The following is a 57649-nucleotide window of genomic DNA, read 5'->3' as shown; positions in this document are numbered from 1 at the left end:
CCTGCACAAACCTAGAATTGAACTTGCTGAATCCAGTAGCAAAATATTTCCATTTCATCCTCCCTTTTCATGTACAGAGAATTTGTATGGGGGATCACGAGGTGAGGTTAAAAAAAGACCGAAAAGGAAAAAACCACTAACAATGATCAGCTTGCAAATAATTAGGATGCAGAGGATGTGAGCTCCCTTACACTTCATTCAGCACATTAGAAAGATCCAACCACCGTCTTCCTGCAGGACCCCGTTCAGTAAGGAGGATGGTTAATCCGTCTGCTGCATCTTCATGCATCCCTGGGCCCTACTTAATGTATATTGAGCAAACTGAAAACTAACCTCCTCCTGCTGTTCCTTCGCTGTGTCTGGGGAAGAGCATTCCTGCGGGATATCTAAACCCTTCACAATATTTTTCCTCTGAGGCTGCATGGTGACATTCACCCTATTTTACTGCTGATGGGTGAAGGCAGAGAATACTTAAGTCTTTAGCCTTCCTTTTCAAACACAGGAATCATGGTTTAAGTATTCTTACGTGTGACACACAAGGCTGGAATGTCCACAACATACTTTTTTAAAATAAAGGTTGGAAAAAACTAGCTCCTGTGTTCCTTTATAAACTTGTATGCAGCTCATGAAAGCTATATCGTGAATCCATTTGGAAAGGAAGCTGCTTGTGCTGCTGCGGTGGCAGCTGAAGATCTCTGGGTCTAAGCCAGCAGCACAGATCAGACCTGCCTGTTACGGCTTCTGCGGCAGGATAACGCACACACGAACCAGAATCAGGAGAGCACAAAGCTGCTCTAGTTCGTAACTCTGCATCTTCACAGGAGGCAATTTTCCTGAGCAGTCTGAAGCAACGCACCACCCTGAAGCAGACCCGAGCAGCTCAGGCGGTTCCAGCTCACCCTGCTCGCGCTGGAGTTGATGTTGGCCATCATGACAAACCCCTGCGGCAAAATGTTCTGGGGCTTTGCCTGTTGGAGGCCACAGCTTTCTACTGTTTTCTTCCTTTTCTTCTTGAAAAGTGCCTTCTAATGGCTTGGCGTAATTTGTTGTCCTACATATAGTTGAATAGAAGCATAATTATGGCCACAAAAGGGAGTATTTTTTTTACACAACAAAACAGAAGGAACACAACACAGCTAGGCTGCTTTGGTAGAAATGTCTAGTTTGATCAAAATGGGCCTGAACTATCATTCAGTCCACAGATTATTAAAAAAAAATTTTAAAATATGCCTGTCAGAGGCTTTTCTTACTCATTTCTGTTTAGCAGAACAAGCAAACAATATGAAAGTGTCTGTACTTCTAGCAGCATAGGGAACATTAAGATATCCTCTAGGTTTTATTTCTAAGTAAGATGTCTCTTAAAATAATGCATTCTTTAATCCAGTGCAGTGTCACCTAGGTAGGACCTGCTGGGTGATTAACGGGTTGCAAAAACCCAACACAATTAAAGAGTTTCATTTCGTCGGCTGAAAGCTGAAGGAACCGGAGATTAAACTGTTTTTGGAAGCAGGAGTTGGGTTCTTATGAATTCTTTATATCCACATGAAAGAGCATTTGTAAAGATTTAAATATGTCACTGGAAGCTCATCTCCACCATCCACCTACCCGTGGAGAGCAAGGGGCTTCTCCGGGTCTCACCCGACTGACATGGAGCAAGGACGGCAAAGCCACAGCTGCAGAGTCCCGGGCACCCTTCAAACAGTTCCAAGAGGTTTTCCTCCACTGATGCTGCCACACAATTACAGCAGGACTGTACTAATCAGGGGGCTGCTGGACAACGCAAGTCTGACAGCTCCAACGCCTCCCCGAGCAGCACCCCAATGGGGTCAGGCGTGGCTGAGGTGAGGGATGCTGGTCCCCCCCTCCCAGCCATGGAAGGCCAGCCTCCTGCCTGAAGCCGGTCTTGGTGCGCACCCCCTCCCAACACACGCTGGGCGGGAGGCGTTGGGCCTGCTCCTACAGCATCCTGAGCTTAAACTTAGTGCTGAATCCATAATCGGCCTAGCACTGGGAGCCTGGCAAGGATGCATTTGGAAGGAGGACTGTGAAAGTCCCTTGACACTACAGTGGCACCTTCAAACCTTTAAAATGAAGTCACTATTTAATAGTTACATGGATCAGCTGCAGCCCACTCACCGCGGCCTTCTGTACACGTTTGGGAAACCGCCTCCTTAAAAAAGGATAAAACTCCATACCGGAACAGTATCCAAAGTTTCAGAGACGACTGCATTAGCTTACTTTATTCATTCTTGTAACATACTTCCAACTTTGATGCGGAGTTCTGCTAACTAATATCTAGTCAAAGACAAAAACCCCTAAGTCAATCCGTGAAGACTAAGCAGTTTCATAACCTTCAAAATAAGTTCTTGAATTTTTTATAGTATTTGATAGCAGCTTTTTATTGGTTACAAAACCTAAGCCCATATACAAAATTAGGAACACATTTAGATGCCTCTTTGAAAGAACGTTTTAGTCTATTTTAACTGATAGTTTAAAAAAATAATAAAAACAATGCAATTTTAAACACTGTTCTGAAAACGTAAAAGTGCAGCAATATACTTTGTTTCCTTTATTAACTATGAAATGGTGCAATCCCAATCAAAAGCTGATAAGGTCACAACAGAAAGAACTGAGCAAACGCTTTGCCCTGCCTTACCCAGTTCTCCCATGTTCACTTTTAACGTAACGCATTGAGTGCAAGAAAAGGATCAAATCTTCACAGTACTGGAAAACTGTTGTTTCGATATCAATTTGTCTGTAATCTCTAGGATAATAGTGAGCGCAGGCTGAACAGGGTATCCGTCAGTCTATATGGCATATAGGGAGACTAAATTGCATTAGAAGGGGGGAAATATTTGTTCACAATAACATCTGCTGGAACTCTAATTTCACAAAACCTTTGTGACCTTACCTAACTTTGACTTTTTATTGTTTAGTTTTTTTAGCGAACACCACACAGTTTCAAGATTTTAGACTATAGTGTGTGAATAGGATGCAGTTACCATATGAAGCTTCAACTCAACTTTTGGGAAAAGAAAAAAGGCACAATGAACTTCAACTCAATTTTATGTGCACAAGAGTTGAAAAATCTGAGCCACCTTAAAGAGAAATTGATTCTAAAATTTATAAAACCTATAAATAATCAGAGGCCAAACCACTATATTAAAACAGATTATCTAGCAAGTAAAAATCTTGCAGTTTAAACATACGCTTGTATCCAGCTGAGATACAAGACAACTCACTCTTTAAAGTGGCTCCACCTTGGCAGATATATATTTAATGAATGCACACCTGCTATGCGTTGTTCATCAGTGGAAAAACAGCTGATCCACAAAGCTCTGATGGCATCTGTCCTTATCTTCATCACAGTAAATACAACCCACATCCAATAACTAAATTAGTTTAGATTTTTCTATCCCTTCACATCAATGCATTGGGAAATTACACCCAGTAAACAACAGCAACAAAACCAGTTTGTGTGATAGCTTACAGAATTTCAAAATTGTCGATCTTCACCCCAGCAATACCAAAATCCCTTCGAAAATGACTGGGTCAGACGGTTTTCCAAAAGCAATGACCTCACATACGTTAGGTAAAGTTATTTAATGTGCGCTGCACATCAGGTTTACGCTGAGTAACGGCAGCTTCCATACAGCCTCACACATCAACCAGTTTGTATCTTTTTTTAATCACGTGAATAAGATTTGAGACTAATTTCTGAATTACTCTTCCAATACTCCAAGAATGAAGCTTTTATGACGCTTCTAAGTAGTTGCTGGTTTGTTGCCAACCACATCATCATAAGCACTGGTTACTAAGTAAAAAATAGTTTAAGACTAAATTACAGTAAACATGAAAGCTCCACAGTTTAAACCCAATATAAATCAACCATATCCAATTATCAATTTAAAACAAAATATATTGACTACTGAAAGTTGAAAGCAAGATTCTTTTTAACTAATACATTTTTGGACAGATTTTTTTTTTGTGTTTGTTTCCTACAGTCTGGGACTCTTGCTTTCAGCTTAAACAGAAGTTCAAGTCCATAACAGGTTGTAGCTCAGGTAAAATACCATGCACAGCATTTGATTACTTCAAAACAGCAGGAACACACAGGCTGAAGTGAGTGGTCAAATAGGGCTCGCTGTTCTCAAAAATTAGGTATAATGGCAAAAGCTTTACCAGTCCAAATCTACAGTTCGTTCTCCAACCCTGGTTTCTGAGGCAGTTAATGAACACACATCAATTACTGATAGCTGAAGTAGTTTTTTTTGTTTGTTTTAAACTTAAGTGTTTAATCAATTGCCAAGTGTTTGTTTTTGTTTGTTTTTTTTTTTTTTTTAAGTTACTTTTATTTCAGTTTCACCAATGAAATTCATTTGGCTTGCATTTTTTAATCTATTCTTCCACATAAAGTATATGAAAATATGTTTGTGGAGGACGATGATGCAGGCTCAGAGCAGACTGGGCCCCTGTAAAGTCTTCCAAAATGTACGCATCATACCAAAGTGTCTTGATCCACAGCGCACCATTTTCCAAAGAAGCTACTTTTCCGTGGAAAGCCAATGTGCCACCACTATGGAATATTCTTAACAAAACTGCAGATTGCGGCTGTCAGCATGTGGCACCAGGAAAAAGGCAAAAAAAGGTAGTTGGGACTGTTAAAAAGAATTCTGAAACAGTTTAAGAGATCATGCATATGCATTTACAGTCCATGTGATAGTGACGTTTGGCAACTGCAAAGTGACCGATACATGGCTTGCTTTAGAAGCATCAAAACGAAGAGGCATGTGTGTCTTGGAGCCTTTTGTTTCTTCACTTGGTAGCCATCTGGTGGTGCTTCGTACTGGTGTGGGACAGAGAAGCTGCACTTTTTTGAACTTAAAAATTGAATTCTTTTGTTTGAAGGTTGGCTGTTGGGTCAAAGTTGTAAGTACCTCCTTGAGTGGCTTCAGGAAGGAGACTGGGATCTTCATCGATCTATAAAATACAACAAAAATACATGAGAGGCCAATTCCCTTCACAATTCAGTACACATAGACGAGATTCACAAATGCTCATCTTTCCTTTTTTTTATTATTGCAATAAAATTAGATGAGGTTTTCCAATTCAATTCCTCAAATACGTTTAAAAAGGACAATATATCAACTCTGTTCTAATACCACTAGGGAAAAGGAAAATTGTTATGGTTAAAGGCTAGGTTGCTGCTTGGTCAAAGCAGTTATTTTAGCTGTGCAATTTAATTTTCAATGACAATTTTTAGTACCCCTTGAGCTGGCTATTCACTAATTGTGAGTTACTAAATTAGTTTTGTACTTTCTCCCATTTTCTTTCAACAAGAAAATAATTTTATCAGCACCTGATAGAAATACTTATATAAAGCTTAAAAGGGTACTCAATATCTCCTATCAGAACCTGAAGGATTTAGAGTTACTCATTTCTGAGCAGTTTTATACAGCTCTCGTAAGCACAATCTGAATTATTTTTTTTAAACCAAAAGTACTTCATTATTCTGTGGATCTAGAATGAAAGGCACAAGTATCCAACTTCACCCAACTTCCTTCAGAGCTGGTAGAATTTAGGTATTTGCTGCCTCTAGGAACAGCAAATAACAGTCAGTAGCATCAATGCACACAACTTCAAACCCTGCCCATCCTCTTCCAAATCACCAGCTGCACCTATTCTCCGAACAAGCCACCTCTGCAGGAACCATATGCCTCGCAACAAACTGTATCATTCTGAAGCAGGTAAGAGCCCTTGTGCGTGGGGTCTAAACAGCCTTCTGAGATCCGGCCTTGGCGTAGCACAGATGTCAGAACTGACTCACCTAAAATGTTTGTTTCTCTTTACTTTGGGTGACAATACCTAAAGTGGAGGGAGAGATTAAGGCCTTTGGTGACAGCAACAATCTGCAGGCGGAAGAGTGGGGCACATCACGCCCAAATGAAAACCAAATCCAGCTTCAGAATGCTTTGCAAAATGTTTGTGAGTTGGTAAATTAGCACTGCTGCCTTCTGCAGGGGTACTACAAAGTAACATTACCCAAGTTCACATGCCTCTAACACAATAAACTATAGCCAGGAAGCCATTAGTGTGGGTCCTAAAGTACATGCCTGGGCACTTTACCAGGCTCAGCAAAGGAGCAGATGGGATTAACCATGAAGGAATATCTAGTAGCCAGCAACATCTCATGACAATACAGAAGATCCTGAAGCAACAGAAGGCAGGAATACTCCTGGGCAGTCAGTCTTAACGTTGCCAAGCAGGGTGATATAACCAGTCTCTTGTCTCCCTACAGAAATCTGGAATTTATTTTTTTTGTTGGGGTTTTGGTTTTGTTTGGGTTTTTTTTTTTTTTTGCACCAGTCCTCAAATGACAAGGGTTATTTTCCTACTTATAGTTACTGCCTGAAAATTTGTCTGGTTTTATGTTTTAACTCCTATCTCCCAATCATGGAATTTCTACAATTTCGAGTTTCAGAAGCCCCAGAAAACATAGTAACCATATAAACAATCGGAAGTAAAGTCCTGCTCCTGAGTAAAGGAGGTAAATTCAGCATATCAGGCAAAGATTAAATTGCCTTAGTTTATGTAAAAAGTAAATGCACAAAAGGGATACTAACCTCAAGAGGGATATTTTTCCACCCACACCAATTAGACTGCACTCTTCAGTTAGCTACTGAAGCTTCAGAGTTTCAGAGCCATTATGGAGACCACCAGACACTGCTCACAGACTCATTACAAGCATTGGGAACTTTTCACGTATCTTAACTTCTGGTGACTAACTTCACAATCACATGATGGGCCCATGAATTGAAAATTAACAAGTCCCAAAATTAGAGCTGGTATCTGGAGAATTCAGTTCAAGAGAAGAACTGATGGTGTACTTCTGCTAGGCTGCAGAACTACAGCCTGGATGGCCTAGAAAAATTATTTGTCTTCAAATTGCTTGTTTAAGTGCTTCTGAGGAACTCACAAGCAGCCAGGAGCAGAAAGAGCTAAAACCCAAAGGATCAGAATACCTAATCAGGGTGAAACAAAATATCAGATGATCTAGATCGATCAGTTGCAGAAAGTGTTAACAGTTTTGCTGACTCCTTTCAATGCAGAATCCAGGCTGGAACAATTACAGAGCTGAAATACAGTAATCTGTCTGAAAGTAAGGATCCACACACACACCGCCCAGACTGATGTATGACAACGTAAAAAGGAGAGCCAGGGAACTGTTTAGATTCTAATCACAAGTAATTGCATGTCAATTTACATGTCACTGTGACAAAATTAGGTCAGTGTCAATTTATTAGGCAAAATCAGAGTAGTCATCTTGATTTTGCTAAAGAAAATTTTTGGTATTAAGAAACTCTTCAAAGACTTTCAATTAAGGGAAGCTGTATGGAAAAAGGAGCAGGAAAACTGACTTCCCAGATACCCTATGACCATGACAACTGGAGCTGAGGAACAATGACAACGTACTTACTAAGCTAAGAGCACAGTGCATATACTCTTCAATCTTTAGCATACTTACATCATCACCAGAGAAATACTGATCTATGATTTCAAATGCTAGTTTATAAATGTCTTCATTCTCATGCTGTTGCAAGGCTTCGATTTTCTCTAACCCTGAATAAAAGAAAATGGAGAAGAGTTTGATAAGTTTAAACTGGAGTCACACTGAAAAACCTAATAAAGATGATGAAACATTACTACTGAAACACAGTAGAAAAGATGTAGCTCAATCTGCAAATATTATCTACACGGTAGCTCTCTGTTTCTAAGAGGAAAGAAGTAGTTTGTGAACCTTTCCATGCCATGGAATATCCCATTTTATGAAAAAGGGATAATGGAATATTCTCTCTTTTTAGATAAAACTCTGTATTTAATGTTTTAAGACTTCTTCTGTTTACTACATAGCTTTTCTTTCAGTCATTGTGCTTTCTGTATATCACCAAAAGGAAGTGGCTACATTTGTCTGTTGCATATGAGTTTAAAACAAGGTGGCAAAGTCTCACATGAAGAGCAGTTTAAAACACTAGTCCCACTTTCAAACTGGATATCGAATAACTCAAGGGAAAAAACTTCCAATGTAGCACTTTTCTTGAACATCCCTTTACTGCTATGTTACTATAACACATTAATTAGCATGTGTTAAAACTTGGATTGCAACATCTGAAAGATTCCTCATCCTCCTTTGGTCTGTAATGAACTATGATCCTGTCATGGTTTTAGCTGGGATATAGTTAATTTCTTCACTGTAGCTGGTAGAGTGCTGTGTTTTGGACTTAGTGTGAGAATAATATTGATAACACACCAATGTTTTATTTGTTGCTGGGTAGTACTTTTACTAAGTCAAGGACTTTTGCAGCCTTTCATGCACTGCCAGGTGCACAAGAAGCTGGGAGGGGCAGGGACACAGCCAAGACAGCTGATCCAAACTGGCCAAAAGGGATATTCCATATCATAGAACATCATGCCCAGGATATTATCTGGGGGGAGTTGGCTAGGGGAAGCAGCAATCGCAGCTCAGGGACCGGCAGCATTGCTCAGCAGGTGGTGAGCGGCTGCATCACTTGTTGTCTGGGTTTTTTCCCCTCCTCCTGAGGTTTCACATCTCTCTCTCTCTCATTATTTTCCTTTCATTATATTATTATTACTCTTATTTTGATTATTAAACTGTTCTTATCTCAACCCACAAGTTTTCTTACTCTGGCCATCCCGATTCTCTCCCCTGTCCCACAGGGGTCGGGAGAGTGAGCAAGAGGCTGTGTGGTGTTCAGTTGCCGACTGGGGCTAAACCACAACAGATCCTAACAACTGCTTCCAAGGCAAGTTTCTGGCAACAGGACAAGAGGAAATGGCTTCAAGCTGCATCAGGGGAGATTTAGGTTGGGTATTAGGAAAAATTTCTTTACTGAAAGAGTGGTCAGGCATTGGAAGAGGCCGCCCAGAGGCAGCAGAGTCACCATCCTTGCAGGTGTTAAAAAAAAAAATAAATGTATAGACATGGTACTTCAGGGCATGGTTTAAGAGACACGGGGGTGTTGGGTTGACAGTTGGACTTGATGATCCTATAGGTCTTTTCCAACCTTAAGGATTCTATGATTCTATAAACTACAGCAAGAATTGTGTGTTTTATCACAGAACAAAGTATAAGCAATAATCAAATGAAAAGTACAATTCTCATTTAAACCTAAAACTACCTAAGCTACAGAAAGCTCCTCCAATTGCCTCCAACATGACTAGCTTTAAACTGAACTAAATAGAGAAAAAATGTCATTTATCTCATTACAAAAGCCTCACTTGCTTACTCAAATAGCCCATAGTAAGAAATGCTGCAGTAAATATCAACAGCAGCAAGGGGAAGATGGAATAATATCCAGAAAAATAATTTTTAAAAAAGCTTAATAAGCACTTACCTCCACACTCTTCTATAATTTCAGCTATTGTGCTAGCCTCATCACCAGCCATTATCAGGATATTTTTCAGACCGTCCAGCACCACCTGTACCACTTGAGAATCCTTTACTGAGAGCAGATTGCAGAACGGTGGGATTACATTTTGCTGTACAAGGTATTCAACCTAAATAATGAAAAAACATGCTTTCGACATTGTGCTTCTTACAAATGGCTGCATGTGCAATGTTGTAATGACAATTTGAAATCCCACTACACATACCTGATCTTTTCTCCCACTTATTGTCAAATTGCTAATTGCCCAAGCAGCTTCCTTTTGTGTTCCAAAGTCCCCCTGAAAAATAAAATTAATAGCTCATTAAAATCAGCATGGAAATATCTGTCAAGCTTATTATTAAAAATCAAACTCCTCGTGTCAGATTTATAAAAAGATGATGACAACTCGCATAGCTGATAGCTTGACTGACCTTAGCCAGCTGGTGTATGATCATAGGGATTAGCCCAGCATCTATTACAGCCTGAACTTGTTGCTGGTTTCCTGCTGTGATATTGGAAAGGAACCAAACTGCTTCCTACAATTGAACAACATAAAAAAAGCAAAACACTTTAAAAAATAGTCAATAGATTAAAAAAAGAAACCACACAAAACAAAATCTCAAAACCTAGAATGGTACCATGACCAATCACTAAACAGAGATTCCAGGTTTACTCCCCAACAGCACTTTTAGCAGGCAAGCTTTTATTGCACTGTGAAAGCCAAACACACGGGATCACTGTAAAATTGATATGATTAATTCACAGGACCAGATTATTACTTACACAAGGAGTGTCTCCATATGCTGGGTGCAATACTGACTTAAACCTTACATCCACTTTGCACTGCTGGAGTCACAGCCATGTTTTAAACTTGATCAGTTTTGCAAAGAAAATAGGAAAACTGGTAAAACCTTGTATAAAAAAAGGACTTATCCTGTAATATTTGACTTAACAGCTCAGTAGTAGCTTTCTGTACTGATACCCTGAAGACCAACTCCAGCTCCTGTTTTCTTCCTGAAACATGAAGTGAAGCTCGGAAAGCTCATTTCAAGGCCTCCCATTAAGTATCAGACAGGACACTCAGTCCTGAGACCTTACTCAGCAGTTATCTCCTTCAGGTGGCCCATCAGCATAGCTAACATCTATCTAATGGCAGTTACAAATTCCTGGTTACAAAGGGAGATACCTGTGTCAAGGAAACCCAGAATATCTTAAAAAGGCACCAATCTTAAGTAAAAAACAAACAGATGTGGTAAGTAGCCAATTATGAAGTACTTCAGGAAAAAAGATAATGGGTTCAATTTTTTAGGAATATGTATCTGGCTTTTATTTGTATTTGCTCCTCACAGCACATACTTAAAACAAAACTCAAAGCATTTATAGACTCCCCTTATACAAAAATAATGCCTTTCTTTGCATTCAGAAGGAGCTCTTCATTCTTTTCTGAGAGCTAGAAGGGCAGGCAGAAACAAGCGAACAGTTTGAACTGTCAAAGGTAACTTTTTCATACCTCTTGGCAGCTGACAGAGCCTGAATAAACACAGAATCCTCACAAATAGTTTTCCCCTCAACGGTACACCGAACAGGGGAATCACATAAGGTAAACAAAAAGCCGGTTCCACCTCAGCCAGCCCCATCTTTGCAGAGGAAGATGGCATGATGATTAAAAAAAATCCACAAATACCATGAAATACAGCTGTGGAAAAGAGGGCACTGACCACTTCCTCTAACTCCCCCTATTCCATCTAGTCCTTGCAGCAGTGAAGTTACCTCTGCCAGAAGGAAGGAGAGGAAATGCAGGGACCGATTTCAGAAAAGGACAGTGGAACTCCCTACTTCTTTGATGGTGAAGATGGCCAAGAGAACACACTCCTCTATGAAAATGTGGAGCGGAAAAACTGGATCATTCCTACTCAACTCACTGGACTCAACCAAGAGTAACGCTCTGTAGTTATAAAAAACTATAATGCAGTTAGACAGTTACTCACTTTGCAAATGAAACAAAGCATCACGCTCCAAAGCAAAAACCATCAGTCCTCCCAAAAAGCACTAGGCATCAACATCAATGTATGGATCCTCATTATGGCTATTTGGCTTTAGCCATAATTAAGCAACAGCCTCAAAGGCTGCCTCTTTATACAAAATTACTCACATGCTGGAAATAATAGCCACAAGAAATATTCTTAGACTGTAACATTCTTAGACTGTAATATTGTACAGACTACTGTTAGGAAGAAACAAATCATACCTTGTTTATCTTCTCTTTTGGATGCGTCAGGAGATTTGGGAAATAAGACAAAACATCACAATTGAGAACAACTTGTGTCTGTTCATCAGTACCAGTTACTATGTTGCCTACTGCTCTCAGTGCTGCTGTCTGAATATCCGAAGTGGGAAGGAAAAAAAATTGCACGTTAAAGACATTGCTGTTAGTTATGCTAAAACAAAGATCATTTTAAGATGTCTCTTTATAAAAACACTTTGCAAAATACAATTTAGCACTTCATCCTCTGAGCTAATCCTAAAAATGGGTACTGTTTCATCAAAACAGAAACACACAGTACAGCATTTTACTCAATAGACGCACTGCAGCTCAACTCAAAAAGTGAAGATTAGAAATTAATATTAAAACAATAGAAGAGTTAATTCATCATGTATCTGATCTGAGTTATAATTACATTAACTATTACTAGGCTTTGACTATGTCTGACAAGGTTGCTTACTTCTCCATTCAGCTCTCCACTACAGAATTAAAACACCCATGACTACTTTTCTTCTTATTGACTCTCAGTTGACTTTCAGAAATGGACTTTATATCTTTATGTATTGGTTAGTAAATGCTTTGCAAGTGACAGAATACTGGAGAGACTACTTCTCATCAAGTGAGCTAGTCCGACAAATTTCAAGACAGCCAAATCTCATCCAAAAGTACAAACTAAACAGACATGACAAATGCACAAATATGTAAAAAAGCTCCCAATTACAATGGTTGGTTTATAAAAATCAAGCATACATTCATTAACTTTTAGTTTCCCTTTGTCTTTAAAATTAATCAACAAGCTCAGCTAACCTACCTTTTGTAGCTAATCAGATATTTATTTACTAAAAGGACTTGGCATCTACAAACATTTCAACACTCAAAAGGTCCCAAAATATTAATTGATTTCCATGAGCTATTCAGACAGAATATGCACAACCATGTACACAGCAGCAGAAAAGAGTGCATATAACATGAATTCTGAAAAATGTAAAATCTTTTGCCATTAAATATTTTAGAACTACAAAAGGAAGGCACCCCTGATAACCACACAATGGAATTTAATGTTTAACCTATCACTTCACTTAAAACTGTATTAGAACTGTTTCGTTTTGAGTTTTCTTTCATTTTAATAATTTTTTTCCCCAGCCTAGGTAACATTTTTTGTTCAGTTTTACCCACAACTAATGGAACTATCTCAGTACTCCATTAATAAATACTCTACGGCACATGTTTTAGAAAATAGCTTACAAAGGGCTATTCAATAGCAACTGAACCAGACTTACTTGGACTTTAACCTCCTGATGACTCAGAAGGGGAACTAGAAAAGGTACAACTCCTGAATCAATCACCATTTGTATCTGTTCATTTCCACCATCTGTTAAGTAGGACAAAGCCCAAACAGTGTCCACAAGAATCTAGAAATTGGAAAGAACATGGTTTATACATTGAACACCCAAAATCCATGTAATGGACTCTTAATTTAGTGAACAACATTCCACATGTCTGGGGGGAAAAAAGGAGCATGCAGTTCAGTTACAGGAAAAATGCAAACATTATGATGAGACCTAATTAGTACAACGTTAGATTATTATATGCAACTATGAAAACTGGGGCCGTTTGCTCCATAATAATAATGAAAAAAAATTTGAGAGGACATACAGAAATTAAATACCATGTTTTGGTGCATAAAGTGACGGCATACAGCATCTCACAAAGGTAAACTGTTGGGCTTGATTTGCATTTCAAAGATAGGCAACCAGCTGAGATAAGTATCTGTGCTAGTAACTTTCTGAAGAAAATACTGACCCACCTCCTAGCACTGCTGTAATTTGTTAGCTGTGCTATATTTTGCTTATAGAATACCTAAGTCCCCTTAGTCTCTAATCTTACACCTTAACATTTCTGATCCATAGTTCTGAAGTGAAACTGCAAACTATTCTGGATGTGTGCCTTTTTTTGCCTTCATATTAAGATTAAAAGCTACAGCAAAGGAAAGGAATTCTTATACCAACTAAAGGACTAGCAGCTATTGTAAGGTGGTAACTGTTCAAGCAAAGTGAAAACCAACAGAAAAATTACTATCATGCAGAGCAATCTTAGTATCTCAAAGAGAAGAAAGTCTAAGTCACTGATGACTTCATAAGGATGATTTCAGAGCCCTCAAAAAAGAGAGAGGTACAAGAGTTAGTCATTGAAAGGTAGTATCTGAAGCAGAAACAAAGCCAGCACAAAGAGGGCTATCCCATCACTTAGAGATGATGTTAGGAACTGCAGGAAGAGAAATCTGGACCCCACTGAGGCCATCATCTGATGAGGTACCTACACTCTTTTAAAAAACAGATACCCATTCTAAATTTCCAGCTATTGAGACAGCTAAATACTGCAGTACTGAAGCACAGGAAGGTCTTCAAAGCCCTCACCCTCCACGGGGTGCTTCCACCCAGCTCCAGGGACCAGACAGCACAGACCTAATACTTTCTTGATGCAGCCTGCTGCTGCCCTCACCTGCTAATGCCACAGGGACAGCAGAATGTGCTGCAGTGGAGCCAGTATTGCAGCAGAAGCAGTGAGAGGTGGTGCCTCACCAGTTTGCTGCCCCACAGCCCTGTTGGTGACAAGAGCAGCAGCCGCCAGAAGCGCTCACAGGATTGTTGGCTGACCTACCTGCATCACTGACTCATCTCCAAAGATAGGTTTGCTGCTCCAGTACAGAGAGGCTGGGACCAGAGTGGTACCTCCAAACTAGCACCTGACTCTCAGGATCAAAAAGACGGGCACCCTAATTGAGATCAGTCAAAACCTCGGATCACGTAGTCTCGTATCTACTTCAAGAAGCTCTCAAACAATCATTGCTTGCAAAAGCTTTCAAATTTGGCAGGGAAAAAAAAGCCTACAGGTTAGAAGTATGTTTCGTTTTGCTATGAATTTCCATTCAGGTTTGTCCAAATTACAAACTGGAAAGTCACCATGTGCTGTCTCCCACTCACATTACACTGGGGAAAACCCTGGCAAAATCCCAAATGCACTGTTTGCAAATATTTTGTGGAGCCAAGCCCACTTCACCATTAAAAGAGCAGCAGAAACACCACTACCACAGCGTGGAAGTAGTGAAAGACAGTCCCACCAATCTCATGCTCTATCCCCAGACCAACCACAAGGGTTCAATTCCTGCATCCCCAGATTGACAGATCACTATAGGGAGCAACAGTCAAAGAAATTACAGAGTTCTGACAGGAGGAGGAGGAGGAAAGAAGCTCAGTGTCCTTTAGTTACATAGATCTTTGCTCCTGTAGTCGCAATATAAGACTTCAGGAGGTAAGTCCACCCCTCTAGGACTTTACTCAGAAAATACATATAAACCCATGGATCAGGAATGTGGGAGGTACTGAAGGTTTAGTATTAAAAACCTGAAGAAAAGTTGTCAAATGTACCATAAAACCTTTTATTTATTCCTATTTATTGAGGTGTATTTTCATATGTATCCTTAGTTAAACAGGTTGCAAAGTCAGGTACCCAACAGGTTATGAAAGTCACATTTACCCATATGATCACAATATTTGATTGGACTGATATGTAGAATTATATATTTTTTCTACACATGCATTACATATAATCTATGCAAAATTATGAATTGGGGCAGAATTAAAGTGAAGCTGATGGTAAAGCTGGCACTTCAAATTTCTAGTGCTCAATTCCACAAGAAGATTTTTCTAAATGTAGTTTCTAATGTGAAGGATAAGAAAAAATTTAGGAGAGGTATTTCAGAAATTGTATTTGCGCTTTCTTTTTCATGCTCTGAAGGACAATTATATTAGTCTTCATATTTAATTGTGCACTTACTACTTAATTATACATAAATTAACGCACAAAGCCAAGTTTACAACTTAAATACAATCTTGCAGCATTTTCTCTCTAGAGAAAACAAAAAAATCTTAATTTCTAAAGTTTTAGAAGTTACTTACGTTTATATCTGTATGGTAAATGAGAACGCACAATGCTGGCAAAATCTGAAAAGAAGTTCATCAGTCATTACAGTAGAATAAAATTGGCTGTACAATCATGAACCCAAGTACTGCAGACACAGAGCTTAGCTTGAGACTGCATTAGCGTATTGCATTCACACACTTCCCAGCAGCTGGTCATTCCCTCAAAGTATGCACAAAAATATATTTAAAATTTGTAAAAATACAAGACAGGACTATATTTCAAAGACACATAGAGCAGACTATATTGTGAGGAAAAACAAGTAAACAGAGATAAGACATCCCCCTGCTATTTTGAAAGCTTTGTTACCACACAATATAATAAAAATATTACCCTAATATCAGTATATAAAACCCTCTTGGATTAAAGTAAAATTTTAGTTTTGTATTCATGTATGGAGAAAATATAAAACTGAGCATTGATAAGACTGCTTAGAATAGGGCTTTTTATTTGGTAAAGTATTACACAAATTTTTCCCTGTTTTCTGCTTCATTTTTAGAATTTCGTTAAGGTTTAGTTGCTAACAATATTATAGTTCACATGGCTTCATAAACTGTATCTACACTTTGGAACTTAAAACGAAGAACCTTACATACATTACAACTAAAGTTCTAGTCAAACAGCATCACTTTACTAGCTGTGCCTACTCTATAAACACCACATTTGCTCTGTTCACCAGTTTAAGAGAGTTTTCTGATGCTTCTCAAGTGTGGACTTGACATTGACTGCATGTTCACAGCTAGTCGAAACAAACTACAGTACATTCACTAGCTTACTTATATTTCCTCTTACTGAAAATAATTACATTTGAATACTTCTACGTACAGAATCACGTGCATAGCCTTTTCTTGATAAAAACATGAAATGCTGCGTATGTTAACGCTTTCTAGTGTGTTAATTTTTTGTTGTGTTCTTTTTAATATATGGCTCATCAGTCTTTAGTCTTACAAATATCTTTACTGCAGCCTTAGTAAGAAGCATCAAATTGGTCAAATGACTTCATTTAACAACTGGTAAGTGGCACAAGACAGTGGCAAAACACATTAATAAATTAATAATATGACAATGTAAACCATTTGGCCTCTAACCCAGAGTATAAAAAATTATCTGTCTCATAATTCTTTATTTACCTCCTGAACTGTCTCCATAGGCGGTGGGGGGTCCTTATTCCTGCAGAGATTTACAATGACCCATGTGACGTTCCGAAGGAAGGTGATGGGAATGGAGGGATTGATGAAGGACAGAAGAGGTTTGACAACTCCCAGTGATATGACATAATCTCTACACTGAGGACCATCACCTACAGAAATGAAAATTGTTGTAAAAGAAATCACATTAAAAATGGAAAATCCTGAAATGTATGCAATGACACGTTGGGATACTGAAATTCTATGTTTCCTCACCAACAGACTACTACTAACAGTTCGTGTTCAATTAAATATACATACGTGCAGATATGTATGTATATTTTACGAGACAAAATTTAGTGTGTTAATATTTTGTGCAGCAAGTGATACTATTATTTAGAAAAAAATAGGATGGACCTATGTAATTCTGGCCACATGAAAAATTATATTAAGCCACAGAATTTAGAGGAAACATAGTCTCATATGATAATGCCAATGTTCAAAAAGTCAAATTCTAAAATGAAACGTTCCCTGAATTCATATCATTATAATGACAACAAGAGTTACCTATAATATTTCCGAGAGCCCAGACAGCTTGCTCACAAACATTCTGGTGTGGTGAATGAAGTAGTCTCAAGAAGAGGGGTACTGCATCTACAGAATGCAAAAACCGGATTTGTTTTTACTGGAACACGATATATGCACAATACTTTCACCGATTAATACAAAACACTTTTGCCACAGTGCCTTATACTAAGATACAAGTTTCTATTATGAAGATCAAATAAAACCTCAGTTAAACATTTCTGTATCTAGACAGGGGAAAAACAGACTCAAGAGCAAGCAACTATTAAACCACAATGCTCCCCACATTTAAATATACCCCCATACCTCTCAAAGTGATATGCAAGCGCCTCAAGTATGTAAGTGCTAGGTTTAATGTCTGGTAATTCTGATCTTTCACTTATCCAAGATCACAATACACACCTAGCAGAATGACATGCCTACTCGTGCAAACGTGCTTTAAATCTTGACTTTAAGAAAATAGCTTCCTCCCAGGAGATGGCTATAGTTAGTTCCCATATGCAGAGAAGATTTACATCCATCTGCCAGTCCTAAGATGCGTTTTAATTTGCTCTTATGTAATGCAGGCAACATACCAGATTAAGGAAGTAGTACTGATTTTAGATCTCAGCCTCTGCTGAATTAAATAAATTTAATAGAGCTAAGAAACCATCCCTCTACCGTTTCCATGCACTACTTTCCTTTGGAGAACCCATACTGTTTGAAAGACAGTAATTCTTGCATCAGTTTTTTAAATCTATAGTATGATCATACTCATCCTATAGTCTTTCTGAGCAAAGCAAATCGATGAATTTATATACTGTTGAAGGAAAGAATATTTTTCTTGAAGAAATAGCTTCAGAAGGTTTAAAAAATTGAGACACAATTTGTGAGCAACCGTGAATCAATATTCTAGCTGATAATTTAACATGTGATGATGAGCCAAAAACCGCTGATGTATTTTCCTGAAAAAGACAGGGCAATGAAGAATAAAGACAACCTAAAATTCCTTCCCCACCCTAGATGAGTAATTCAGCGATTGCCTACAACTGACAAGGTAGGAGGGACAGCAATACACCATTGCCTAAGAGCACTCTCTCTGATCTTGTAACAATCATCCCACTTCCATTTGCTCAAGTGGAATCTTCTAGCTTCCTTCTCAGTGATTACTGAGATTACACTTCAGCCATACGTGTATTCAACATATTTCAGAGATGAGGGTCAAGCATGCAGTTTATAATAGATTGCAATCCTGGTATGCTTTCAAAAGCACGAACGAAATTATTTCATATCAGCACTCCAGCAGGAGGACAGTCTGAGAAAGGATGAGTTGCAGGTTATCTATCTACTGCTCTCAAAAAAATTAATTACTGCTGCTCCAAACTGGCTCCTGCCAAAATCTGTTCTGGGTATACAGTACTTCTCTTCTGCTGGGCCAATTGCCATCTGTCCCTCTTGATTGCAGGAGGCCTTCTTCTGTATTTAGGCTGCATTAGCCTCTTCTACAGCTGCAAGGGTCTATCTCTTTGTTTCCTCAAACCATCTCTTATCTAAAAGGGATAGATTTGGGAGGCTGTTTTCCCTTAGTCATCTCCCAGCCAAAGCAGCAAGAATTTTAGACTAAACTTCTTCCATTTTCTCTTCAGGAGCAAAGCTTGGAAAGCATTTTGTTTCTTTTACATCATTTTATCACATTTTCTTCTTTTCAAGCATTAGCTGAACAGATTTAGGGAGAAACATATCCCAGCCTGAACTTCCAGTAATTGTTCAGGTAATAGCTGAACATACTTGGTTGTGGTATACATATTTTCATTCTAATTTTAACTTTTATTTTAATATTTTTTTTCATATTTTTTTCTGCAAAGCTAATACTATAAACAGCCTTTTCATTCAATTCAATTTTTCAAATACAATTACATTGTGGAACTTGAAAAAGGAACAAAACAATGACTAGCCAATTAACAAGTTGGGAAGGATGAAAAACTTGGGAATAGATAGATTCCAGACACCAGAAAAGCAATCTAAAAACACTGGATTTTTATCCAAGCCTTATTTTGATATGCATTCTTATTCTATTGCTCCAATATCTTAACTATACAGAATCTAACAATTAGTGAGATGTTTTATTAGCTATTAAAATGTACAAAACAGCATTTCTATTTGAAAGGCAGGTTCATGAACTTAAAAAAAGAAATCAAATAACTAAGTCACCGTTTTCCCATGTAATAAGGGTGAATATGAATAAGCCAAGACAATTTATTATACATTTGCTTATCTATAGTCTCCTGTTTAATGACAAAATGCTGTATTTAGCATGAAGGTGACTGTTTCAAGAGAAATGTGCCGATATATAACAGCCATATATATAAACCTGAAAAATTTGAATAATTTATATTCAATTAACTTTAGAGTTTATTTCCTATCTCTTCATAATGGATGCCTCACTGGCTGGTTAAGCAAGAAACGAAGGCACCACAACAAACACTGTGTGTACAGGAGATACTGATCATATGGTCAAGAAAAGGATGTTAATTTTCTTAACTCCATATTTAATTGGGCAACCTTACATAACTATATGCATTTAAAAACTTTAATGAGATTTACGAATATACTTTTGAGGTAGAAAGAGTTTTAGCCATAGGGGAATTAACGGTACATGATTTCAGATGTCAACCCAAGAATTAGAAAGAACGAACATTTTTTGTCATACTCATTATACCATCTGTCATTCTGTACCTTCTTTATGAGAAAAATCAGGTCTGGGATCCTTAATATTAATCATTAGTGATAAGCAGATTAATGTTTAAGAGCAAATGTAGAATTTTTTGGAGAAAGAGGACAAAAATGCATTTATTTTAATAGTTTTGATAACAAATGGCATTTGTTATCCAAATATCCCCTTTTACCCACAATATCCTCCACCCCAAAAAAACCAAACTGTAATACTTACTAGACTGTACAACAGCTTGAGTTTGTGCAGAAGTGCCTGATGCTATGTTAGTCAATGCCCATGCAGCTTCAAATTGTAATGAAGGACTGTAATGAAATAATTTTATATCAATAAGTGGAAACGTGATCTGCAGATTATTTTATGGTTCATTTCAGTATTAGTAGCTGTAACCACTCTGAGACACTCTAACTTTAAGCAGTGCCACAGGCCTGAAAGATTAAAAAAAACGCAAAAACAACAAAAAAAAAACCCCAAACCCTAAGCCTGGATATTTCAGAAAAAAGCTATAAGAAAAAAGAGATTTTACATTCTATAACCTTTTGTAAACCACCCATCATTCTGACCTCACGTTACTAATAAAACAAAAGTAATACCTGTTTGAAGCACCTACCAACCATTGAAGATGACCGCTACTATAGTCAACTAATTATCTTCTGTATGAAAGATTTCTAGCATCCCTCATCATAACATTTAATTATGCCTCTCTAATGGGAGACCTCTTCACATTCAACTGATCCAAACATCATTCATATTTAGTGAAGAAAGCACAACTGTCTTGCTGCCAGTAGGAGTTCTTAATAAATCAACCATGTCTGACCATAAGTAATAAAAACTTGGCCCTTCTAACATCACATGCCAGATCAAGCATAAGCTAGTATACTTGGATAAAGACATTTTTCTGCTCCATCACAGACAGGGGAAAGATTTAACATCAGTATCAAAAGACAGCATTATACCTGTATTGAAACTCACCTATTAAATGCATTTAAAATTATTTACAAATATTATGAAAGCTGGGGGAACATCTCTTCAAAGATGTCTGTCAACTGTTGTCTGTGCCAACAGCAGTTTGGTAAAACAGTTTGCATGAAAACTCTTGTTCATGCAAATGCTCAAGATTCAGAGTTCTAGAAGCTATAAGAGTCTACAGCTTATGGTGGTTAGCATAACAGTAAGGTGTCTGGCTCTGGGGGGAGCCGAGAATATTTACTGTTAAGTGACTATTTTTCATTTCCATGCTTTTTTGGGCCTTTATCAATTATGTTTTATATATAGCCACAGCACCTGCTTCCTTTAAGCTCTTTTTTTTTTGTGCATTAGTTTCCAAAGCATTTTAAGGTTTTATCGGGGATAGGCCTGGAAAAGAAACAGATAGGAGGGCCCAAGATGTGTAACTAAGGATTTGTAAAAAACAAAGAGTACCTGTTAGCAGCTATATATAAACTTTTACATTCTGGGATCAAATGCATTAAAATTCTAGTTCTAGGTCAGTCCTTCTTCCTCTTGTGATAAGCTTTCAGTTATAACATGAACATCATCTTTACCAATCTGTTAAAGTCTTCACGTTATTTACCTCAACTAAATATTATATAGCAATTATAATTAAAAGAACTGCTTATGAAAATGTTGAGTTCCATTTCAAAAGGCTTATTAAACATTTACAAAGGTAAATCATACAAAAACTAGACCGAAAATTCAAATTAAAAGAATTTTCACAGCACTGAACCAGCTACTTCTAGAGCAGACGGGCATTTGTGACCCATTTTAATGTTCAAATCAGGACGGCATTTTAATGCCGGCTGCCTTCTAAGCAACTGTTTTGTTAGACAAGCTAGAAACAAAGCTACTCACGCTTCATGTTTTTGCAACCAGCAAATTATACCCAAAATGCCAATGTGCATTTTTGAAGTTTCTAGCCCTTGTGACTGCAGAAATAACCTTGAAGACAGAAATACTGTAAATACATTTATGGCTGCCTGAGACCAAAGACAGACTAAAACATTTACCTCAAATGTGTTAATCCCCATCTATCTGAATTCACGGATTGTGGAATATCGCATTTTTCTTACATGTCATTAAATTTTTGCCACTACACACTCAATGTTCTCTACCTCCTTTACTGAAGCTCTTGTTTTTCAACAAAGGATCGTAACAGGGAGCATGCTCACTGTGTTGTACTGTCACGTGAGGGAGCAGCACAGAGCCAGACGGAAACCACCTTGCAGTGAGAATGAAAGAAGCTAGAAACTCATGCTAATAACCTTAATGAAAAAGACAACAAGTGTATTCTGGCAAAGAGAAGAGCCCTGTTCACAATTAGACACGTCCTCTGCCTTCACACAAATACACACAGTAACTCTGAGACAGATTTCTTAAAAACAGTTAACAAAAAAGTCTGGAATATTCAAAACCAATGAGAAATTTAGTAAGGTCTTTTCCATTAGCTGGATACACTCATGCAAGCTCTAAAAAATAAAAATGACATTTCAGTGGCAGAATAAATACTCCTCGAGAATTTATAGTTTATCATTATGGAATTTGATCCACTGTGTCAGATTATATGGTGCTATGAATCCTCAGTTTCATCTGAAATAGTGAGATGGGTTTTTAGATGCAGATTTCCTGTACAGATCAATATTTTGAAAAGGATACTTACTTATCATCTCTTTCTAGGCATTTCACCAGAATTGGTAAAATTCCTGATTTTATCAAGTCATCAATAGGTGGATTTCTGTCACTGGATAGGAGTTTTCTGTAAAATGAAATGTAAAATAAGTAACTTCCATAATGAAAAACCATACAGGAAATATATTTCTGTGCCTTTATTTTTACCTTGCAGCTTGGACAGCACTCAGTTGGATCACTGGGTTGTCACTTGTGGCATTCTGAAAAAAACACACACAAAAAAGTAAAAACTAAAAGTGCACAGAACACACACTTTTATTAAAAAAAAATAAATTTAACATACCTGCAGTATAGCTTCTAGTGTTACATTTTGCTTGAAAAGAAAAAAAAAGTTTTAGTAATTTTGTTGCTACATTATTTTCTTTTTAAACATTTAATACAATCAAACTAACTTTAACAACATATAAGTTCATAATTTTGTTTCCAAATAAGAGCAAAACTTCCAGTGTTAAAATAAAACCAGAATAAATTGTTTTGAGATACCACCAAAGTTATAAAGGTAATTCCAGAATCAAGGAACTTACTGCTTTGAAGTCAGCATCAACATCAGAATCTTCTAAACTTTCTTCTTGGGGAACGTTTCTTTTTTTCAAAAGATGTTCATCTCTTTTGTTCTGTAAAGGAATGACAAAAAATAAAGACACTTAATGCTTATTAGTACCTGGTGACGATATAATGGCCCCTTTCAGAATAAAGGCTAGATAAGACTGGGGGCTTTTTTAAAGGCATTTGTAGCTGCAAATAGAATTTGCAGTATTTCAGCTGTAAGAATCTAGTAGCTTGCTAATCACAGACAGAACTATGTCAACCCATGACATTTGAATGTATTAAAACTTACATTTTGCCAATCAATTTTCTAACAGGCATTTACAATACATAGATCTGCATGACATTAGCGTTTAGCCACCCATAACAGAAATTATTTTCCAGTGTAAGATTAGTTCTCAGCTAAACCTACTTGAAAGTTCCCTGGTTCGTTTTGTGCATGAAGTAGCATGGTCCATGTACACTCACACTTTTAATATCTCCCACTCACACGGTTAGCCTAACTTCGGACTTAAAACAAAGCACCCTCTAGAGCCTTAGCTCCTTTAATAAATTATTGAAGAAAAATTACATTTTCAGTGGTAAAGTACCCATTTAGTATTTCTACCTTGCTTAATTAAAATATTTGAACACCTAAAGCCCTAATTTAAAAAGAAAGGAATGAAACCATCAATTTTAACTGTATCGAAATGTACTTTTTTACAAATCTAAAGTGTCCTAAAAGTATTATTCCAAACATATAAAGCAGTCTTTTCTAAATTTTTTTCTAGTCTTTCGTTTGGTGTGTCTAGAGGTACAATCAAAGATAGAAAGGGCAATGGAAGATGATGATGCAACACTCATATCTGAACACCTTTTTGTTGGTATTTTTTGGTGGTTTTTTAAATTTTTTTGTTGTTTTGGTTTGGTTTTTTTTAATAAGCACATTAAGACTTCAATATCTAATGAAGCAAAACATTAAAAGGTGTAATGAACAGCTGTAATGCCTAAACCAAATCTATTATATTAGCAAGGAAAGATAGGCTTTTCAGCTTCCAAACAATTATCAGATAACCAAACAGTACTGACTATAGAGACCATATTATATCATGCTTTGCCTGTAATATGTAAAAAAGCCTCTAAACAGAATCCTGTTTTGAGGGAGTCCCCAGTATTTTGTTTTGTTTTATTTTATGCTAGAAAAAAACAGCCATCTCAGGTCCAAAATTGCTTACTTTCTAGACATTTAAAAAATATTTTAAAACAACTTTTCCAGCCTCAGTCTGAAAGGCTCACAAGCAATATATTGAAGATTTTTAAAACAATAAGCAAGCACCAGAATTATATAGACCTTTAATGCAGAAGACAACATTCCACAAACTTAGCATAGTTTGATTTCTGTCAAGTCTAAGTACAGAAACTAAATCCCCAAAGAATGCACAAGATCACCTAGATTAGCTATGGCAGCCTCTCCAGAGCCGTAGAGTAACAGCAGCATACTGAGAGCACATCCATACAGGCAAGCACTAAAGGTATTCTGTTGTCAAGTGTTTTTGGAGAGAAGAAAGATGGAAGCAAGAAGGAAGTTAAGTGCTGAGAAAACAGCATTATGTAGACAAACTGCATCAGGTAGGTACACACTGGAGGATGCATTCACCATAAACACCTACAATATATTTCTCTCATCTTTCCACACAAAGTACTTGGCACTGCTATTTTAAGCAACAAGCAAACAATATTCAAACCCAGTCAATTTGGCTTTGCTCAAGTATAATTCCTTTTCCTACTGTTTGTCTAAACCATTACTTATACTTTGGCAACTGCAGGGACCCAATTTCCAGAGGCCCTCTCCATGCACAGGTCAGCTTCCTTCAGTGCACAGCTACTACAGACATCTCCTGTGAAGGAAGTGCCTCTTTTGTGCCTTGGATGAACAGCTCCTACAGGATCAGCTGTGCTGTTATGGTAAAACAATCCAGTCCTAGGGGAAGGGTTTGAAGCTGGAGGAATGTCCCAATATCTTCCATCCTTCTGTCCTCTTCCCACACAGAGGTATCATCACACAGTTCATGGTGGTGAGCAAGTCAACACATGCATGAATGTACAGGGAGACACATTTGGTTGTGAGGGTGGCACACACTGGCCCAGCAGACATTCCCTGTCTACTGAAAAGGTGCAGCCTGAGGAACTGGGGTCTCGGTGCAGAACTGCTGCCAACTGTCTGCTGGAGCAAGTTAAATGTTTCATATTAAATCATTTACTGGGAAGGGACGAGTTTCTTTGTCATTAGCAGTATGCTACTGTGGTACAAGGCAGGGTTTTCTAATTCTGTTCTGCCTAAAGTATTTGGTTGGATTTTCTACATCTCATGCTCATAAAATTCAGGGGAAGACCTTTGCAGGGTTTTTGGAAAATATGCTTGTTGTAAGAATTGTTATTCACAGATATAGTTGGTGATATCTACTTGTTTTTCAAACAAATTATTTGGTATCAGCAGTGCTCAACTATGTGTTTTGCAAGATCTTGCAATAAAGACAGATGATCTTTACTTTTAAATTTCTGTAGAAAAGCCTTTTATATGCAGGCATCTTGCAGATTCTTTGATTCAAAAAGATAAAATATCTAGAATAGTCAAGAACTTAGCAAACAAACTATTTTTATTGAACTTACTGAAAAGAAAATTCTAGTTAGGAAATGTCATGTTAAATCATTTGTTATTTTCACGTTTCTTCTGTCAGTTAAAGCTTTTTAAGAGCTCAAACAGTAGATTCTCCTGTTTAGGTGTTTCACATCACTGTATTAGAAGGTTCCCCCACTGCTGAATCCTCTGACTGTAAGGAACTGTCCCCATATTTGGGGAGAGAAACTGGTGCACCACCATCCCACATTGCTCCCCACAAAAGCATCTACTCTGGTGTAGAATGGATGTACCTCAGAGAGCTTTGACTGAAATCCCTGCAAAATGCAGATGGTATGCAAGAGCCATTTAAAGTTATATTCACTGCTATTGTACGTGGAAACTTAAATGAGGCCAAAGCCTTCTCAATTGTGTTGACATTAAATAGATGGCATCCATTTGGAACAAAGATCACAGTATTCAATACTCACATACACGTGGGCTGCACCTATCATGTACATTACTTCCACCCTCGGTATTTTTCCTCCCCAAAGACAACCAGAAACAGTTGAAACCACAGCATGCACCTTCTAGGTTGAAAGATCTAGAAGTTTTTGGACACAAAAAGCAAAGCCACACTGCAACAACTGTGGTGCTGAATACGAATGCTCATCCCTCTGTAGATATGTGTGTCTCCAACATATACAGTTACATCATTCTGAGTGATCAGCGTTCGTCAGAGTTGTGCCTCTACTAGAGTGTAACATAAAGGCTACGGTATCTAGCTGCTCCAGAAAGCAAGAATGAATATGTATCTCTCTCAAACATCCTGAAATACCAGGATGGAAGCAGCTGGAATGCAGAGAATATAGCTGGAACAACACAAGAGTCCCACTGCAGGTGACTGAACAGTGTCCTCACAGAATGGCAGGGAAGAGCTGCACAGCCTTCAGCAGCCAAACAGCTGGAAAATCACCTCCCACAAACACCAGGCAGTAAGTCTAGAGCATGCCAGTGGCCAAAGCACTGGATTATTCTATGCTAGCTTCACCTGAAGAACTTCAAAAAGACTACCTGCTTGTAACATTATTCAATACGCACTTCGTATTTATTCACAGTGCACGTGCTTCTATACAAGTACTGTTAGAGGAAATAATTTTCTTGACTAGCATTTAGAGGGGCACGCACAGATTCTCTACTTGTGGCCATAAAATGGGTGGTGAACATGTTTCTTTTTAAGTTCTTCCAATTCGCTAGAAATCTCTCAGGGACTTGGACAAAGAGGAAAGAAGGGCAGGTTGTGTATGAACACAGTTACAAAAGAACAGTAACAGGTAACTCATCTTTCCCCTTGTAGCAATTGCCCATGCATACATTGATGCAGTCAGTATCTCCAAAGAGTACATAGTACTACTCACAAAAACTCCAGTTACCTGGAGAAGAGTCCAATGAATCCCTACATGAACCCACTGAAGGACTGTTGTCCTAATGATGGCAGTAGGCTGGGAGGTGAAAGGAAATAGAGCTCCAACTGTTCCGCAGCTGTCAGGAATGCAGACATCCCACTGGGAGGCCACCAATGGTTAAGATGGTAACAAAGGGATGACATTTCAAACTCTGGCCCATCAAATATACATAATCTAGGTTTAAATTCCACTATGGGACAGGGTCTCTTGACAAGAGGAAAACTGCATCAGACTACTTAGAACTCTTAGCATGGTAAGACCGAGTGACACTGAAAAGCCTTTACTTCGTAGCTCGTGTTAAAGATGACCATAAGATATACCATAACTGAGCTAACGAAGAGCCTAGTTCTCACTTATTCCAGCAAGCAAGTTAATAGAGAGCCTTTTATACCTGCATACACAACTACCCAATTCCTTTGGCAACATGAGTATGCCTAAGAGAATGCCTCCTAATGTTAATGTTAACCAAAACAAGTATGAGTAAGCATGTATATTCTAATGCCAAGATATTCTACCCTCCTTAAGAGAAGAAACTGAACTTCATAGGACATAACTGACCACAGGCTGACATTGGAATTTCTGTAAATGCAGGCAACATCTTTAGGCTGTCAGTCATATGGTACAATGGGCTCCAGAAAAAAATTACCTTAGCCAGGAAAAGTAAGAGCGAGCAAGAATGTTCCTGTAGCTACTCATTGTCTGCAGATGGCTGGGCTGAAAACATGTCAAGAACATGTATAGAGGAGCTTTCACAGGAGCCTGAAGTAGACAGGACAGTACTTATTGAGAAGCACTAAAAATTTCTTACCTTGGAAAAGCTATTCTTATTGGCATTTCTTATAAAGTGTTCATGGAAGCTGCCAGTCCTAAAAAGTGGCTGTAAGGCTATTCGAAACAGCTCTGTCCATTTGCAAAGGCATCCAATACCCAGAGAGCTAAACCACTGCATACAGTAATTTGTTAGACCAATCACTCCCTTGCCTAAGGTAAAAAAACATGATTTGCACCTTGGCATGACCCTTAAAATGCTTGCATTTTTTCATAGTGTGACAAACTCAAAAGTTTTTGCCTAAATCATAGCACCAGCTTCTTCTGTAGGCTCCTATGGTGAAGCTGAAGACAAACAAGCAGACCTGGATACAGCTGCTCTGCTCAAAGACTGGTGAGAGACTTTTCAAAGGGAGAGGCATGAGACGGGAATCCCTGATGAAGGGTAACACCTTGACACCAACAAAATAAAGCAGCTCTCCTTCAAAAGGGAAGATCTTCAAACACTGCCTGAACCACACCTGCTATGCACAATAAAGTCTGAGTTTATAAAAAGCAGATGACTGCTGGTTACGAGCATGTCAACATTCTGGTAGAGATCAGGCTACAACAGCATACAAAGGTTTCCAAACAAACAAGAGGTTTGTGGACATATATGCCAGGCAAAAATGCCAAATGGTTAGAAACAACACTAATGATATCACAACTGCACTTTCTTGTCCAGTGTGATGATCTTTTAAGAGTTTTTGATGACAGGCACCCATCTTGTTTGCTTCACTGACAGTGGGATGGTCAGGCCTCATGAAGAGTAAATATCCAAATCCTGCAGATCCCAGTAATTCTTGTTTACCTTCTTGGGAGATGGCCACAGGATTTTAAAAAAAGCCTATTGATGCAAACAAGTTTCAAAGACAACATGATTTACAGAAAAAGAATCCTTGTGGGCAAAGAGGATGTCCATCAAGCTATGCACTGCATTCTGCTTAGTACTATAGGACATTGCCAATAGGATACTCTAGTGGAGCTGTGAAAGATGTTAAATATAACTTTAAACATGTATTTCAGCATTGAACACATGGGAAAATTCTATGAAGAGTCTCAACTCTTTGGAAAGCTCTAAGATCAAAAGAGAAAAGAAATAAACAAGAAAAATCTTTGCTTTCAGGTAACAAACACCATTATAAAATGCTTTTTCAGGTCATGGAAACATTTAGGAACTCAGTGACTAGTAGGAAGAAGGTTTTTTGGCATAAAAGGTAAAATGTTTGAGTTCTCTGTGGACAAAGCAGAACTTCAAAAACACCTCAACAATAGGAACTGGAGCACTAGCCAGCATTTGCTATAATCACAGATGACAAAAAGTAGCTCTTCCCTCTGCTCTTACATTCTAGGAAAGACTAAATGATCAGGCCAGTGATGGAGGTAGATTCAGGATGTCTGGATGTCCCTTTTAAGCTACTTCCACTGTTGTGAGACTGAGCTGAACTTCTAGGTTTTACTTACATGTAATCTCCTGTTTTGGTTTTGGAGGGTGAGAGCACCTGCCACAGACCATCATGAAGAAAAATAAAATGCCTGCCACTCCAAGTTCATCATGTGAAAGGGATGCTCTGAAAACCCCTACTGAATATCCTCTTAATGAAAGTTTTTGCTTAGGTGGGCTATCTAGCCTGAGTGAATTTCTGTAAGAGCTCTCAGATATGAACCTGGGGAAAGATTCAATTTCTTTAATGGTTCGGAAAGGACCATTAGTTGGCTCTACTGTCTTAGAACTCATTAACATATAGAGAGATTTAAAAAACCCTGTAAACCTGTAAAAAGGCTGAACAGGTCAATCTGATAATCCTACAATCTATGGATATCAAAAGTATATCCTACATGCTTAGTGAACTAGGTCCCCTGCACCCAAAGGCAGTCAAACAGATTTTTTTTCTTCAGGTAAAGAGCATAGCTACAGATAGGCTGTTAGAAGACAAAGGCAACTTTTCTACATCTGAGTTCTGCTAACTCACCTTTGTGACAAGACAGCAGTCACAATGTTCCTGTTTGGCTAGTGCACATCTTTCTCAGAAGATGAGCAGGCTGACTTAAAATAAGTAGCTGCATACATGTACACCAGCGTGTGGCCCAATAGCTCCAAGCACAGATTGCAAAGATTGAGGCCTGTTAAAGGAGGCGGAAGCATGCTCTTACTAAAATGGACTCAAGCAAGCCTCCAAGGAATTTCTCCATAGCCCTTGTCAACTAAGTCTCCAGAAGTGTAGATTGACAATATAATTTTCCTCCTAGGGTCTTTTCTTTCAGGAATCAGTCAAGGCAGGATAGAAGATCTTCCCTGAGAATCTGCACTGGATAGAGAAGCCTCTAGAAGAGTATACTAGTAGTGCTTCAGTCTCTCTGTGACTGTTTTTTTTAAAGTTGGTGGACATACGCCAAAAAAAATATACTTTAAAGTGAATGAAAAGCTATACATTCACACGGTACTGGAAAAGATAACTGAAGTAAGTTTTACTATCCTGAACCTGAAAATGTGGATTTTTTTTTTTCCTTTTGCATTCTCACACTTCCCATGAATCAGAAAAAGTTTTTTCCCACCCTAGCTCTCCCAGCAAGATGAAGACAAGACTCCTTTCTTCAGGGCTCACTATTTTATTTAGGAGCTACTATGGTCATAAGCAATCTTCTTTAAGAAAGACCAGAGGACGGACAGCAAGTACAGTATGCCAGAGAAACTAGTAAAAAAAGACATATGCCCATGGCTTCTTACTCCACCACTTGTTTAGCAAATAATTGCTTTGCCTTGCATCAGACTTAATTGGCAATTAGAGCTTTCATGAGCTCATGTCTATGAGCTCTCCGAGGCAGCTGAGTTTGCTAAGAAAGTAAAAAATAAACCTTGTGAGAGACATATCCTGGAAGTTTTTAGGATTCCAGTCAGCAGGCCTTAAAGAAGCACAGGATCCTCTGTTTCTGCTGAGGTTAGGAGTGTTAAGGCATCTAACTCAATGACCATAGCATTGACCTGGCTAAGGACTACATTTCTTAAAGCACAGAAGTGGCCTAAGTCAAGCTTCCTCCTCATAGGAAGCCAAACACCTAGAACCAAAGGATCTCTCTCAGCAATGGAGTTACAGGCTTCATTTAGGTATAGAACCTTAAACTGAATCCTAACCATTACTCACCCACCGCACTCCCCTTTAGACAGAGACTAATCAGCTAGGTTAGCCAGTGTCCCTGTTCCTAATAGAGCAGCCTTCGGGTTTCTGTGATGCTGAAATTAAGTGATAAGCATCCTAAATCAGACTTTGCCAGATGCTACACCGAAGTTTAAATTCTAAATCCTGAGACAAGACTCCATCACCAAAACTGACAGTTACCTTGTCTGTCTGGAAAGAGAGATGGCTACTTTTTAAGCTCTTAGGCCCACTGCTGTACTAACAATGTAGCCAGAGACCAAGACCATCCTTCCAGAAGTGCAGTAGGTCCACTCCCAAAATACGTAAAGCACCTGTTCAGCAAGGCCAATATGGAATCAGAAAAGGGCACCTGACCATCAGCAGCATCATCTGACTGGCTTATGCTGCCAACCCATGCCTTGGCCAGGATTCTGCCAGACGACTGTTACCCTTTTATGTCAGAGATAGCTTTGTTAGCTCAGTTCCTAATCAAATAAGAAGTGAATGGGAAGGGGGGGGGGGGGGGGGAAGAAAAAAAGTAATTTTTTTTCTGATTAAGAGCTGTGGTGAGGTGTGAAGATAGTTAATAGAGATAACATTCTTGAAACTTAGAATGTGTTGCAAATGCACCTTGATGTCTGTAATCTCAAAAGAATTTATACCTTACACTAATGCATGTGGAAATTGTTTACTACTGTTCAAAGCTGTGATTTTTTTATTTATGCCATCTTACAAAACAGAGGTGTAAGCAACTTTCAGATCCATTCATTTACTATTTATACAACAGTTGATTCAAAAGACAAACCCATGACTATGTCATGCTTCAACTGTACAGATCAAGAATATGCTCAATTTGCCTATTTTCTTCAAAAGCCACGTGTACGCTCAGCATCTGGATATCTGGGATAAGAGGAAGATACCCCTCTGTTTTGAAGGGGCACTGGTGGATTAATAAGGTCATGCCAACACAAACATTTCCTGAATTTTGCATACTCATGCTCAGGTAGCAGTGTTAGCTATAAAGGTGAAGAGCAACACAAGGATATTACAGCTTATCCTTTCCACTGGTGGAGCCTAATAAAATAGCGTAGAATCACAGTATGGTTTGGGTTGGAAGGGACCTTTAGAGGTCATCTAGTCCAACCTCCCTGCAGTGAGCAGAGACGTCTTCAACTAGATCCGGTTGCTCAGAGCCCCGTCCAACCTGACCTTCAATGTTTCCAGGGATGGGGAATCTACCACCTCTCTGGGCAACCTGTGCCAGTGTTTCACCACCCTCATCATAAAAAATTTCTTCCTTGTATCTGAATCTACCCTCTTTTAGTTTAAAACCATTACCTCTTACCCTGTGACAACACGGTGTGCTAAAAAGTCTGCCCCCATCTTTCTCACAAGCCCCCTTTAAGTACTGAAAAGCCACAGCAAGGTCTCCCTGTAGCTTCCTCTTGTCCAGGCTGAACAAATATATCTGTTTACATTTCAGTCCCAATTCTGTACCAGAAGCAATGGCTGCACATCTGCCACAGAGTTCCCACAGCAAACCAGTTGCCCACCAGCACCAGTTCAGTTGCTGCAAACCAACAACTCTGCCACATAGTGAATCTCTTATTAAAGCAGATTTCTTCTGGTCTCTGCAGTGGAAGATGTTCAGCAAACACTCCAGAAGAACACAGCTTCCTGTGTTTGAGAGTTCTGCAGCTGCTGTTCACTCCTGATTTACAGCCTGACCTACATCCAGAACTTAGGCTTCTCTAAGTGTGCAACTGATCTGTGCATGTGCAGTTTTCAGTAAAAGTAACCAGCAGCTCAAAGGCTTCCTCTTCCTCATTTTCGCACACATATTACCAGCACATATAAGATTCCTTCCACAAAGACAATCCATTGCCTTGTCTTAAGAATTTACCTTGCTCCTCACCATGCTTCTGTAATAGAACGGCCTTGAAATTGTGACCTGTTACAAAAACCAATTATGAGAATTAAAATTCTCGCTTTGCACTGCAAAGGTCTCTCCAGAGACTCCACTGGAATGCTCGCATGCATTCTCACCATTTAACCAGATGCATGTGAATACGCTGCACTAGCGAAGTAATCTTTTACAGCACTGCTTTGCTAGCAGGCACAGGCTGTCCAAGTGCTATGAGTGGCTCTACCCAGTGCAGACTGCAGTTATAGAGCAAGCTTTACGCTGAGTCAACACATGAGTTCTGAACAGAGAGGACCTCTAACATGTAAGCATAAACTTCAACTGCTGATAATTCAGATACCAAAAATTAATTACCTGAATCTCACTTTAAGCAAAAACTGGCTAATTTCATTTTTCACTTGGTATCTGCCACTGTATGTAAGAGTAGCTCTCTCCACACCTCGGTCACCTGCCAGGACTGGTGAGGCCATGGACAGCTTAAGCTACACAACACATTCAGACCTGTTCAGCTAGTTTCTTTGACTGGGAAAATATGAAAGCATTCAACAATTTTTAGATGAGACATCATGCTCCTGTAAGTACTAAGATTATTTTTTTCCCAGTCATCTGGGTCCAATTAGGTTTCTTCAACTAAGCCTTATAGTCTCAGGATGAATCTTACAAATATTTATTTTTATATTGTCATGAGATATGTAAGTTTTCCTATAAGACCTGAAAAAATGGGGGAAAAAAAGTCTTTTTTTAAGAGTAGCAGAAGGATCCCAGGAAAATACTAGCACAAGATTTTTGGTAGCTCCTACACAATTCAGGTGGTAAGTGCAGACAAAATTTCTCAAAAACAAGTCAAACTGATTTCTATCAACATAACTTATACTTACAAACCCTTCACTTTGATTTTAGCAAGGCTTGTCTTTTCTCTTGGTTTACAAATAATGAAAAAAATTTAGATTAAATTGGGGGTGTGTGCATTCCTAAGCAAGCACCACTCAGACTGTCAATGATTCAACTGGCAAACTGGACAGAAGCATCAAATGGGAGACACAAAGGAGCTTGGTCTATATCTAGAATATTCAAAGCACACACTTCCATCAAGTCATTAATGAACATATTATAAAACATGGGTGACACCAAGCCAGGGAGGCTTTGAAGCCAACTGGGGAACAGAATGGGAATGCAAGTTAAAAAGTCTCAAAAAGCAGATGCAATTCAAAAGACAAGAATCTACCATGTTTAAAACTTCTGCATTTATTTAACTACACAAATAGAGAATGTAAACAACTACCCTCGCTTTGCAGTACTGTACGAAGTGTCTGAAGGATATAAACGGATCACAGACTGAGTGCGAGTCAACAACATACTCAATATAAATAGGGATACTGTGTTAAGAATTGTTTTCACTGTCCCATTTAAACCTCAGACGTGGCCTGCATGCTTCCAGACTTCCACACTTCCAGAAGGATACAGGCAATTTGAATCTGAGGAGCAGCAACAGTCAAGGAAAGGATGAAGAACTGAATTTGTCTTAACAGGATAAAATTAAAGGGGCTGGTATCAGACCTCAAATATATTGAACGTACCCAAAGGCAGATAAAAGTTTACTCCTTGCCTTCACACATATTGCCCAAGAGTAGTTTAGTTTGTGAAAATGTCCACTAGCACCAAGCCCTTAAGGTGCCTAGAAAAGCTGTTGAAGTATTATGAACAACAAGGGTGTAACAAATCCTGTGTTTAGGCGGAGCACTGAACTAGATCACCTCTGATGGACACGACCTTCCTAGCTACATTGGCATTTACCCAACATAACCAAAATCTGACCCTAAAATTAACTCGCTCTACAGCACAGAAGCAGTAATTTCCAGAAAACAAAATACAAGAACATCCACACCTTCTAAATGCTAAAATTCATCCTTTTCCCATTTGGAGACTTTAAACATTCAAACAGCTAACAGCTTCATTGCAATAACATGAAAACTGGTACAGAAATTGAATATGGATTATTTCCAAGCAATACAATGGAGTAAAGCAGTGCTGTTCTTGCTGTACTGAGCTTAAGGAGGTGGAGAGTAAAACTAACATTAGAATCTGCAGTTAGTAGTCTACAAATTTGCAACTCTTATGTAAGTCTGGGGCCATAAAGCAAAGCATATGGTAAAATATTTAGCTAGGACATCAGAATATTATCAGCAAAGTAATACAGTTGATAAACAAAAGCAGACTCACCTTCCGCAATTCAATTGTAACTTCATTTCTGTGTCTTCTCATAGTCTGTAAATAAAAAATAGAAAAGATTTGTATGTAAACAAAGAAGTATTTTGTTTTGGTCTCAGTTGTTTCTAGGTCAAAAGTGAGCTATTTATCAAAAAGATAAGGAAAACAGTGTGTATAATTCATAACAATCTTTCCTAGCAGGATGCACGAGTTGGTTTTTGGGTTTTGTTTTGGTCTTTGAAAATTATACACCTTACAGAAAGTTTTGCCATAAACCACAATAAGTGTCCCAAAGGCAGAAAACATTTACTTCCCCATGGATTTTCACTGTAGCGACTCTCCAGGTGTTTTACGTGCACACCAAAAGCAGCAGTAAATACAGGTTAGACAGTCTCTCATTCACATACGATCACAGTCACAACTTACAACACATAACTGATGCCAGTTATATTTCCATCCCCAGAGAGGTGATGGAGCAGTTCATCCTGGAAGACATCTCCAGGCATGTAGAAGACAAGAAGTTTGTCAGAAATAGTCAGCATGGATTCACCATGGGGAGATCATGCTTGACCAACCTGATAGCCTTCTATGATGGCATGACTGGCTGGGTCGACAAAGAGAGAGCAGTGGATATTGTCTATCTTGACCTCAGTAAGGCATTTGACACTGTCTCCCATAGCATCCTCACAGGCAAGCTAAGGAGGTGTGGGTTGGATGAGTGGACAGTGAGGTGGATTGAGAACTGGCTCAACAACAGAACTCAGAAGGTCATGATCAATGGCGCAGAGTCTGGATAGAGGCCTGTCACTAGCGGTGTTCCCCAGGGGTCTGTGCTGGGACCAGTCCTGTTTAATATATTCATCAATGACCTGGATAACAGGATAGAGTGTAACCTCAGCAAATTTGCTCATGACACCAATCTGGGAGGAGTGGCTGATACGCCAGAAGGCTGTGCTGCCACCCAGCAAGACCTGGACAGGCTGGAGAGCTGGGCCGAGGGGAACCTCATGAAATTCAACAAGAGCAAGTGCAAGGTCCTGCACCTGGGGAGGAACAACCCTATGCACCAGTACAGGCTGGGGGCTGACCTTCGGGAAAGCAGCTCTGTTAAGAAGGACCTGGGAGTGCTGGTGGACAACAAGCTGACCATGAGCCAGCAATGTGCCCTTGTGGCCAAGGCCGCCAACAATATCCTGGGCTGCCTTAAAAAGAGTGTGGCCAGCAGATTGAGAGAGGTTATCCTCCCCCTCTACTCTGCCCTGGTGAGACCACATTTGGAGTACTGTGTCCAGTTTTGGGCCCCCCAGTTTGAGAAGGACAGGGAACTGCTCAAGCAAGACCAGTGGAAAGCTACCAAGATGATCAGGGCACTGGAGCATCTCCCATATGAGGAAAGGCTGAGAGACTGGGGTTTGTTCTGCCTGGAGAAGAGAAGACCGAGGGGGGTATCTCATCAATACCTATAAATATCTAAAGGGTGGGTGTCAGGACGATGGGATTAGACTCTTTTCAGTAGTGCCCAATGACAGGACAAGGGGCAATGGGCACAAGTTGGAACACAGGCAGTTCCAGCTAAACATGAGAAAAAACTTCTTTCCTGTGAGGGTGACACAGCAGCAGAACAGGCTGCCCAGGGAGGTTGTGGAGTCTCCTTCTCTGGGAAACATTCAAAACCCACCGGGATGTGTTCCTGTGCCCCTGCTCTAGATGTCCCTGCCTAAGCAGGGGAGTGGACAAGATGACCCCCAGAGGTGCCTTCCAACTCCTACCATTCTGTGATTCTGTGATCTGGCCAAAATCAACGAGTGACAGAAGATGACTGAGCTCAATTCAAACAAAACAGAATAGGTTTGTGGCAAAAGGAAACAAAGTACAGTGGCACTGAGTCTACTTAGGATCTATAGCTTAAACACTGTAAAGGAAAACCAGCCCATAAATATCTCAGGTCCTTTAAGATACTGGGCACTCAGGACACATTCCCTACAAAGCTGCTATACCTCTTTGCTAAAAGAAATCAAAAGATAGAGAAAGAACAATTTTAGCCTAGCAAAGGCAATCTCCCTAGGTTCATTTTACAACCAGTGGAAAAGACATGTACCATCAGAATGCAATTCAAAGAAAATCAGGACTAGATGACCGCTAGCAGCCTAGAAAGATCACCCACGCTAACTAAAATTAGCCTTTTAAAATACTTTCTATGTCCTATCCTTGCTACTGACCTTCACTGCTACTATCACGTTCCTTTTGAGTTAGGGCAAATAACTTCCCTAAACTTCAAAGTAGCAGTGAAAATCAGCAATACAGAGACAACATCAGCACTCCCCATCATCCATCGGTAGAAATACCAAACATGCTAAAACTCAAACACAGGTAAATGAAATGAGCAGATATCACACCAGGAACCTATACAGGACACAGTTTCAGTGCTTAGAACATTACCTTACCTTCACTGTTCTCAACCAGTTTGCACAGCAGCGTTCTTTTAATTATTTTAGGTTGACTTGAAAGTAAGGAAAGCTTGTCTTCCTGTCCACTGCTCAATTAACCAATTCACTCAAGTAATCACAGACACAATTCTCCTTTGACATCTAGAGCATCTACCAGAGCTACACTTTCTTCCCCACCTTGTTATTTTGCTAAACCGTTTGATTCTATGACCATCTGAGCCTGCTGCAAAAGCTCAGTATGATAGAACTGGTTTGCTGAGAAACGGGACAACATTGGGGAGGTAGGGAACTCTAAAAGTCACTGTATGTAACTAGCTAGACCAGTTATTCAAGTTCCTTGTTATATTAGAATTTTATATTTGAATTATCTTAAAAACTGTGTCAAATGCAAGGGCACCAAATAGCCTAAAAATGTTTTTCAATACTTCTTTCCCGTAGTAACTCATTTCAATGGAAAAACGTAGTTTGAAAAGGCTGTCTTAGGTTTCTGCTATAAAACCTCCTTTTCTTAATCATTCTGAATATGCTAGACACCAAAGTCCTTTACAGAACTTCCCATTAGTAATACTGCCCCACCTCCCTCTAAAATCTAATTTTTTATTCCTACTTATCTTAAATTTTAAGGGGTATCCCATCACATGGCAAATCAGCCGAGTGTCCATTAGCATTTTCTCCCCAAAATCCAGTACTAAGATTTGAAATCTTAGCAATTTAATTGATGCAAGGCACACTTAAATTTGATCCCTAATTACAATTTACTCCTACATTTTTTCATTTACCTATGTGATAATGCTCTGGAGTATTTCCTATTGAGCAGAAAACTCAGACCAAATCTTAAGCTCTTTAGGGTACAGCAATAACATTTCCCACCCACCATTCTTCGGGAAGCAAGGCAGACCTAAGAAAGACTAAGTTGTGTTCAACAGTTGTGCAGCTTAATATTTCTGGTTTAGGTGCAGTCCCAGGCAAGGCATTACTATTCATTTCATCAATTTACTCTAAAACCTTCTCTAACAATGCTTTGACTAAAGACAGTTACTCAGAGTCACCCATCCATAAAGGCTCTACTGGGAAGACTCTAAGCTTCTTTCCAAAGGCAAATAATTCACTCAGCTTTTCAATTAGGGTTTTCGCTTTGTTTCATATTTCCATTATTTCAGCCCCACTGATCCTACCCTATTATAATCCTGCCTTAATATTTTTACTAGGTTTTTTTTGCTTTTACCAATCTGATCTTCAAAATATTTGACTACTCCGTTAAACTTTTTCATTTAACATGCAAGATTCTCCCATCTTGTACTCATTTAGAGAGCTACCACTCTTGAGAAAGATTCTTCAAAAAAGGTTATCAATTACATGGACATTTTTGCTGACTGGTTTTCTGAGCTTTAATACTCTTCTTAAGGGAATCTCCATAGTACCTGAATCTTACCCTTTTAGCTGTTCTTTTGTATTTCCTTTTAAACTTATTATATCTAGCTTCTCTTTCAAGAGAAGCTCTGGTACGTTTTTTTTTTTTTTCCTTCCTCCTTTAAAAGGCAGAAAAGGCAGTACTCACCACAGCCAACAACATTCTGGCTTGTATCAGGAACAGTGCAGCCAGTAGGAGTAGGGAAGTGATTGTACCCCTGTACTCGGCACTGGTGAGGCCACACCTCAAATACTGTGTTCAGTTTTTGGTCTCTCAGTACAAGGACATTGACATGCTGGAGTGTGTCCAGAGAAGGGCAACAAAGCTGGTGAAGGGTCTGGAGAGCAAGTCTGACGAGGAGCAGCTGAGGGAGCTGGGGGTGTTTAGCCTGGAGAAGAGGAGGCTGAGGGGAGGACTTATTGCTCTCTACAGCTACCTGAAAGGAGGTTGTAGCAAGCTGGGTGTTGGTCTGTTCTCCCAGGTAACAAACAACAGGAGAAGGAAGAAATGGCCTCAAGCTGTGTCAGGGGAGGTTTAGATTGGATATTAGGAGAAATTTCTTCACTGAAAGAGCGGTCAGGCATTGGAACAGGCTGCCCAGAGAGGTGGTGGAGTCACTGTCCCTGTAGGTATTTAAAACACATGTAGACGTGGCACTTCAGGGCATGGTTTAAGAGATGTGGTGGTGTTGGGTTGATGGTTGGACTTGATGATCTTAGAGGTCTTTTACAACCTTAACGATTCTATGATTCTATTCTAAGTCCAGAATTGATTCTGCATTCACAGAGCAAGGACGTTGATAACCGGGTCTATCACTTAGCCTTAACTTCACAGAACTGATGAGTGTTACCTGGCCTCGACTGAACTAAGGGCTCCCAGTCTTGCAGAGTCTCATCTTGGCACAGCATCTTTAAAGATTCAGCGTGTCAGGGTCACCAAGATCATCCAAGAATCAGTAGTATGGTGTTAGGACTAGAGTCTTCCTAGAGGTACGTGGGATTGACATTCCCAAAGAGCCGATGGCAAAATCTGGCAGTTAAACTTGGCTGCCATGGTTGGATCGTGACCAGTGCTCTCAGCTAGATGTATGCTGACATTATTTCTAACCTGATAATACTAGCGTTCCACTTCAAGTCTCTGACATAGGAGATGACCATTATATACCAATATATTTAAGACCAAGAATTCCACTTAATACACATCAGTTGTTGCAATTATAGACTGTACGTGAAAAACATGTATGCTCAAATTTTATTCCCCAAAAAACAGACTTAAGCGATAGAGTTCATTTTTGTCTTGACTTCACATAAAAAGTAGTTTTTTCATAAAATGTAGGTAAGAAGCTTGCATTTCAGATGATGCATTTTAGAAATACAGCACCTTCCTAGAGACTAAGAAATAAGCATACTACAATCCAACAGCATACAAAAGAAGCAGTCTTAAGCACTAAAGCAAGCTTCCCCTTAAGCAAGCATTACTGCTATATGCGGAACACCACTTTTACACTACCTGCAAACCACAGCACATGGGGATCTGATAGGGATTTACAAGGGATTTATACAGTAGTGGAAAGGTTAAACATTTTCCCCAGCTAACACAGGTCAGCCAAAACAGAGACGAGCCCAAATTATCCTGCAACTTAACTTCATGGATTCATTACCAGCTTTCAGGCTGGGATGACAACCATCTGCTAAAGCCTATATATCCAACACTAGCTGAAGCCTAGCAAGGTGTTACCAATGGATCTAATACAGTGTTTGACATTCACAGAATCTGATTACGGTCACTTCTCAGCTTCATGTACTCAAAGAATTAACTTCATGTCACACTGAAACAGCACATCTCTAAACTACACCCAAGACAAATCTGAACTGATTCACTGAATAAAATCAGACCCCAAATCTCAGAAAGGGAAAACTCAGCATCGGCAAAGTCCTACAAATCACAAAAGTGATGACAGTTTATTTCCGCAGAATCTGAACCGTGAGGCTGCTCCTAAACACAAGGACCATACGCAAGGTGCAGAAAGTAAAATTGAGTAACTATCAGTCAGCATGTACTATTAAGAAACAAGAACATACAACACTTACCAAGTTGAGCTACAACATACATTACATCAATTGTTACATGTGACTCAAGTCAGACTTAAGTTCATAAGGCTTTTGCATCAAGAGATGTCTTCTCCCCAGCTCACCATCTGTGAAGAACAATTACTTACCAATGTGTTTGACAGGCATAACCACAGTAATGCACCAAGTGGTGTAAGTCTTATTACAAGTCAAAAGTAGATGTTTAGCGGTATCAGTGTTCTCAATTTCTGAATACTCTTCCAAAACGTCAGATACAAAGCATTGCATGTCAAGAATCTCTCCCTAACACCTTTCACTTGAAAGAAAAATAATCCCTCCTTCCCACGAAGTATCAAAACTAAAATTCATTTCATATGCCAATAAAGAAAATCACTACACACATTAGGGCTGTTTTGTTAAGAGCTTCACGAGACCCTTGTTTCACAGTCTTTGTGAGTCTTTGTCTCACAAAACACAAGAGGTTTAAGAGACACTAGACCTTGAAAACAAAGCAAGCCTCACGTCAATGTCCAAAATAAGGCTTCAAAGAATGCCACAGTCCCTGTAAAACTGCCTTTGACACATTCAATGGGCAGAAGCAACACAGAATACAGCCATCCTCATCAGACCAGTGTTTCAGCTCTGGTATCTCTCTTCCAACAAGAAGGTGACAAGAAACTCAAAGCTCTATTTCAGAGCCACCTGTGGAGAAGGGAAATGCCTTCCTGATTTTTCAGCTGATATTTGGTTTATGACAGAACACAAAACTGCACACAAAACTCTCGATATCAAAAAGCAATGGCTAAAGATAACCCTGTGAAATCCTGAATTATCAGTATAACAGTAACCCTTACCACCAGGAACATTCGAAGAATTATTTTTAGAGTGACTAAACATCTGGGACCTTCTGGCTGCCCCAATCAGGCAAACTTCACAAGTACCACTTGCAAAGCCCTGTACAAAGATGCACTAGATGCTCCCTACATGTTAAAGAGCAAGTATCACTGCTGTAACACTACCACTTGATGTCTTATGGCCTACGCACACCTTTCTGGCAAACAAACAAACAAAAATTACTTTGAAGTTTTGAATAGCATTGAGATTCTAAGGAGAAAATTAAGTCTAGCAAGCTTCTCTGGCTTCTTTAGCCTTTGTTTAACATTAAAAAAAAACAAAAAAAAGCACAGACACAAAAACCCATGCTTAGCTGCATAATACATTAAACTACCTGAAAAGGCAACAAATATAGCTTCTGTAAACTAAGAAAAACTTCCAAGGACTCCCAAAACCAGTCGGTTGTACTTAACGTACATCAGAGGAAGACAACATTTTCCAAAACTCTCTCTAGCAAATACATAATGTAATGTGCTTTTTCCTGGGAAAAAAATAACACAACTCAGAGCCCTACCAAAGTTATATAAGACTACAAGAAGAAAAATTCAGGCTAATTCAAAACAACATAATCACATCTGAGACAAAGCAGTCAGAACAGTCCTTTTATTTATGAAGGACCAACTGAAAACATTGGTACTGCTTTATGCAAGTTAGATCTCATTCACAATGAAATATGGGAGCTAGTCTTAGGGTTTATGTTAATTTGAAATTTCTACTTCATATCTAAAAATCAATTTTAATTGATTATAAGCACTTTAAAGTCCCTTAAGTATATCACTTTCAGAGACAAGAAATTCTGGATACTTGATAAGATTACTTCATTCCCAGTTACAGTACAAATCAGAAAACCAAAACTATTTAAATGTATGAATTACACAACTAGTGAGAAGCTCAAGCCATTACATTCCTTTTGTTATGCTAGGATAAAGATTTCTTAAATGAAATTAAAAATTAAGTTTTATGTATAAGGTATTTAATAACATACACTCTCTGTACAGAAAAAATAATCAAATCCTGCAAGAGTAAGTGGAATGAATTTTAAACATATTAACCATTTTTAGCTACACTAATTGTGTCAGAAGGAAGATTAAAGTATAGTCATCATTTAATGACTAAAAATCTACCTACCGTTGTAGCAACGAGATGTGGAGCTCAGTGTGGTTCACCCAGACTAGCCACCTCATTAAGTGGGGTACCTGAGGAGTGTCATCTTTTAATCAACACATGTACACCACTTCCACTTCAACAGGAGCAAGTCCAGAAAGCATCATCAATGCAGAGGCAGGAAAGAGATGGTTTTATGCCAGCCAGCATATCAATATTGCTAGCACGGCTGGCCTGCCAGCTGCCCCACAAGCAGCTAGCTGGCAGCCTGCTCTCCTGCAGGCTGGCCACCATGGATCAGCCTCCAGCTAGCCCATGGAAGTGGGAAAGCCAGGCTCATCTAGGCAAGACGAACACCACACACCAATGTCAGTTTATGCTATTCTGTATATACCAAAGTTCCTGAAAATGTATCTTTTGTAAGATGTACATTTAGTTGCTTTTAAAGATTTGACTAGTAAGTGGAAAAAGAGCGAACGAATTCACTCACTGATTCTAATTTCTCTGCATCTACAAACTTCATTAAAAGATAACTGGTCATTTAAATTATTTCTGCTCTTGCCTCTCAACATTACAAGAACCGGTCTCAGAAAACCCAAAGATACGTGCTTACAGGAAAGAGCTACCCTGAATACATGGCTGGGAGAGTAAAGTAGCTTGATTAAACATACAGGGTACCCAAAGAGCTTAGCATTTGCAAGTCAATTCCAGACTACTTCCACCTGCCTAACTGAAAGGAAAAAAAAAAACTGGCCCAGTTCCAACAGCTGGACTGGATTTAACTAATACCTCCCCTCTCGCATATGAGTATACCCTAGAGTATACTTTGAATACTTTATAACATATATGTGGGTGCAATACAGCAGAAGAAGGTGTTTGCATTGATGAAGTAAACACTGTTCTTCCCTAGAAATCACTTTACTAGTCTTTATTCCTTATTCCTTCTCTGACACCTTTTACCGAGCATGAAATACTGCAATGCACATGAAAATGCAGAAACCTCAGGAGCTGGGCTGGCTTTGGGCAGAAAAAAATATTCAAGTGCTTCTTTGTATACAACAGTTGAGATAATTAAGTTTGTCAGCCGCCTATCTTTGGTTAACGTTAGAAGTTACATATTCCATATTTGCATAGGAAGATGATTTGTAAGTATGTGTAAAGTATGCATGTTAGTATGTAGTATTTGTTACTATGTGTAAAGTTGAGGCTTAGACTGACGATATGGTTCTACTTGTTCTGGTACAGCTGGCGTCAGCCAAAAACAAAGGGACAAAGGGACACTGATAGAAGGGGATACTGCTCTTCTACCTGTCCACACTTTCAAAGTGCATATAGCTTGCTCCAAGAACTGCAAGCAAATCACGATACATGAAGGAAAATTCTGGGACTACTAAATCAGAATTCTGGGACAACATCACGATGGTCTGAATATAAATATTTAATCACAAGTGAAAGGACTAAAATCCTGACAGGTTTAGTCCTTTAGTTACAGGCACCATGGATTACTACCCAGACCTTTTTTTCACCACAGTGTATGTTCTAGGCAGACTCTTCCCCACACTCAATTCTGAGGTGTACCTAATTACCAAGTACTCCCATAAAGCTCCAAACTGACCTTTTAAGAAAAACAGTGACTTTTTTCAGTCATATAGACTACAGAGTTAGAACAACTTAACCTGTGGCTTTGTTATCAAGGCTCCATATTAAATTATGCTGACCCAGTTAGAAAGGCAGGCAGGGGGCATGGATTCCACAGTACAAGCAACAGATCTACCAAAGCAGCCACACAGACGTACAATGTGCCTGTACCCTGAACCTGAGACTCCAAGAGAGTTTAATTTCATTTGATTACTGTTTGACTCGAAAGATACTTGCTCCTCTTTTAGAATGTTTCCCTATTATTTTGCAGAAAGTATTAGAATTTGTTTCAGATTCTGTGTGCTGCAGAACCGTAATACTATGAAGTTTCTTTTTGGCTTGTAACCTTTAACACAGTACTAGATACATTATGGCATAAAATACAGTAGTGTAAATACTGTGCTCTGCTCCTAATCTGTCTGGGACTCGTGTTCCTCAGGGTTAATAAAGGCCACTGAAGGAAAACTAGTACTTTTGCAGTGGGAGCTGCCACACTTTTTTTTTAATCCCCAGTTTGGGGCCCTTAAAAAGAATGCCAGCTGCTTTTCATTAGCCAGTCTGTGGCAAGATAATTCAAGTATCTGAACCTGGCTAGTCTCAGCAAACTGGATGCATGAGATATCCACTGTGACTCTTAGTGATGGGTAATGACTCACTGAAGTCAGACATGCATGGCAATATGGAAAGCCACAAGCCTCCAATTATTGTTGCTCATGGTGTTGACTCACCTGAAAGCTCCATGGAAGCAGGCAAAGCTGCCCATCCACATTATCTACTTCTACTGCTCCAAAAGATCTTGGCAGAAAAGCAACTGCCAAGTTTATTCCGTACCAGCTATTCTGTGAGCATATGCTCTGAGGTCCCGATATCCTCTTTGCATTTGTTTAACTTGCATATTGAGCTACTACCAGCAAAGAAGTGAGATGTGAGCACTCATGTTTTAATTTCCATATACCAATTACCCAGTTTACAAGTACAGACATATCAAACAATCCTCAGGAGACTGGACCTGAAGCAATTTAGTTGGCTGCATTCAACACAAACTGCATCAATGTTGAAAGACACAAAGCAGTCCAGGATACAATCAACATGTTATCTGCTGTTTTAATACAGAATAAAAGAGCTGGAATTCTCTATTCAACATCAAAACTTAACCGGGGGAAGAAAGAACATAATCTAGTAGATTTCCAGTTACTGCTGTTGTGTGAATCAAGGACATAACACCTAGTCAAAAGCTTTACAGCATTTCCATTCAGATGTAGATCTTAACACTGTTAATCACACCTTTACTGACATCACACCAGAGACCGCAATGCAGCCATGTGGGCTCCACCTGAAGTCAAGCTTAAGTTTCCCACGTAATCCCACAGCACCCCAAGCTAACTCATGACAGCACAACAGTCAGCCTGTGCAGACCAACAGGCAGACACGGCAAGGATCACCAACTAATTCAAAGTATTTGTTTTGTTCTGTGCTCCTAACAGGGCAAGGAACCTGTGCACGTAGTGTTCCAGAGCGGTGGCAATGCAGCCGCTGCTATCTCCACCTTGACAAGGGCCCACCTTGCAGAACTTAACTGCAGAGTTTGGCCATTTATGCTACAGCCGAGAAGAAACTACTGGTCTGAAGGATACCTGTATCAAGTGTTTCTTCTTTCCCTGTTCTTTTTGGAAACAGAATTTATAATGTGAATACAGTGATATGCCAAATAAGCACTAAGAACAGTGGATAGCCGAGATAGGTGAATAGGAATCACTTGTAATTAGGCTTTTTTAAAAGGTTAGAAGATTAAGGCTTCTTGACACACTCTAAATACATACAAGAATTTGAAATTTAGTACAGTTTTGTTACAGCAATCTGGTTTTGTCAGTACACAAATTTCTGTTCAGATGTATGAACACTAAAAAGATACATTATTTTCCTGTATTGCATGAACAGCATAGTAGATGCTTTAGAATCTCCTAGAAGTTTATCCTCTCCTTGAGGGAGAGCAAGCGAAGCACCTACATGACTCCTTGGTCTCTCCCAAGGCATGACACCACCTCTGTCCTCTCCTAGAATTTCTAAGCAAGTGTCCCTTGCATTCCCTTGCCAAGGAGGGAAAGGACACTGACCTGTCTGTTCAAGCAGAACAGTTGATTGCCATTGCAAAAGAGCAGGAGTCCCTTTTTTCTTTTTCTACAGTCTAGAAAACCCCAATTCAGAGGGATAGGTTCACTTTTTCCCTATCAGATGTTACCAGAAACCAAATCCACCACTTCTAATGCCATACTTCAAAGCCAAAATACCATCTTCGCTTGTGTAGAGGACAAAAAAAACCCAGAAAACAGCAGAGCAAAACCAAAATGACTGTTCATAGTAACTAGGTGCAAACATCAGACTAAAATTTTCATCTTTAGATCAGCATAAAGACTTAAAATAAATTGTTTTAAATGTAAAAGCTTTTATAAAACTGTACATAACCACTTTCAAGAATCTAATTACAAAATTAAGTGTTTGGTCAGAAAGGCCTCACAGGCTTCTGGGGCAAATGCCATAGAAGACCAGACATTCTTAAGCTTGCTAAATATTTATTCTAGTTTCCCCTAGGAAGAAAAAAAAAAACATTAAAAAGAAAACCTACTAGGCTAAATAGTAGCCAGGCACCTTCTTGTGCAATCTATGTTTGAACAAAGACACTCCCTTTTCAGATACTTAAATAGTCTTCAGCTGTAATACCGAAGTATCTCAGACAATCATTCTACGATTCTATGATGTATTTACAAGGACCTCCCTGGGAAGTGTGGAAAAAGTCCTATTATTCCATCTATAAAATGAGAAACAATAATTGCAATTTGCATACATTCACAGAGTGCCATGAAAAAACAACAAATCAAGTCCCTAGAGAGCTAGTCTATATTCAGCCACAGCTAGCTTTTTTGGTATAATATTACATGGTTCAAATGAAATCAGATTTTTTTTCTATTTTCTGAAAGATATAATCAAAAGGCAAATAAAGATTGAACATGTGCTAGCTGCCTAATTAAATCTATGAAGAGATCATTCTGCTCAAGATGCAAGAGAAAACAATAAACCCAGCTGACAACCCAGGAAGAAGATGGAGCATTAAGAATTAGAAAATACACTCCAGCAACATCCCATGATCTTTTATGAACCCTGTCAGCAACCCTTCTGACTTAATCATTTCAGTATCATGAATTCTAGATGCTTCCTCCTCACTTTTTAACATAAGAGCGCTGATTCCATGTTTCTGCATTTGAACATTTTCAGTATTGTAATTCTCTCCTTAAGCATACCTTCAGTTTCTCAAAACTCTTATTTTTACGTCCTTCCGTAAAAAGAGTATTGGCTAGCCCTAAGAAGTCGCTTAGACCACCAGAAGTGATCTGGTTTTGATGGACAAGAACCAATACAAAACTCCTTCGAACCTCACAGCTATAGGGCCTGCTAAAACACAGGTCACACTGAGCACAGAGGAACAGTGGGCCATAACCCTACTGGCAGTGGGCATAGGAAGAGGGTATTGCCAGATTCTGATCTGCCACTGGCAGCTTGGGATGCTCAAAGGCACCATCACATTGATTGCCTGTGTCAGCACTCCTTAAATATCTCTTACTGTCTGGAAGGTTGCTCTTTACTGATGTTTGTTCAGTGTTATGAACGCTACCCATTACCAGCCTACGTTCTTGCACCCCTGACCAACAGTGGTTAACGGGACCCTGCTGACTCCTAGCAGGGCTCTCTCATTTCAGGATTCTCTCTTGATGTTGAAAGCCTTCTATATCTAGCTGCAAGTCAGATTTTTGGTGCAGAGAAATCACTACCACTGACTTTGCATCTAACATTTGTGTGCATGAAAAGCAAGAGACCCTGACACCAAACAGCTGTGTGCAAAGACAGTATCTGCTGGTTAGGGTGACCTTAGCTTACCTGAGACACCCAACATTTCTCTGCATAATTTCATCAACTTTCTGATTTACACTGTAGCTGACTGAGAAAAAGCAAGGACTAGGACATTCTGAGAACTGCAGACCTGAAATCTCAACAGTGCACCTGGCCAGGAATCACTTACTGCATCTCTGAAAACCTGGACACAAATCACCTCAGCACCCTGTCTGACCACCTCCTAACCACCTTCTCCTCATGCAGACCAGCTTTGACTATGTTTCAATCTAGCAAGTTTGCCATGGGCCTTGAGTACTCATTAAAATAAGTCTCCATCAAGGCTAACACGTCAAACTGAGGAAGCCATTTCTTCAGGTTGATTTTGCAAATCACATATTCTATCACTACCTCCAAAGCCCACCTGTTACTGAATCTGACAATAACCAAGGTTAAAAATGCACACGAAAATATCCTCAGCTGGTCAGACATGACAGAATATGAGGAAGACGAGTCATTCAGTAATAGGTGTTTGAACAGGGAAGATATTTTTGTCTCCTGGTCTGCAGTCATTCATACAGTATGTATTTTAATGTGGTACTTGCTGTATTTATTAAACACACACACAAAATGAAGTTTAAAACTGACTGTAACCTTTGCTTAACCTGAGAAAGGAGACTAGTGTCAGCCGACCCAGAAGAAATTATATGGAGTTTCCCCAGCAAATTTAACGGCGTCAATCTGACTGTGAAGGAATAACAATCCAACAGTTAAATATCACTAGACAAGGTATACTTTCTCCCCTTCACACTGACCTCTTTGAGCCAGCACTGGTCTTCTCCAGGCGTGAAGGGCTGGCTCAGGAAGCTAAGGGAATAGAAAATTGAAGAAACATGAAGAGCTTTGCAACTAGTCCACTCCAAGAGGCAGACATTTCTGATGCAGGACTAACTTTTTAGAAGAAACTAGCTCTTTTGACTACCCTTGTCAAATTTTGTGACATGGAATGCAAAGCCCACAGCTTCTGCTATTACAGAAGTAATCAGGAACACCAATTCAGTATCAGAGTTTGGCAGCACTGGGTATTTTGGAAAAAATTGGTAGACTATTCTTGGCAAATACATAGGTTTTACATTTATTTTTCATTTGAAGTCTGTTCACTTGGCAATTTGTCTTTACTACTTGACGACATGCCCCATCAGCTTCAACCAGTTCATTGCTGCTTCTAGCCTAATCTTATAAATTAGATGCCTCATTCCACTTCCAATTCTACAATAAATACAAATCTGATCACTCATTTGTAGCTGCTACAACCTCATAATCGCCATCTTTTCAGATAAGAGTTGTAGAGGGCAAAACGTCCTGCTTGGATTTATGCTGAACTGCACAAATATTATGAAAACCTCAAGGAGTTTATGTAAAAATACTTAAAGAGCTCTTAAGAGTAGTATAACAGTTACACTGCTACCAACTTTGACTAGACATTGTCAGTTTACAAGTTAAAAATCAATCCTTTCGTAGAAGAAGCTTTAGAGATACCAGAGCAACTGCTGTATGTTAAAAATACACAAGAATGAAGAAAAGTCAATTCTGTAATTACAGGAAGATTAGCTAAGGCTTGGTATATTGCAACAACAAACAGCAATAATTGGGCCCCAATGCAGCCAACACAGATCCCAATCAGCCTATGAAGGTTATGCTCATTATGAGATGCCATCTCCAAATTGTTTTCTCCACAGGTATTTCTGAAACAAACAAAGATTTCCTAAGGTATCTGTGTCTTTAAACGTTTTAAAATGCAATGCATTCAACTGATTTTGAACTTCACACAGAAAATCTAAGACATATAAGTGGACTTCTAAAGTGCTTTCTGCCAAGAGTCACAGACATTTCACAGCATTGTACTATTGCAGACTAACTAAAGTTTGGAGAATTCTGTAGCGATAGCAACTGAGGAGGCTTCCCACATCTACCTCTTACTTCCTACCCACATTATTCTTTCCAAGGTAGAAACATGTACACCTGTATTCTCCCAAGAGGTCACTGGCCTGAAAGGCTAATAAAGAAGCTGCAGGAGTCAGAGCTTAGAAACCCTGCATGAGAGTATTGGATCTTATATTAAATCCAGTCCCCAACAGGAAGCTACCTGACACCTGTGTTTTAACCAGTGAGGCTATTAAGAGGGTTTGGGTCCACAGTACCCTAAACCAACCGCTACAGCCCTAGTGCTTTCCATCTCTTCTTTTACCAGTATCTGCTCCTGTGAAAGCAAAGTGAAAGGCAACAAGCTGACCAACCTGTAAAAGTGAGCTCCTGAAAAACTGGATTGCTGTAAAGTAGCTGGAAGTAACAGGCTTTCTGGGACTGCTACAAGCCTTATTTGCTTCATGTAGCGTTTGAGGGGAGTACAGGGAGACAGCAAAAACACTAGGCAGTCCACAGAACAGTATCAAGAAATAAGCTGGTAGCCACATGTCTGCTCATCCGTTAACACTGTGCAGCTATGGTACCTCCACTGCAATAAGCCTTTGACAGGAACACAGCTTTAAGTCAACCTATACCTTTCTCAGATGCCCAGAAACTGTACAGATATCGACTCCCCAGAATGATATACCTCTGCTTGCAAAAAAATCTGTGGCAGCATGACAGAAAAACGTGAATAAATTCAAGCATCCTCAAGAACTAGATCCATGCTGTTAGCAAAGTGGCAACGGTAAATATACTGAAGCTGCCAGGGCCAGTAATGGAAATCTAGGCTAAGCCCAGTTTCTTCCTCTGCCTCATCTGGGATCAGGATGGCGAAAGTATTTACAGAATAAATATGGATCCTTCAAAGTCTGTGGACCCAAACATGATACAGACCAAAGGGTGATATAATTTCCCCCAGAAAAACATAACTGGGGAAAAGACATCAGTGGCCAGGACCTCTGAAGCTTAAAATCAAACAGAGTAGGAATAGATGAAAGATGACAGAGTAGCCTTGTCTCCTTTTGGTAAACAGCCTTAAACAAATTTCAGGAGGTGAATCCTATGGACTAAACAACAGAAGTTCAAGGACTTCTACTTTTTTGACTGATGATTAGGGGTATGATGAGTATACAAAAAGGAAATTTTAACTCCAGTCATTGAAGTGTTTTTACAGAAAGTTGTTTAGGTTGTAATGCACTAACTCCTCACTAGATTTTGGGTTGGGGTTTTTTTGTGGGTTTTTTTTGTTTTGTTTGTTTTTAATTGAGTGCACATGGAGCTTTACTTTTGATGCATAATGCATTTTGCCAATTACCTGACCACATAATCTCATTGCACCACACACAAAAGTAACAGTAAGTCATGCAGACAGACCTACAAATTATAACATCTCCTCTCACCATGAATTTTTCCTCAGTTTTAGTCAGGGATGCTGACTAATCCCAACCACAAGAAATGGGCTGAATTGTTTGGTCTGTCATCTTAAACATCAGAACAGTGAGCCAACATATGGGTGCCTGCTATTGTAATAAAGAATAAGTAACATTTCTAGTCCAAGAAGTTGAAGAAGTAAAAAAAGTCTAAGAATGATGCTACTCGACAAAGAATGAAGCTGAAGAACTGCAAACAGAAAAATCAGAAGGTTCAGATTTGGTCTTCTAAAAGCTAGGTTAGCTGAGATGTCAATATAAACAAATAAATGCAGCAGTTACAAGGGGTATTATGAGTTAAGTGATTGCAACTGTTTAATCTTGTCATGTAAAGCCTCAATTGTATTGGAATAATCAGTGCTATATATTTAGAAGAAACACGCTGAGACTTGATACTACGTGCCTATGATCAATACAGGAAACCTTCCTCTTCATACATGGGACAATTTAAAAAGCACTTTCACATCTCTGAAGAATATAAAATGAAGAAGGTTGTGAGGAGAAACTGTTCTGGCAGTTCTTCCAGATGAAGCCACCAGTGTCTTGGCTCCTTATCACTCAGATCTGCAGGTTCAGGTTAGCTCTGCCTGCTGCTAATCACATGTCAGTACCTATAAAAATAGAAGAGTCTCACTAATAAAAGCAAGAACACAAACTCAAGTGAGTAACGCTTCGTTTCTGGCACTTGATTTTGCTATTATTCCTTTTGGGGGCCAAATACTTTTTGGAAGTATTAATACCTCAAAATCAGAAACCCAGTTCTATATACACAACTCTACCTCCTTAACAGAGGAAGACAGCAAAAAGGTAAGCAGCTTCCACCCAAGCCTGAAACTAGGAAAAGAGGGAACCTGTGCAGGTCAAGGATTCAGAAGCTTTGACTTATGCTCAACAGATCCATTTCTTTGCTCTTTGAAAAGAAGCACAGTGAGAAGCTGCATGGGATACTGAGGTCTGTCTAAACATAAAACAGAAGTACTTACTCATCTGTTGTTTACCTTGAAGTTGCATTAACAAAAAGCAAAGACAATTATACAGCCTAGCAAACCCAGTAATAAAATATGAGTTAACTGCAAATTAAAGGAGTAAGTATTTTGGTCTGCCAGAAGAGTCTGCACCCAGAGGGGATCAATAATAACTCATCAGTATTTATTGGAAGCCAAAGGAAGATTACTAAAGAATGTATTCAAACCTGATGAGTTCAAAGGCAGCAACTGTCTCCAGGCAGAAGGTGACTCAAACGCCACTGTGTTCAAACTGAACTTGACAGCATACGGCTTTGAATATTTTAGATTCTCCAAAGGATATAATCTAGATATCAGACTCCATCATCCTAACCACTTACTTTCTCATTGGTGGAACTTGACAAAATGCGTAGATGCAGATCGACGCCAACAATAGCAGTGATTCTTCCTGGTTTCCGAAGTTAAGTAGAGAAAATTGGAGGCAGAATCTCTATTTAAAACTCCTTATTGCAGAACAGGGATAAAACAAGTGTATTTTATTGCTGACAGTTGGGAATTATGTACAATATTTGATTTAGAAAAGAAACATTCTGTGGAGAACTGATAACTTTCAAACTGTCCAACCAGGAGGTCAGTCTGCATAGCACTTCTCAAGAGAAGCACAGTAAGTAACGGCAATTATATAGCTCTGCTGTGCTCCTTCATTTTCCACTACAAACTTAACTTACACTGTTTCACTTCTGGAGACTTTGGGTTACATAAAGTTTACTTAGACAGGTAATTCTAACATGAACTTCTAATTAAGTACCATGATCAGAAAAGATTTAAAAAAAAAGTGTAGTAGAAAATTTCAGACATTTAATACAGACTGTTTTGAAAGATGGTGACACGTTTCTAATCTTTTACAGCCCTTTAAATGAATCTAAATTTCATTTTAGCATATCTCCACAGCTATACAACTTTTACATGCTTCTGTGTTTCATCTGTTTGTTGCCCCCAAAAGAAGGACACTTCTTAGATTTTTAACCCCTTTCAAAAGCCTGGATGAAAGCTTTAACCACATGAACATTGTTGGAGCTATCTGCCAAGCAGCCTTAACTCAGCCACAAAAGGAAGTCAGTCAGCATGCTGGAAGATAACCCTAGAGGATATACTTCTCCATAACAGCAAATACCCTACTCCAAAATAATTACTCCCCTTCAGGAAGAAACGAGAGCTCAGCTACCTTAGCTGGTGTGCTATAACTAATTTCAGTAAAGCTTAGGCAGTCAATTCCCCTCTTCCCCCCCACAGAGGCAGATATTTAATTCCCCTCGTCTTGGGCATGCTATAATATAAGCAAGTATGGATGACAGATCAGTTCACACTAGGCATGAACATACCTAACCTTTCCCTGTTTAGCGCTCTGATGGATTCAGGCCAGTGACTGAGAAAGCAGCAACAAAGCCAGTAACCAATACGGGGAGATGAGACAAGGACAAAATGAATGAGGAGCAGCAGGAAGAGTCTCACTGGATGAGAAGGGGAAAGAGAAACCCACCACGCCTCCTCCTTACCCTGAAAAGCAACTGCTAAACAGAAGGATGGGCAATTTTTAGTTACTTTCTAACATTGACTAATGTTAGCCAGAAGTGTTGAAGTTATCATACTCCTTACGTACAATATTTTCTGTGAGAAAGATTCACTGCCACCAAGTTAAACAAAAATTAAGACTAGTTTGCACCGTGAATGTCATCTTAAAGACACTGCTGCTGCTAAGCCTGACCTGCATAAAATCGTCTCCACCCAAACAATAGCAGCAGAGGTGCGAGTTCCGCTAAAATACAAAACGTGCTTTCAAAGGGCTAAAATTCCAGCCCTACTGATTATAGAAGTGAAATTAAATTATAATATCAACTGAAGCGTGGAAAACACCCTCAGGTGAAGCCAAAGTAATCCGACACATATTTAGGTTTTCACCCTAGCGAATCCTAATCCGATTTCAATCCTAGCCTGATTTCAGATCAGCTCCCTCCCCCTTCCTTTCCTATTACAGAAACTTAAAGACAAGATCTGGGATTTCCTCCCTTTTTAATTGTGGCTAGAATGGAAGATGTCTCCCAGTAACAACACACAGATTCAGAAGACCTTCGGAATACCACCAGGGAATAAGCTTCTCATCACCCAGCGTCTCTCAAATTCGGGGGAGTAAAGTATTACCCCACAAGCCTTAATAAAGCACCACGCTCCCTCTCGATTTAGATGGAGACGCCCAGCAGGCGATTACTTATGTGCCTACTAGCATTAAGAAAGAGAAAAAAAAAAAAGAAGGTTGATTTAAAGCAGCGCAGGGAGCAAAATCGGCCAGCACTGTAAAAAGGCTGACCGGAGCTCCCCTGGCCGGAGGATGGGATCTGCCGGTGGGAGCGGCCCCGAGCAGCAGCACAGGCCTCCCTGCGCGGCAGGCAGCGGCACGGCGGGGCCGGGCAGCCCCTTCGCCCCAGCGGAGGGGCTATTACCGCCCAGAGGGGCTGGCACAAAGGCGGCCGGCACCATTGTCCGCCCCATCCGAGCCCCGGGCCCGCCGAGCCCGGGGGCGGGGAGGGAGAGAAGGGGGGGCGGCCGGGGTGGGCGAGGGGAGCGCTGCGGGGGGAAGACGAGAGGGAACTGGAGGCGGTGGAGGGGATGCATCCCGCCGGCCCTGCCGGGCCCTCCTGCACCCCGGGGAGGTGGGGGGCGGGGGGGAGGACGCGGCGGGGCCCACACGCCGGGGCTGCGATCGGCCCGGCCGCGCCAACCCTTCCCCCCGCCGCCGCCGCCTCCTCCGCCCCCCGCCGGCCGCGCCCGCATGACGGAGGGGAAAAAAAGGAAAAAAAAAAAGAAAAAAAAGACACACACAAAAAAAGACCCAACCCCCCCCCCGCGGGTGTTTTCCCCGCCGCCACCACCCGTCCCGGGCGGCCGCTCCTCGCCTCCTTCCCGCCGCCCGCCGGCGGCGCGGCCAGGCCCCAGCCCCGGCCCCTCCTCTCGCACCCGGCGGAGGCCGGGCCCGTCCGGGGCCCCGCCGATCCTGCACTTACCTCCACGTCGCGGCCCTTGTTCTTGAAGCTTTTGATACGATGGTTCTCCAGGCCGGCGGCGGCAGCGGCGGCGGCGTTCTCGGCCATGGCGGCGGCGGCTCCCAGCTCCTGCGAGGCGGCTCCGGCGGCGGCGGCTCCCGGCGGCTCGCGCGAGGGGGGCGGGGGGAAGCGGGACGCTCCGTGACGAGCGCGAAGGGGGAGGGGGAGGAGAGGGGGAACGGGGGAGGGGGGCCGAGGGCGCGCGCCGTTGCTGAGTGACGGGGCGAGCGGCCGCCAAGCGCACGTGACGCGAGCTCCACCAATAGCGGCGCGGCCCTCCCGCTTACGCCCAGCCCCCCCGCGTGACGAACCGGAGGAGAGGGGGGAGACACACGCCGCGCTCCCCGCCCCGCCGCGCGGTGCATTCCGGGGTGTGTAGTCCCGGCGGTCGGCGGCCCCGCACGTGGAGCCGGCGGGAGGGAGCCCTGCAGGGCAGGGCGGGGCGGAGCGGGGCGGGGACGTCGCTGGCCCCGCGCCGCTATTCGGGACTGCCCGGGCCCGGTTGGGGCGGAGGAGGGGGTCCGGTCACAGCTTGGTGTTGAGCGTTGTGTGGCTCCGAGAGACGCTGGGGGCGGCGGGGAGGGCCTGGCTGTAGAGCGCGTAACGCCCTCCGCGGCCTCGTGCTGCTGAGGGGGCCCCACCTGGGATCAGCCCTGACAGGTTTAGTCCCCCAAACGCGCTGTGCGGTGACCTCCCTGGCGTGGCTCACCCCCAGACCCGGCCCTTGGGCAGCTGTGTCTGTCGTGGGGCTGCTCCACACCTCCCTCTGCTCATAACGACGGCGCTGAGGTGGCCGCATGTCACCCGGGAAGTGCTGCACAACAAGCGTTCAGGAAATCCAAATGTTTTGGGAAGCCCTTAGTCTCCTTCAGCTCTCGCACCATGCAAGCGAGCCCTACTTGGAAAGCAAATCCAGCACCTGGCAGACATGCCCTCCGTACCACACAGACACACGGCGGCCGCGTGCATCTGGGAGGTGTTGTACCTACCGTAATACAAATGATCTCTGCCGATCCAACAAATTGTCCCCAAACGGCTAAAATTACTGCAAGTACCCCCTCCCCCAGGTCACCCCCAGCTGGGGTGGTAGTTGTATACATTGCCAGCAGACCCAGGGCCTCCAGGTAGGTAGTAGCCTGGGCATGGCAGGCCAGGTCAAATACAGTGCCTCAAAGTCGCACCCAGTATTTCCAGGATAGGAAAGAGGTTGTGTGGGGGGTAATGCAAGGTAATTGTAGACAAAATGTAGACAATGCAGTACC

General features: G+C 40.2%; 1 protein-coding gene across 1 annotated transcript; it reads right to left on the bottom strand.

The window, feature by feature from the left end:
* Window positions 1-2212: 2212 nt before the first annotated feature.
* Window positions 2213-56643, bottom strand: KPNA3 (karyopherin subunit alpha 3). Its single transcript, XM_075086423.1, has 17 exons — window positions 56349-56643; window positions 35494-35538; window positions 23322-23411; window positions 23081-23110; window positions 22945-22997; window positions 22769-22864; window positions 20332-20417; window positions 17385-17471; window positions 16821-16990; window positions 15669-15713; window positions 12990-13121; window positions 11695-11823; window positions 9878-9982; window positions 9673-9744; window positions 9414-9576; window positions 7526-7620; window positions 2213-4980 (listed from the first exon to the last, which is right to left on the bottom strand). The coding sequence occupies exons 1-17, from the start codon at window positions 56433-56435 to the stop codon at window positions 4882-4884; spliced, it is 1584 nt and encodes a 527-aa protein (XP_074942524.1). The 5' UTR covers window positions 56436-56643; the 3' UTR covers window positions 2213-4881.
* Window positions 56644-57649: the final 1006 nt, after the last annotated feature.

The sequence above is a fragment of the Phalacrocorax aristotelis genome, chromosome 1, assembly GCF_949628215.1.
Source record: "Phalacrocorax aristotelis chromosome 1, bGulAri2.1, whole genome shotgun sequence".
In the NCBI taxonomy this organism is placed as follows: Eukaryota; Metazoa; Chordata; class Aves; order Suliformes; family Phalacrocoracidae; genus Phalacrocorax; species Phalacrocorax aristotelis.
Note: the sequence above shows the minus strand (reverse complement) of the source record. Positions and strands in the feature narration are given on the sequence as shown.

Excerpts from the sequence above, each read along its gene's own strand:
- KPNA3 (XM_075086423.1), bottom strand. The coding sequence starts at position 56,435 with ATGGCCGAGAACGCCGCCGCCGCTGCCGCCGCCGGCCTGGAGAACCAT. Across the intron at positions 22,998-23,080 it reads CACTAGAAGCTATACTGCAG|AATGCCACAAGTGACAACCC; the intron begins GTATGTTAAATT and ends TGTTTTTTTCAG. Across the intron at positions 17,472-20,331 it reads TCAAGCTGTTGTACAGTCTA|ATGCAGTACCCCTCTTCTTG; the intron begins GTAAGTATTACA and ends TGCATTCTGTAG.